The sequence below is a fragment of the Peromyscus eremicus genome, chromosome 5, assembly GCF_949786415.1.
Source record: "Peromyscus eremicus chromosome 5, PerEre_H2_v1, whole genome shotgun sequence".
Taxonomy (NCBI): domain Eukaryota; kingdom Metazoa; phylum Chordata; class Mammalia; order Rodentia; family Cricetidae; genus Peromyscus; species Peromyscus eremicus.
Window position 1 is genome coordinate 83,391,067 of NC_081420.1, and position 70,800 is coordinate 83,461,866.

General features: G+C 47.9%; 2 protein-coding genes across 4 annotated transcripts; one reads left to right on the forward strand and one right to left on the reverse strand.

Moving 5' to 3' along the window:
• Positions 1-3,061: 3,061 nt before the first annotated feature.
• On the forward strand, positions 3,062-13,859 carry Agt (angiotensinogen). Of its 2 annotated transcripts, none has more exons than XM_059263826.1 (5): positions 3,062-3,189; positions 8,364-9,220; positions 10,925-11,192; positions 12,498-12,642; positions 13,287-13,859. In XM_059263826.1, exons 2-5 carry the CDS (start codon positions 8,389-8,391, stop codon positions 13,476-13,478), a joined length of 1,437 nt encoding a protein of 478 aa, XP_059119809.1. In that variant the 5' UTR covers positions 3,062-3,189; positions 8,364-8,388; the 3' UTR covers positions 13,479-13,859. The 2 variants fall into 2 exon arrangements, with proteins under 2 accessions (XP_059119809.1, XP_059119810.1); XM_059263827.1 differs by lacking the exon at positions 3,062-3,189 and adding an exon at positions 3,281-3,409.
• Positions 13,860-16,810: 2,951 nt separating this feature from the next.
• Cog2 (component of oligomeric golgi complex 2) lies at positions 16,811-47,013 on the reverse strand. 2 transcript variants are annotated; one of them, XM_059263828.1, is made up of 18 exons: positions 46,825-47,013; positions 41,693-41,854; positions 40,209-40,274; positions 38,269-38,349; positions 37,326-37,429; positions 34,751-34,859; positions 33,802-33,981; positions 32,766-32,890; positions 31,172-31,298; positions 28,547-28,686; positions 24,691-24,752; positions 23,432-23,583; positions 22,207-22,380; positions 21,454-21,526; positions 21,041-21,183; positions 19,931-20,070; positions 18,519-18,699; positions 16,811-17,413 (listed from the first exon to the last, which is right to left on the reverse strand). In XM_059263828.1, the coding sequence occupies exons 1-18, from the start codon at positions 46,894-46,896 to the stop codon at positions 17,312-17,314; spliced, it is 2,193 nt and encodes a 730-aa protein (XP_059119811.1). In that variant the 5' UTR covers positions 46,897-47,013; the 3' UTR covers positions 16,811-17,311. The 2 variants fall into 2 exon arrangements, with proteins under 2 accessions (XP_059119811.1, XP_059119813.1); XM_059263830.1 differs by lacking the exon at positions 46,825-47,013 and having other exon boundaries at positions 40,209-40,358; positions 41,693-41,807.
• Between the last annotated feature and the right edge of the window lie 23,787 nt (positions 47,014-70,800).

Sequence of the window (70,800 nt, forward strand, 5' to 3'; positions counted from 1 at the left end):
GCCTAGCATACACGAAGCCCTGAGTTCAATCCTCAGTAGCCCATAAACCAGGCACAGTGATGCATTTCTGTAATCCCAGCACTTGGGAAGCGGAGGCAGGAGAATCAGGAGCTCAAGTCGTCCTTGGCTACATAGTGAGTTTGAGGCCAGCCAGGGCTACACGAGATGCTGTCTTAAAAATAAAGAAAGCCACTGAAGTGATTTTATTCCTTAAATAAATTTATATATTTGAACAGTATTTTTCTAAATTAATAAAGCATTCTCCATTTTTATTTCTCAAGAGCATTTTCTATCAGGATGAATTCTCTTTCATGTCAAGTCTATGGTGGGAGCTGGAAGGCGGGTATAGTGGCATAGAATTTACCCAAATCCACCGCAAACACCATAAACAAACAAACAAACAAAAAAAACCCAAACAAGCAAGAGAAATAAAGATACAATACAGCCCTGACTCTCAAGCTCCTAGTAGCACCTATCCTCGTCATATACAAACATGTATGCATGCATAAACCACGCACACGTAAACCACACAGATATACATATATGCACAAACCACAAAAGGTAGGCATGAGCAGCACAGACATGAAAATCACAGAAGTACATGCATGCACCAATCATACACATGTGCTTGTGGGTACAAAACACATACATATACACACAGGCGCACACGTACATGCACAGCTTTTCTCGAGGACAAAAATGCACATTTGGTTCCCCGCTAGTGCAAGTCTCTCAACTGTACGTGCGCTGACCTTGGGATGCAGGAAGCTCCAACACTTGAGAGCAGGAATATGTGTGGTGTGCCCGTGTGTGCTCTGAAAGTGGGCCTGTGGTCTCATGAGCTTTGTAAACCACAGTGAGACCCTGGAGCTGGGAGAACTGCAGGACCTGGCAGGCATGGTGTGGAGCAGATGGCTGACAGCCACGAGGTGAGAACTGAGAAACACAGGCCAAGGGATAATGCTATGCCTGGATGCAAGGCTTAGAGAAATTCCTGGTCATGAAGAGGTCTGGGAACACACCGTGGAGGGGTGGGAGGGACACTTGGTGTGAGCTGGCACATGCTTCTGTGGTAAGGGAAGCTGAGTGAAACTAATCATGAAGGTCCTAGGACGCAGACTAGGAGGGGCTCTGTACCGTCTCACCCTCAGTCCTAGAGAGTGCAGGAACAGGGGACCGTGGGACTGCAGGCCACTCAGTAAACCCCCAGAGCAGACAGAAAGTCTACACAGCAAGCTTGGCCCAGGAACCCTGCTGTCTAACTTGCCACCACAGGAGCAGATGCTTCAGCTGGGGTGAAATGCACCTGTTATCTCTGTTAATTGGAATGGAGGCCCAGAGATGTATGCCCCGAAGGCAGCTCACTCTCAGAAAGCCTTAGTAGCAAGGGCTGCCTTACAGCTTGGCTGCACAACAGGCTTTGTCCCTGACCTCATGCTTCACAATGGGCTGGAAACGCTCCAGGGACTCACTTTGCCTCTGTTGGCTGGTTTTTTAGGAGACACACAGAAATAGCCAGATAGTGGGGTTCTGAGGGCAAGAGGCAGAGGGTTGACAGCACAGGACCTTGTCACCTCGGGAAACATCCTCATTTGTGCTCCTCAGTTTGGAAGTTCTCCAGACTCCAGGGCATAGGTTTGTTTGTTTTTTTTTTCCCCTCTGCATACAGGACTGGTGACATCCTTACCATCACTGGTCAACTCCATCTCAGCCCGTCTCTCTTTGCAGGGGGCTGAGGCTGGAAATTCCTTTGGATTGCATGGCCAGACTCTCTGGTCACTAGTCCTATCCTGAAGTGATCTTGAGCTTCCAGCTTCTCAGACATCTCATGAAAAGATGTCCAATGATCTGAAGATCCAGTCTTCTAGGGTCAGGAAGTGAGAAGAAAGATCTTTCCATCCCTACATGGGTCAGGAACTTTACTCTTGTGTTCCCAGCCCAGGTCTCCCTGCTAAGCTCCAAAGCTGCTAAGACATTCATACACTCCTCAGGAAAATCTGCCTACAGCTGGCCTTTCCTGAGCCCTTACTCCCTGCCTATCCCCCTAGGCTGCTGGAATTTGCTTCTTCAGTCCTGGGACAGCAGCCATTCATGGCAGGTGGTCTGCAACTGAGATCTTGTAGTTACTTTACCTCCATATCTAGTGAAGGTCACACTCCAGCCCCCAGCTCAGACCCTATCCATCCCTGTATTGTGCATCTGTTTCCTTCTGAGCCAAGGACTGCTCCGCTCACCCTCCCTCTCCGACTTCTATTTCCCATTCCTCATCTGGGTGGAGGTAGGTTGTGCCTGTGTCCACGCCATGGCCAAGAGATAGCTTGAGGTTCTGAGTTGTTGAGACAATGCAAGCTTGTCACCATCTACGGTGGTCTGCATGGAGGGACCTCTGGCAGGCCTTTTCCCCCTGGGCCTACCGTGTCCTCATCTGTCCCCACACTCCCACCCTTCCTTGGCATCCCACCAGCCTCATCCTCTAAAACCTCGTCTTCAAAACCATTCTCTACACTCGCCAAGAGCAGCACTCCGAAACCTCCACCCTCCAAAACAGGCAGCTCCTGTCCGCAAGCCCAGAACATTTTGTTTCAATATGGCTGCACTATAGTTGGCATTTCCCAGCCTTCTCAGATGTGCTAGAAGTTTCTAGAAGGTACTTCCTACCGGTGGTTTGCATCCACAGCCCATTAGAAGGCCCTATGCAGAACAGGCAACTAACGCAATTACAGCTGTTCAAGGTTGTACATCCTGAGAGCAGCTGGTGACGTGAGGCTCATTCCCCTGCAGGAAGGCCCCTTCCTGGCAGGTCCTGAGAGGCTTACAAGTGTATCACGAGGGGCTTGAGTCCCAAGGCCTGTATGGCTGGCTTCAGGCTGTCACAACCCAGCCAGTCCTGTGACTATGGCCCCGACTCCAGGGAACTGGGGTAAATGTGTAACTGGACTCAACGCCAGCCCATTTTGCATGGCGCTCATCTGTCACCAGGGCTTCCTGGAAGGGGCCCAGAGGAACATCGCCCTGGCCTTGGTCCATCTTGGCTCAGCCTGGATTCCCATGGCCTCCCGACCTGGGTCCTCCCCCAGCCTCTCTCTGTACAGAGTAGCCTGGGAATAGATCCACCTCCACCCCTCCAGTATAAATAAGCCTGTGCAGCTCACCAGGGAATAGCCGTGCTTGTCTGGGCTGAAGTTAAAGGTAAGTGGAGCCCTCTGGTTCCCTTTCTGGTCCTTCATGGGGTCCTGCCGGGCAGTCGCTGAGCTGTGGGTGGGAAGAGGAGGCAGGACTTGGGCAGAGACACTGAAAAGGGCTGGCTGGCATTCATTCTGGAGTGAGGAGCCAGAGGTCTGTGGTAGCGGGTGCTTCAGGAGACATGACCACTGACTGCTTCTCCTCTCCCGAAGGGCTAGATATCCAGGTAGGCTGTCCTCTGTTGCTCACCACTTTGGGCTCACTGGGAATAGCTTGTCTTCAGTCAGGCAGGATAGCGAGGCATTCTGCCTCCTGTGAGCCCAGCTGGGTTCTCAAAGGCAGAGGGATTTGCACAGGATCAGCACTGGGGTGGCCAAGTCCATGGGACCCAGTCCAGCTTGAGGGGAGAACAAGACTTTATTGTTCAGGCTGCAAGCAGCAAGGAGGGGCAAGTCCCATGGCCCTCTCAAGTGGCGTCGCTATCCAGGCTCACTGCTGGCGTCTGTGTCATCTGGCTCCTCACTGTGTCCTGTGGAGCCTCAACTTGCCCTCTGTAACAGGCTTCCTTATGGCTCAAAGGTTCTCTGAGGCTAGGTATGTTAGCAGGGCCCAGTAATGTGGAAATATTTTGATAATGTCAGGCTAAGTGAAAAGGTAGCTCCTTTATTTTTAGTGTGTGGTGCATGTATGTGTGTGTGTGTGTGTGTGTGTGTGTATTTGTGTGTATATATGTATGTGTGATGTATGTGTATGTATGTGTGGTGTACATGTATTTATGTGGTGTGTGTGTATTTGTGTGTATATATGTGTGTGTGATGTATGTGTATGTATGTGTGGTGTGCATTTATTTATGTGGGGTGTGTGTGTGTGTGTGTACTGTGTAGCGTATGTGTGTTTTGTTTTATTTTTTGAGACAGGTTCTTATTCTGTAGTTCTGGCTATCCTGGAACTCAGAGTTCTGTCTGCCTCTGCATCCTGAGTGCATCACCACACCCAGCCCAATGTATGTATTTATGTGCATGTGGCACATGTGTATATGTATGCATGTGGGGTGTATGAATATGTATATGTATATGTATATGCAAATGAATGCTTATGTGGTGGGCGGGGGAGGGATGGGTTCAGGAACCCATGAACACAGATGCAGACCAAAGGAGGACATTGGGTGTCCTGACTGTTACTCTCCTCCTTATTCCCTTGAGACAGGGTCCCTTGCTGAAGCTGGGGATAGGCTGGCAGCCCCAGAGATCACCCTGTCTCCATCCTCCATAGCCCTGGAGTTACAGGTGTATGTGGTCATGATTGCCTTTTTTTTTTTTTTTTACAAGGGTTCGGGGGGGGGGGGGGGGGGAGGGGACTTGAACTCAGATCTTCATATTTATGCAACAAAGTGCTCTTACTTGCTGAACACCTCTCTAGCCTTGTCATTTCCTTATTATTATTATTTTTTTTTGCAAGGCAATGCACATTGTACCTAAATGCCACTCATGGAATCAAGGGTCATGTCTGAGTCCTGTTTGTGACCTGGTGCAGGTCACCAGACTTGTCTGTTCCTCTACAAAATGGCATTAGGGACTCTACCTGACAGCTGCTTATTGAGGATCCCTGTCCCAGGACGACCTTGGGAAGGTGGGCTAACCTGTGGACCAAAGAGCTCTAGCAGCACTCAGGTTCACATGGAAGGCAGATCAGTGGCGTATACAGTGGTGTATATAGTAAGTACACAGCTGCAGGATACAGGGTGCTTCTGGTGGCTCTAGGTAAGGAGGAGGTGAGGGAGGAGTCTAGGGAGCCAGGGGCAGGTGTTGAGTGCTGAAGATGAGCTGGTGACATTAAACAGCACTGAAAACACACCCTGTCAAGGACAGAACAGGAAGCATAGCCCTGAGAAGCCACAGGACAGGGACACAGAGAGGTGACTGACTGGGAGGGAATAGAAAAGGGTCTAGAACTCCTCTGTTCTCAGGACCTGATGCAACCTGACTTAGAATGAACTTGAATGGCAGCAGGTTATAGCTGAGAGCAAACAGCCAGCTTTGCCTGAGAACAGCAGTGACGTGCTTCCTGGGACAGCGGCCATGACACAGCACCCATTCACAGGAACAGCAATATCACAAGGACTGCATCTACCCACATGGCCCATCCTACCACATGGGCACCTGAGGCAGGTCCCGACTCTATTGTGCCTTGGTTTATGATAGCCGGATGGGCACAGTCACGTCTCTGCATAGGAAGGGCTAGTGGGCACAGGTAGAGTTTTCCACTCTGCTTTTCCAAACCACAAGACTTTCCACGAGAATGGTGGGTGGAACCAGATGTGTGTGCCAGGAGGAGGAGGGACTGGAGGGTCAGAAGCCAAAGGTCCTCTGACCAGCAGGATGACTCGAACAGAGCACCTTGCCTGTCTGTGGAAGATTATTATGTGCAGCCCAGGCAGGTGCCACGACCCAAGTGTGGGAGGCTAGGGTGACCTCGTAGCTTTGCAACATCATAGTGGAGTTCTGAGAATACTAACTTGAGAATGGAAAGGTTTGTTTTGGCTCATGGTGCTGGAGTTACAGGCCAGGTTCAGACAACCCATTGCTCTGGACCTGCTGGGGGTGTCAGGTAGCAACGGCAGGAGCCTTTGGCCAAACAAGCTACTCCTCACACAGCAAGGAAGAAAAAGCAAGAAAGAGGGAAAAGCATATACAGAGGTCCTGCAACCCCTCTTAAGGGCACACCCCCGCTGACCTCAGACCCTCCCGGTAGGCCCTACACCCTAAATGTCTACAGCACCTTCAACAGAATTATGCTGTGCATTAAGATTTTCACATAGGGACCTTGGGGGTGGTTTGTTGAGCATCGTGGAAGATGGAAAGTGGAAGACTGTATGTGTGAAGGCGAAGTAGGGCAAATGAAGGCTTCAAGGTGACCTCCAGTCAGGGCTGAGGCACCAAGGCCCAGCAGCGGTGGCCACTGACAAGTGAGGTAAGAGGTGGAAAGTCACGTGGCAGGATGGTTCCGTCTATAGAAACAAGCACACGTGGTTTACATGGTCGGAACTGAACGATGGATAGAATTCACTCCCAAGGATCAGAGAAGAAAGTTGTAGATTTTACAGAGTCAGCTCAGGAACCTCCCTCTGGGAGCCCAGGCTAACTCTAGGTACTGTGTGTGACAGCTGAGGCTAGAGCAGGACCAAGGTTCAAGGGAAAAGGGTATCCAGCTCACTGGGTGCCCCCACCCCCTGGCCCATGGCTGGGCAGGGCCCCAGGCACTGTCTGTGCCTCACAGCCATCTGGGCAGTTGACAAATCAATGTCTGGCCTACCATAGACCACTGAGGCCAACCCTGGGTGAGCAGGCTGGGCAGGCAGGCTAATTCTGGATCTTCTTTGGTCAGTGCCGGTCCAGCCTGCCTGGAGCACGTGACCGGTGTGAAAGGCAGACCTGGGCTTGGGCAAGGCTTTGGCACCTAATTCTGGCTACATGCTAGGACCTATGGACACTTAAGCCAATTTTAGGGCACACCCATGTGGGTGCGAGGGCTCCCCAAAGATAGCTGGCTGTCCACATGTAGTTCTCAGGGATAAACTCATAGTCATTGTCACCTGAATGTCTGTTTTTACCAGGACTGCGCCACAGCCTAGTATGATAACAAAAGGAACTCCAGAAGCCCAAGGCCAAGTCATGGTCAGAGGTCAGAGTTGAGTCCTCCTGAGGCCTCTGTCATTGGCTTGCAGGTTCACGCCTCTCTCTGTGTCTATCATAGTTACCTGTGTTCCTGTATCCTGACGTCCTTGTGCGTGCGTGCGTGCATGTGTGCATTCGTGTGTGTGTGTGTGTGTGTGTGTGTGCGCTAGTGTGCTCACATGTATATAGAGGCTGGATGACAACCTTGGGTGTCATCTCAGAATGGTGTCCACCTCTTTTGAGATACGGTCTCTCATTGGTTTAGAGCTCGCCTATTAGGCTAGACTGATTAGCCAGAGAGCCCCAGGGAACACCTACCTCCACCAAACCCCAGGAATCTACCTGTCTCCACCGCCTGAGTGTGAGATTACACGCATATGTCACCACACCTCGTATTTTTACATGGGTTCTGGGGATCCAACTCAGGTCCTCAAGCTCGCAATAGAAGTACCTCACCAACTGATCTACACCCCTGTCCCTAGATGCCTTCTTCGTATAGGAACATCAGTCAGTTTACATCAGGGCCTATTGTGAGGACCTCACTTTACCTTGGTCGTGTCTTTAAAGGCCCCGTCTCTAAATATAGTCACATTCTGATGAGTGTGGTGGAGCAGGCCTATAATCCCAGCTACTAGGGAGGCTGAAGCAGGAAGATCAGAAGTTCAAGTCTGCCCAGAATATTGAGTGATTTCAAAGTTAGCCAGGGCAACTTAAGAAAGGTCAAAAGAGGGCTAGAGATGTAGCTCCTTTGGTAGAATGCTTTTCTAGCATGCATGAGAGCCTGGCGTGGCTCCCTAGCCCTCTTATAAACTAGGAGTGGTGGGGTATGCCTGGAATGCAAGCACTTTGGGGGTGGAGGCAGGAGGATCAGAACTTCAGAGTCATCCTAATCTATATACATAGTGAGTTCAAGACCAACCGGGATTACATGAAACCCTGGAGATGAAATAAAATGGTACAGCACTTAGCTAACACACAGAGGCCCTGGATCCTATACCTCCTGGAGGTGGGAATGTTAACATGTAAATCTGGGGAGCAACTCAGCAGGTGACAGTGTGTTTTCTACGTGGATCATCCCGAGTTTTCCATGGATCTGTGATGACATTCCTTCGTCTCCCTGACCCCAGCTGTGGGTGGGTTCTCCTGGGCCATCTATGATAGGCATGCTTTTGGTTTTGAGGGAGTGAGTTATTAAGTATACAGCAAACAAAAGTAAAAATGAACAGCAAGTGGTGGGTAGAAGCCAGCAGACAGATGGCAAAACATCATGAGATCATGCTCTCGAAACACCCGGCAGAAATAAGTGATACAAACACAATTGGGTCTGAAATGGGGATGAGGAGGCAACTACTCCCAGAGCCAGTAGCCCTGTGAACAGAAACAGCACATGGCCATTTACCCATAGAATGGGCATTACATGCGGTCACTGGGAATACCAGAACAACTAAAAGTTTGGCTTCAGGGCACCAAATAACCGCTTGCCACCCTCACATAATGTCATTCTAGGACACACAGAAGCGAGCTCAGATCAATGATGATTCCCACCGAGATGGGCCTGAAGGCCATCGTCTTCTGCATCCTGGCCTGGGTCAGCCTGGCAGCTGGGGACCGGGTATACATCCACCCCTTCCACCTGCTCTTCTACAGCAAGAGCAGCTGTGCCCAGCTGGAGAACCCCAACGCAGAGACACCCCCAGAGCCGACATTTGCGCCTGTGCCCATTCAGGCCAAGACCTCCCCTGTGGATGAGAAGACCCTGCATGACCAGCTTGTGCTGGCCACTGAGAAACTAGGGTCCGAGGATCGGCAGCGGGTCTCCCAGGTGGCAATGATAGCCAATTTCATGGGCTTCCGCATGTACAAGATGCTGAGTGAGGCAGGAGGTGTGGCTAGTGGAGCCATCCTCTCCCCTCCAGCTCTCTTTGGCACCCTGGTCTCTTTCTACCTTGGGTCTTTGGACCCCACGGCCAGCCAGCTGCAGGCGCTGCTGGGTGTTCCTGTGAAGGATAGAGACTGTACCTCCCGGCTGGATGGGCACAAGGTCCTCGCTGCCCTGCAGGCCATTCAGGGCCTGCTGGTCACCCCGGGTGGGACTAACAGCCAGGCACATCTGCTGCAGTCCACTGTCGTGGGCCTCTTCACAGCCCCAGGCCTCCGCCTGAAGCAACCATTTGTTCAGGGCCTGGCCCCCTTCGCCCCTGCCGTCTTCCCACGCTCTCTGGACTTCTCCACCAACCCAGGTCTTGCCACTGAGAAAATCAACAGGTTCATAAAGGCTGTGACAGGGTGGAAGATGAACTTGCCCCTGGAGGGGGTCAACACAGACAGCACCCTGCTTTTCAACACCTACGTTCACTTCCAAGGTAAGGCAAACCCTTGGGTCAGCCCTGGCCCCGGCTTGTACCCGAGGTGGCGCCTGAGTTTCCATGGCATCCCCATGGCCCATGTGTGAGATGGGTTCGGGTGGCCTCTGTGTTGCTGGCAAAGCCCTGGAGCCGCAGGAAGCAAACCTGGCTTAAGATGGCACAGCCCCACCTCCCTACCCCACAGGCCTTCTGTGCTGGGTCATGCGCCTGTGTCTTGAGAAGCCTGGGACTAGAGTGACTGGCCCGGGCAGGAACACCCAGCTTACTCGCTCACATAGGGAATCACCCATATATCCCTGTCTGGGAAGTTGTTTATTCATTCTACCAACTCTTACTACTTGTAAGACTGGACAGGCGTCTCAGAGGGGCAGGAGATTCTGACCCCCGCCCCCCAGGTTTCTTATTTAACATCAGCAAGTATGGAGACCCCAGGGACAAATGTCTGAGACATCACTACAGGGAACAGTGCTAACTGTGAGGTGGAAGGGAGTGAGTGGTAACAGGCTGGCGAGGGCCACGGGCAAGCATCCTTGCAAAGCCTCAGGAGATCAGGGAGGGGGTAAGGGCGGAGGGCTGGGCTGGGCTCAGAGACCGAACATTCTGTGGGGAGTGCTTCTTCTCCAGTGGGCTGATCAGGACAGTTTTATTCATAGGATGTCAGCCTTGTAGCCTGTGACAGCACTGCGGGTGTGTGTGTGTGGGAAGTGCCATCCAGAGGCATGCAATGGTCCAAGTACAGTGTCCTGGGGACATGTGCAAGGGGGCCAGATCTTCAATTGGTGGCTACTGGGGGAGGGGCAGACCGATGGGAGCCTGCAGGAAGACATGCCAGCCTGGAGTGGAGGTGGAGGGCTCAGTGCACCTGATGCCTCGGCCACTGTGATTTACATTTGCAGTCTATAAACTCACATGGGGAAAGACCTTGGCCTGCCTGCCTTTGAGACTGAGAAAGGAAGAGGTCAGAGCGTTAGAGGAAAGAGGCAGCCCTGAGGCTGCTGAAGGGTGGCCAAACTCTGTAAACTGCAAAAGACCCTCCAGCTGAGCCACAGTCCGTGTGAGGAAACCTGGGAAGACTGCCATTGAGAAAGGAACGCTTCTAAAGGGCAAAGGTGTCAGCCATGGCTTAGTTTTTGAGACAGTGTCTTACCAAACCTGGGCCTTGCCGTTTCAGCTAGACTGGCCAGTGAGCTCCAGGGGTCCTCACGTCTCTGCATCCCCAGGGCTGGCATTATAGACCTGCAGTGCCTTTCCCGGCTATCACAGGGCTTTGGGGCTCAAGGCACAGGTTATGATGCTTGTAGAGCAAGGAGTTTATCCGTGGAGCCGTCTCCTTAGACTACGACCTCTGAGTTTGTAAAAAGTGAGTTGGCAAACAGAATGGATCTGGGTTGCATCTGCCTGGTCAGGCAGGAGCAGACTGAGTAGTCCCTGCAGGTGACAGGTGTGAGAAATCAGACTCCTCACCGCATGCGCTGCTGCTGTATTTTCTGCTTCTGTCAGAGTCTGTGGGGGAGCTCCAGTGGCTGGGATTTGCAAAAGAGTGTCAGAGAGCACCTGAGGGTGAAGTCTCCAGGCCACGCCAGTGCAGCTTCATGGCAGGGCAACTAAGTGAGGCAGGCAGGAGCAGGGGCGGGAGAGTCCCTCCCTAGCTCTCCCATCCCACCCCCACTGAGCCTTCCTCCTGGTCTCTGTGGCTTTCAGGGAAGATGAAAGGCTTCTCCCAGCTGGCTGGACCCCAGGAGTTCTGGGTGGACAACAGCACCTCAGTGTCCGTCCCCATGCTCTCGGGCACTGGTGCCTTCCAGCACTGGAGCGACTCCCAGAACAACTTCTCGATGACGCGCGTGCCCCTGGGTGAGAGTGCCACCCTGTTGCTGATCCAGCCCCACTGCGCCTCAGACCTAGACAGGGTGGAGGCCCTCATCTTCCAGCATGACTTCATGACTTGGATAAAGAACCCGCCTCCTCGGTAGGAAGTGTGGGATCCTTGGAAAGTAGAGTTGAATGAATGGCATCCATTGCATGCTCACATGTCAGTCTATCCGTGTCTGTCCACACACACAGTGTGTCCTGTTGTTGCCCACTCCCCCCATCCTTCTGTCATGAGCAGTGTAGCTGTGGATATGGCTCGTTATCTGTGACTCTACAGATACTCCCTCCACAGGGAGGCAACCGGGGCTGTCTTAGGCTTACTACTGTTGTGATGAAACCCGAGGACCAGAGGCAACTTGGTGAGGGCAGGGTTTATTTGATTTACATATCCTGAATCACAGTCCACTGAGGGAAGCCAAGGCCGAAGCTCCAGCTGGGCAGGAGCCTAGAGGCAGGAGCTGATGCACAGGCCCTGGGGGGTGCTGCTTACACGCTTCCTCTCCTCATGGCTTGCTCAGGCTGCTTTTTTCTAGAGCACAGGACCACCAGCCCCGGGGGGGGGGGGGGGGGGGAGGGGGGGTGGCCCCACCCACAGTGGGCTGGGCCCTTGCACATCAAACATTGATTAAGAAAATGCTTTACAGGTTTGCATGCCTACAGCCTAATATCAGGGAAGCATTTTCTCAATTGGGTTCCCCTCCTCTCAGAAGACTACAGCTTGTGCCAGGGTGACACAAAACTAGCCAGCCCAGGGGCCATTATCTTATTAGTATTTTGGTTTTTAGAGAGGGTCTAGAATTTGTGGTAATTCCCCTGCCTCAGCTATGTGGCTAGGGTGAGAACAGAGGGCAGACAGCTGCCCACCATCAGCAAGCTCTCCGCAGGAGCTGTTCCAGACCCTCCTGTTTCAGGCCACGGGGAGGTTTTTGTTGTTTGTTTCTGAGAATTTCCTTGGGGTGAGGATGTCCTGGATTGGGTGACCCTTCCTGGGGAGACACAAGCAAACATCTCTTCACCCCAGATGGGGCATTGACTACAGACCAAAGAACCAATTCCCTCCAAGTCGAATTTGGTCAGTCAGGGCATTTATTGGGTTTATTTTCATGAGTGTGAGTGTATCACCAAGAGCCCACCACAGCATGGGTGACCACTCATGAAAGCTGCATCCCTGGGGCCCCCTGCACAGCCTGGAGGCAGCTCTACCAGTCTCCTCTCCCCAGCAATTGTTTCCTGTTTACACAACACTGGGGAGGGGCTTTCTGAGGCTTATGCACCTCTTTCCAGAAGGGACTGTCCCATCTCAGGACACAGCTACACAACACTGACTGGGTGAGGGCTCAGGACCTCCTCCTTCCTAAGTGGGTGGGAGCTCCCCAGCCCCCTAACAGCATTATCTCCACAGAACCATCCGCCTGACCCTACCCCAGCTGGAAATCCAAGGATCCTACAACCTACAGGACCTGCTGGCTCAGGCCAAGCTGTCCACCCTTTTGGGTGCTGAGGCAAATCTGGGCAAGATCAGCGACCCCAACCCCAGAGTGGGAAAGGTGAGTGCTGCCCCGGCTGTGCCCGGGGAGGGAGGGTGGATGCGATATGGAGGAAGCTGTGGACAAGGCCAGCAGGGCAGGAAGGAAGCACAGGGCTGGTAGGCATTGCCAGCACTCTCTGGCATCCCAGTAACATGCAGAACAGCAGTCTCCCACTCAGCTCTCCTGCTGCCTCTAGCTCCAGGTCTGTCTCTGTCCCTGCTCAGTCCAGCCTTGCATCCTCCAAGAAGCTGTAGTAGATTAGGATGGGAAGAATGACCCCAATGCCCTGATCTGTAGTTCCTGTGGGGAGCAGCTCAGCAGTAGACAGAGAACTACGTAAAACAGAGGATGTGTCTGGATACTATCGGCATTGTGCTAGAAGCCGGGAAACAAAGAGGGATTACTGTAGAAGACATGATCCCATTGTGCCATTTGTCCAAAATTGGAGAGCAACGTCAAGATGGCAGTGGAGATGAGATGTGGACATGGGGCATGCTGAGCAGGAGCCTCCATGGGAGCTTGGTGCTGATGCTCAGTGCCCGCTTAGAGGACTGGTGTGTCCACACTTCCTCCTGGCAGGCTGGACAGTGTCCTCCCTCAGGGCAGTCCAGCAGTCTCTAGCCTGCAAGTCCTTCTGAAGGAGAGATGTCTCTGCTTTGCAGGTTCTCAACAGCATTCTCTTTGAACTCAAAGCGAGTGAGGAAGAGCAGCCAACGGAGTCTGCCCAGCAGCCTGGCTCACCTGAGGCACTGGATGTGACCCTGAGCAGCCCGTTCCTGTTCGCCATCTACGAGCAGGACTCAGGTGCCCTGCACTTTCTGGGCAGAGTGGGTAACCCTCAGAGTGTGCTGTGAGACCTGGTGCCATAGGGGCCCATCAAGGCCTCATGTGCAGCTATGGAAACAAGGCTAGCTTCAGAGAGCTATGCTGGGCAAAAATCAGTGCTGCCACCCCTGGCTTTCCATCACTTCTTCTAGCAAGGCAGCGGCCATCTCCATGGAGACTATGCGCTGCCTGAGAATAAACAGTGAGCACCAGAGCTGGCCTCCTGGGCTGTGGGTTTGTTCAGAGACCAGGTAAGAGCCAGGAGCTGGTACACAGCACAGACCACTGCTCTGCACAGGACTACCATTCTGGAAAGAATTTGGACCAAACAACTGTGAAACCAAAAAGCATTCCCTTTTTATTCAAGAACAAAACTTGGGTTTTAACATTAAAATACACATTGTCCCCTTGCTTTGGGCTTGTATTTAGCTCACCCAGTGTGAGACCATGACCTTCAGAGTCCCTACACCACCCTACATTTTCTTACCCACGGCACATTTTGAAACACTGAATTCATACCAGTGTAACACCGTATCCCTTTGCTGAGAAACAGACATGGTTAGTTTAGCTGACAGGTTGAGCAAACAAAAGTTCCTGAAGCTCTTGGCAGAGAGGCCAATGTGTAACAGGAAGGAGAGCCCTGTCCCCAAGTTGCACTGAGAGAGGACCTGGGCAGAGGGTACATCCTACATCCTTTACCCCAAAGACACAGGGTTGCTACTTGCTTCTCTGTCTCCTTGAGATTATACCCACAACTTGTGTGTATGTGTGTTTGCGTATAGCAGGCTGCCTCTTCCCTGAACAAACAGGAAACCAGGTGAACAATGTAGCATGTTAGTCACAGGAAAAGGCCAGCAGTAGAACCCATGGTGCATACAGTGGATACACTCTGTGTTAGCACATGGAATGGCCTCTCTGGCCTAAGCTGGAGTTTTTGACTCTGCATGAGCCTAGCCTAACCTCTTAGACAGGACTTGGGTCCTGGGAGTTGGGACTACAGCGTCCTGAAAGAAGAGCTGCCATGCCCCTTGAGTCTCAGCTTTCCTCACCCTAGTCCTGTTCCCTCCTGAATACTCCTATCCAGCTTCCAATACCACGATGGCAGCTTGTCTGTTTTACAAGGCGGGTGTGGTCAACCCAATCAGGCCATCCACTGCTTGTGCCAGGCAGATGGGGAGGGACCTAGGTACCATGATGTGACCGGCAGCCAGTTCCTTATCCTCCCTGGCCCGTGTGCAAACAGGAAATGCTAAGGTGAACAGATGAACTCTCATTCTAAAAGGCCCTGTTCCCGGAGGGAGGTGGAGTCAACTTCTCACTACTGTGATAAAACACCAGACAAAAGCAACTGAAGGGTTTGTTTCAGCTCATGTTTGAGTGCTGGGGAGAGTGCAGCAGGAGCACAATTCGGCTGCTCCCTTCCTGTTAGGACACACGGGGACTGAATCTGGGGCTCACTTCACTTTCTTGGCCCATGGGATGCTGCAGTTCACTTTTAGGGTGGGTCTTCCCACATCTATTAACCCAGCCCAGGAACTCCCTCACAGGCATGCCCAGAGTTTTGTTTCTTGGATGATTCTAAATTCAATCAGGCTGGGCGGTGGCGGTGCATGCCTTTAATCCCAGCACTCGGAGGCAGAGGCAGGCGGATCTCTGTGAGTTCAGGCCAGCTTGGGCTACAGAGTGAGTTCCAGGAAAGGCGCAAAGCTACACAGAAAAACCCTATCTCGAAAAACCAAAAAAAAAAAAAAAAAAAAAAGAAAAGAAAAAAAAAATTCAATCAGGCTGACAAGATGAAGCATCGCAGGAGTTGATGGGAGACAACAGAGGTGAACTGATATCCAGGCTGACACTCGTCCCTTATGGAGAGAAGACTAAGTCCTTGAAGGCCACCCTCCCCTACAGCTGCCCAGACTCTTCAAGAGTAGATCTAGTTGTCCTCCACTCCCTGTCATGGGAACCCCTGACTAGGCTGGCATAAGGCTGAGAGGTGCCAGGGCCATGCAGGCTGCCTCAGAGGTTCAGGCTATCCCATACCTACTTGCTCTGTGATTGGGGTCCCAACATGCCGCCACCTCCACTCCTTGTTAGTCCACCACACCAGGACCCTGGGCTGGCACAGATGACACTCCACACGTGTTTGCTTTAGCAGAGGAGCCTGAGCTTGGCCTGTGCCATCCTGCTAGTTGACCTGGTGTCAGTGCCTGGCAGGACACGGCACAACTGAGCTCTGCCTTGGGACAAGCTACAAGGCCAAGTAGGAGCCAGCGGAAGTCCTGCTGCTCAGAGACCTGTAGTCCTCGGCAGGAGCTTTGCCGGCTGACTCCAACTCCACCCTCAGCGCTCCGTGGGCTAGAATATGGTATATACAGCATAGGATCCTCCCAACGGGACAGCTTGAGCCACAGGCCCTCAGAGGGAGGGAGCAACACAGATTTTGAACTTCTGCCTCCAGAACAGAATCATTTCTTTGATTCAACTACCGTATCTGTGGTCACTGAAGACAGCTTGAGAAAAGAATGCATGCTCTTTGATTGCACGGGAGGGAGATGGTGGGCTGTGGGTGGGTCCCTGAATGACGGACAGGCCTCCTCCTTGTAGTCCTCTTTTTATACCTGAAAGCAGTAAAGTGCACTGGGAATGGATTTTTAGTGTAAATGTTGAAGTTGGAAAAATGTATTACTCTTAACTTGAAACCCAGCTGAATAAAACTGAATCTCAACAGGGAAACTAAGGAAAAATAACAAGAGAGCTGTTTTGGGGGAGCCAGATGTAAGTCTGAAACCGTTAGCTTTGGCCTGAATGTCCTGCTCTCGAATGCAGAAACATAACAGGGAGGCTGGAATGCAATGGCCCGGAGTCAGAGCCAATAGGGTAAGAGATTCGGCCTCAAGGCCCACTAAGAACCTCAGACTGGCAGTGTGAGTTTGGAGCCATTTATTCTGCCTTTAAATCCCACCTGTCAGTCATCTCAATGACAGGTTTGTGTTACCTATCTGTAGAATGGAATAGCAATACTGGAGTTGGGCTGGGGATTGTGCTCTCTCCTTTCTGGGATCAAGGGACAGCCATCAGGGGACACTGATAGGCAGGGGTCCTTGGGTATGGAAGCATATGAGTTCAAAGTGTAGCTATGACCTCTAGTGACTATCTCGTGACAGCACAGCTCCTTGGTAGAAGCCCATTCCATGCACCTGTAGCAGCCGCCAAGCAGACAGCGCTGACTAGCCTGTGTGGGACAGAATTCTGTGCTAGGAGATCTATCTACACAGATAGGACCCTTCTATCTGTGTCAAAGGGAATCATATCGCTGAAGGTATGTATGATGAGAGCTACTTGGACTGAATTCATAACTTACACATTTGCAGCAGATACTTCTTTTATTTAGGAAAGGAATCTTTGCTGTCGGCTCTGGCTCCTGACAGAGAAGTGGGGTGGCAAGATTAGATGTGCTATTCTTAAGTGCCAAGATGGGATGGCCACCCTGTAGCCTCTGAGGAGGTCCAGGACTGACAGTATCTCCCAGGTTAGAGACAGCGTTTCTATACTGTATTGGTGCCATGATGCCTAGGGCTTCCTCTGCAGGTCCAGTCAGCCCACTAGCCACACCTGTATATTTAACAATACTGTAGAAATCAGCTTGTCTACACGAAGATCGACAATAAAAATAAAACAATTTGTTCAGTAAACTATAGTAAAAAGCTTCAAATGTCATAAAAACTATCTTCCACACAATGGAAAGGCTTCTGGTTCTTTCTGGGTGAAAGATGGCCCACTTCACTGGGCAGGGGTACAGGCTGTTGCTGGGTGACTCAGAGGACAAGGGTCGCTTTCTTCCCCACTCCAGGTCCTACCAGGATGCCTAGGGCTGTTCTGCAGTTGCTTGGTCCCTGGCAGCAAGGACAAGCTCTGCGAGGGCTGGGAAGCTCTTGATGTCACTGGTCTGCAAGCCCATCTTTTGTATCTGCAAAGGCCATGAGAATGAATTGTCACTGTGAGGAGATCTGAGTGGGGAAAGAGGCCCCCATTAAAATCAGGACAACTTCATTTACCCTGCCCTCATTAAGGTAGAAAGAGTTCCCAAAGGAAGGAGGAAAAAGTCTTCTGCTACAGCCAAGGACTGATTTATTGCAAAACTGCATGTTTTGGGTCAAATGCTTCGTATTCTAAGAAGCTAGCATATTCGAATCCCTCAGTCCACCACACTAGACTGGCCAGGGTGAGAGTCTCTTCTGTGGGCTTCAGAAAATGCTAGGAGAGAGAGAAAAGCCCTTGTGCAGAGAATAATTAAAAAAAAAAAAAAAAAAGATTCTTTAGCTAGAGAGTGTTCCATCAAGCACCAGCTGAGCTCTCCTTTTTCCCAGCACCCTTCTCAGAGTGCGATGGACTGAAGACACACAGCACCTCAACAGCAGCAGAGACCACATCGCCTCCCTTCCTTCTGCTTCTCACTCTGCCCATGCCTGGAGCAAGCTGTCCTGCTTGTGAGAAGACTGTAGATTCCTTATGAAATAAGCATGGCAGATGATGTTTGCAGGCTGTCTGTCTCTCTATTTTTAAGACAGAGTCTCCCAATCTAACTCATGGCAATCCTCCTGCCCAAGCATCCCAAATGCTGGGGTAACAAGCTTTGTGTAATCCCAGACTGTAAAGGAAGCAGTTTCCTACATCTGTAAATTTGGTGGTACTGAGGATATCACTGCAGCCGCCCCGCCTCCCCTCATGGGAGGTCTACATGCTGCCATCAGCCATCTACCGTGACCATGACTTGAAAATCAGTGTTTTATAGGACACACAGCAAGAGGTTGCAGGCCCTGCCACTGGCTCAGGACTTTGGGCAGCAAGGGCAGGTATGCTGACAGCCTGAGCAAATGCTGAAGCGCCAGGGCCAAGCTTGCTGCTGGGAGGGATGCTCTGTATGCCTCTACCTTTCCTATCTTCCACTTCCTGGCAGGCATCCTCCTCCTTAGCAGTTGGGCCTGACTCTTTTCTATCACTAGTCCTAGGGTGGTAACACCCCAGCCTTGGCCCCAGCCAGGCCCTCAGAGCCAGGCTCAAGGTGCTGGTACCTGTTCTCCCAGGAACTCCACATCCAGGGCCAGCTGCAACCGGATCTTGTCATCATCACTCATGCCACCGCTGGAGCTGACGGGGTTGGTGGTTGGGGCTCTCCTGGCCTGTTTGAGGCGCTTCAGGCTTTCCTCCATCTTCTTCACTGAGTTCAGCACATCGGACACAGTCTCAAAGTACCTTGGGCACAAGACAGTAATGAAGGGTTGGTAACTAAGCAGATATTGGTGACACCAAGCAGGAATTTGCTTTGCACGCAAGATAGTCTTAAGATGGCAATGACATGCACAACAGCTCAACTGGGAAATGTGCTGTCATGTTTCCTAGGTCTCCAGCATGAGGTACCCTGAGAACTTAAGAAATGAGTGTACAGGGGCTGGAGAGACGGCACAGACAGGGGAGTCACAGTTTTCTGGTCAGCCAGCACAGCTGAATTGGTGAGTTCGAGGCTCAATAAGACCCTGTCTCAACAAGGTAGAGAATGATGGAAGATGACACTGGTAACTGACCCCTGGCCTCCCGTGTACAAATAGAAACACCAGTCCTAAACACAAGCGCCCGAGGGCAGGTCCTTTCCAGGTGGAGGACCCTCTGCAGCACGTCCCAAGACCAGTCAAGCAGTCTGCCTCTTAAAGTACAAACCTATCTCAGGACTTTCAAAGACGCTCACTTACCCCCAAACTCTCATTATAACATTAAAATCAGTCACTTTCTCGCCTGGTTAGCAAGCTGGCTGTTTGGCACTGGGGCTTTATTTGCCTACAAAACCACAGGATTAGGCACTATTGGCTCTAAGCTGACCCACAACAAAGTGAAGGTTGGGGACTGAACTCGGAAAAAAAAAAAAAAAAAACCTCTACTGCAAATGGTGACTAATAGTTAAATCAATAGCAAAATGAAGCAATAAACTTCCTCCCTCTTTTGTGGTGTTGGGATAGAACCCAGGACTGTAAGAATGCTAGCAAACACTCTACCAAAGGGCAAGAGGTGATTCCATTAGCCATAAGTTAGCTAGAAGAGATTCAATGAACTGTTCCTGACTGGGGCCTTCTGCTGTGACTACAGTTTACATGCAGACTTCCTCTTCCACCAGAAGCCATCCCATCCTTTAGTGGGACCAGCTGGAGTGACAGCTGAGGAGAGGAAGGACTGGCTGGGCTGAGCAGGGAGGGCAGTAAAGGTGCCCCTGGAATTCAGGGTTGGGGACTCACAGAACCCAGGTCAGCCTGACTGTAATGCAGGTGGAGGAGGGGTGGGTAGGGAGGGACTGGACCAAGAGACCGCTCACACCTTGCCCATGGGCAGTTCTGTGATATCTTGCTGATATACCTATGTGCAACCCAATGCTCCAGGAAGCCCTGCCATGCCTTCCCCAGGGTGTACTGGCAGCCTCCAGCATCCGTTAGCTTACTTGTGTGTGCTCTCAGACAGGGCTTCCTGCAGCCATTGCTGCATCACTGCTGGCTTCACCTTGTTCCCATGTCCATGCTGAAGCTGGTAAAATGGCTTCAGTGCACTGTCCACGTAAGAAGAGGCTGTGCTGGGGACCTCCTGGAATTGTCAGCAGGGGAAGGACATAAGGAAACAAAAAAAGAGTCATCATACCATCATTATTCAGCAAACAGCTTCATCCCTCCCAGAAAGCAACCAGAGGGCCACAGAAGTCATCTGGGGACATAGTGTACCAAGGAAGAGCCCCCTGCCCCATACCTGCCCCTCTGCTCCAGGTCAGGCTTGACTCTGGGGCAGGATGCACAGGGCTGAGAACTGACTCCTCCACGAGGAGATGCCCAGGGCTGGTTTTAGATCCTGCTGAAGCAAGGATGGCACAGGGGACTTGGTTCCTTACTCTACAGGTGAAGATTGCCCTGGTGCCCAGTGGAGACTGATGTGCTCTACAAACTCACACACCATGACGCCCACAGAATAGAAGGCAATGGAAGGCCCCTGGCAATGTGCCCAAGCCCCTCCCATCCAAGTGGGGGCTTCAGGCTCAACATCAAACAGTAAAACAAGATACTCCTGTTACATGATAATTCTCCTGCACAACTAACTCTGTTTCATTTGTTTTTTGCGTCAGAGTCTGACTTTGCAGCTCAGGATGGAATCAAATTTGTGATCCCCCTCTTAGCCTCCCGAGTGCCGGGATTACATGTGTAAAATAAATCTAAAATAAAATTTTTAATAGTTTTCTTTTTTTAAAGAAAGTACTTTTCTAGCCAGCTGTGGTACTGCATGCCTTTAATTCCAGCACTCCAGAGACAGAGGCAAACCAATCTCTGTGGAGCTGAGGCCACCCTGGTTTATATAGTGAGTTCCAAGCTAGTTAGGACTCACACGTACAAAAAAGTACTTTTCCTTAAGACCCAAAGCCCACAGGCCCCAAGTGCACACTGTGGGCTGTGGTGGCAGCTAGCTCCTGACCCTTTGGAGTCCCTTACCTCAGTCCACCCTGATACCTGCCTGTGGCCCACATCTCCGACCACACACACCACAGAGCCTCTCCAGAAGTGACACTGACCTTATTGGTCCTGCGGTAAAGCCTGGGCACCTCCAGGGCACTCTTCAGATAACTGAAACAAGACTCACTCAGGTCCTGGACAATCCTGCTGCTCAGAGCTGGCATGTGGGCAGACAAGGAACTCTGGGAGTCTTCCAGGGCCGCTGTGGACACAGGGCAGCTGGACTGAGTCACTGGTCCAGCCTAGGGTAAGCTCCGTTAAAGTGTGACCACAGCATTTAGAGTGCACTAATAAATCATGTCATTGTATAAATCAAGGATCTCATTTACAGAAGTTAAAGAACAAAACACAGAAACAACCAAGGATTTACAACTGGAGCTTGGATGTTAGTTTAAACATTCCCTGCAGTCTATGGCATTTTACTTGATGTTATTTCTTATTCAAAGATTCTGAGTCTGAGTTAATTTTTTACCTGAGATAGATGAAAAATTCTTAAAGCCGATCATTTCAAGTTTTGGCTTGACTATCTCCAGGAGTTCTGGAAGCTGAAACACACATTTTGGACACTAGTTTCTTCTTTCAATCGGAACAAGCGGCTTTTCACCCACATACTCAGTCAGACATGATTAACAAGTGCTGAAACCTAAGCCAGAACTCGTAGGTCAAAGTTCCCATCAATGGGAGTCATGCTCTCGGCACAGAAGCACTCAGCATGGGACACTGGCTGCATGGCCACTGAGGGCGGAGAAAAGCAAAAACTCATTCTGCAGCTCTCCACCACACAGAAACTGCTCATAGTGAAGAGACCATGTTTTCTCAGAAAACACAATGCATTTATTCAATCACACAAAATATAAACGGTGGAAAGCAAAATCTACCTGAAGGCATAAACTCTATGTGTGTCCCATAAAGTTCTCTGAGAGCTAAACATGGGCTCGACAAAGAAAACAGATGGGGAACTTCTCAAACATTTGGGGCAGTGAACTACAATTACAACCCAGTCCACCACAGGCCATGCCCCAGCAGAGCTGAGCTGAGGAGGGAAAAGTAGAGCCTGACTGCTCAGTGGTTAGGTTACTCGCCAGGAAGTGAAGATATGGCACACTCAGAGGTTAACCGTGGAGAGACAAGTAGGGAAATGTCCTCTAGGGCAGAATGTCCTTGCAGGGTCCCCGTGATCCCACAATTTACAGATCCATATATCCACCAGTGCAGTGACGCTCACCCATTCCTGAAGTCTGTCCAGGTCTGCAACCACATACACCAGCTGAGTGCTGGAAATGGATGCTGCCTGTACTTCTGAAGGATGGCTTCCTTGGTCTTCAGAAGGGTCTTTGCTGCCAGCCAAAGGTTTTTTAGTTTCCTTGGTGCTTTCATTAGAAATAGGCCTGACAGAAAGCTGGGAAAAGATTTCAAGGATCACTCACTGACTCTGAGACACAGGGCATCTGTATATGCTCAGGAGCTCTGTACACACACTAGCTGTTTGCAGAGTTTAATGCACAAACACCAAGAGAAGGCTAGCATGTCTATCCCAGGCAGGTTTTGGCTCTGCTCTTCTTGGGACTGCTGTTCTTCGCTGTGTTCTGAGACAGCCAGTGGGGCAGGACAGTCTGAGGAAGTCTTTGAGCAGATGGGAGGGAGGAGAGAGAGAGGCCCTGACTTTCACAGAGCGCCCATCCCACCTGGCACCTCAGCTTAGAAATAAACCCTCACCACAGCCACACACAAAAGCCATTTTGCCAAATTACAGAACAGAGATTCAAGGTGCTTAATGTTCCAAGCCACAGGGTAACAGCTGGCAGAGCTATGGCTAGACCTCAACTGCTCCAAGCCTGTGCTCTGCTCCAGAGTAGGGTGTACCTGTTATGGCACTGCCCTCTTTGTGGTGGACTTCTTTTTAAAGACTACCCCATTTATAGATCCTGCACCATGAGGACTGGCTTGTGTGTCTGTCACTGAGGGTTTCCCTGAGGTGGCTCTCAAGACTGAGGTCTGCAAGGACCTAAAGCTGGTGCCCAGTTCCTAGTAGTACCGACCTCCTGGGGACGAGAGCCCTGGGCTTCACTGATTTTCAATAACCGGGCAGTGCCTGGAGAGCTAATACATTTGACTGGCTGAAGAAGATAAGGAGATCCTAAAATGGAGAGTAACTACTTTTATTTTGACGATCATATGACCGTTTAAAACTTAAACCTATTTACTTTCATTTCTAATATTTTTCATTAAAATGAACATTTTATTTCCGAGATGCTTTAGGGAGTCTGATTTTGAGAAGAGAAACAAACTTATTAAGTGGGAATTCTCAATAACTAATCCCGATCATGTGGCCAGGTGCCCACAGCTGGATCTAATACCATGGGACACTTTGAATATCCTGTGGGTGTTTAGCCACACGCCAATCCAAGTCCTACGAGTGCTAATGTAGAGAGGGGCGGCATGCTACTCACCTCACTGACAAACACAGAGAATCGGGCCAGAATCTGTAGTGTGAGCCTCCACAGACGGTGTGCCAACAAAGGCAGGAACATCTCATCAGACCAGCATTTCTCCAGACTGCTCCATGTTTTATGAGAAGCCAATAGGCAATATGGACTTCCATCTGGAGAAAAACCATGGACCCAGGGCATATCATTGGGTTATAGCTGCCACTGGCATACGACTCAAAGTAAAGCACAGGCATGCTGTGGCCTCATGGCCACAGAGATGCTAGACTAGCACAAGACCATGTGTCTTCGGTGTGAAGTGTTTGATAACTCACCTGACATTGTTCCCCAGGCACGGGGGTTAGCATCAAACACAGCACTGAACTATCTTTTAACTTTATACACACAATGGCGCATGGCAGCTTGCAAGGCTTAAATTTCAGTTTTTACCCTCTCTTTCCCACCTCAGCATGGCTACTATCCACACAGAGGAGGTCAATCCCTTATGACTACTTTTGCAGAGATGAACAGAAACAACTCCACAACTCAGTAAGAGTAAGCCTGGGATAGACCTGGCTGTGTTAGAGCAGGCACTTAAGAAGGAGAACCAGGAACTTGTGTGGCGCAGAAATACTAAGTGTCTCAATGGCTACCAAGAATGGTGTGACATGAACATGAACACCTGCGGCTGCCATCTGCCCAGAATCCCAGGAGGCCTAGCTGTGCTCAAACTGAGTCTTTCCCAGCAAGAGACAGCAACATGCAGACCCACGTTCAGCCTTCACATAGCTGAGTTGGAGGCAGGAAAGAAGGTGAACTGCCAAAGCCTACAGACAGCTGACTGAATCTATAGCATTCTACACTGGATGTGCCTAATCTCAACAGTGCTGGCCACAGAGTCTGGAGTGTAGTGACCACACACACAGGTACAGGCCTGACATGCTGCATTCAGGATAGAAAAGGTCAATTTTGAACTCTGTAAAGCATCCCTTTCTATCATCTCTCCAAAGCAAGAAATTCAATGAGCCAAAAGACTGTTGTCTTTTTGCTGCATAAAAACAGAAATTTCTGAGAACTTGGCTTACTAGTAGAGTGCTTGCCCAGCATATTATGGGGGCCTGGGTTCAGCAGTACATTTTTTAAAAGAGGTTAAGCCAGTGTCCTTACAGCACAACTTACTGTATGGTGAGAAAAGGAGGAGCACTCTCGGGACCAGGGTTGAGCTGGCTGGTGAGCTCAGCTAACCCCTTTAGGGACACCTGCTGTTTCCATTCTAAGGTTACCTGGGGCGTCTTCTAGCCCGTCTGTGAGTGATGCTTCTAAGGATCCTGCCACTTCTCTAAACCTGAGAAAGAAGGACATGGATCAGTGTTGGCGGTTCTGCAAATGCTGTTCCTTGCTTAGTCTCCTTTCCTGCCCACTGACACTCGATATTCTCAAGGATGTCCAAGATGCCCTTTTTTCTTTTTACTGTGTAAGAAATAAACTCCTCAATTAAGCCATTTTTCTGCACAGTTCTGTGCTATTTGCTCTAGTCTCAAATACACACCATCCAAGCCTTATTAAGAGGATTCCCAGCCGGGCGGTGGTGGCACACGCCTTTAATCCCAGCACTCGGGAGGCAGAGCCAGGCAGATCTCTGTGAGTTCGAGGCCAGCCTGGGTTACCAAGTGAGTTCCAGGAAAAGGCGCAAAGCTACACAGAGAAACCCTGTCTCGAAAAACCAAAAGAGGATTCCCTTAAGTTCCACTTTATAGTAACACTTCAAGGCCACATAGTGCATCTCTAAACCCCTACATCAGCAATACCACAGCCAAGAAACGTCCCAAACTAAGACACAGGAAAGCTGGCTTTGCACCTGCGTTTGTCACTTGAGAGAGACTTCTAAGGTCCCTGTCAACCCTGGGATCACTGAACATGCCCTTCAGCCTCTGCTGACCTTCCCGCTGCTCCTACATCCTGATGATAGCCAGTTCCCAGCATCCAAACACCCATTCGATCTGATTTCACTAACAGAGACAGCATATTTTCCTGACTGCAGAATGAAGGTGTTCTACTTATCTGACAACTGGCTGCTTCCATGGACATTGTTTCCAACCACACCAACCTCTGCACATTCTTGTACTTGCTAACTCCCTCACTAACAGCTATCTCAGTGACACTTTTACAGTCACTCCATGGAAGTGAGCTGTGCAGATGCTGGGGAAGCCTACACTAGGCTGGCCTTGGCAGAGGGAAGTGGTGAGAGCTGCAGGAAGCAGCCCCCAAGGGCAAGGACTAGAGAAAGGCGGCAGCAGTACACAGCAGCTCCTAGAACTCTGCCTCAGCTCCACAGCATCTTTCAAAATCTACACAAAACACAGGAAAGGAGCCTGATGCAGAGGCCTAGGGCCTGGCTCCACTGTCCACAATGGAAAGGTGGAGTCTAAGAGGCCCAAGGTGAGGATGTGTCATGTTCCGGTTGGGGTACTCAGTGAAGAATATAGTACCAAACAGAGCATGATACTAGAAAGGAAAACAGGATGAGTTTAGCAAACTAGGTAAAGGCACATGGCGTCAAGTTATGTGAACACTTATGACAATTCACAGAAATGATGGAAAGGGAGTCCTGACAGCTAGTACTCCACATAGCAATAGCCCATGCTGGTGAGCCAAGAAACAACTCAGAAGGAAAGGCCAAGACAGCAGGTATATGACTGCTGTAGGGAGGCCAGTGCCTTGCAGAGCTGCTGACCACGATGGTGAACCCTGAGCACCCGTGCTGTGGCCTTCAGATGCATTAGAGTGTCACTGTCCATGGGATCTCAGTAGGAGAGGAAAGACATCTAAACACTAACATTTGGGTTTGGGGAAAGACTCCACCCACACTCCTCCCTGAGCATTATGGTCTACAGGAAAGTAAAAGCACTCTTACAAAATGACACCTGTGGCAGCCTAGAGTAGAGGGTGCTGCTTTCTCTCTGCTCTAAGTATCAGATGGCATGAAAGCATATATGATCCGTGGACATGCAGCTCTGAGAATGGGGAATAGGGAAATGGGGTGAAGATACCTAAACCTTCATATCATGGATTCCACATCATAGAAGGAACTGCAGATCATACACTCACTAGAATGTTCTGGGAGCACATTCCAGAAACTTCAGTTTGAAGGCCAGCACCCCTCTGTACAATCTAAAGCTGTCTGGGTCATGTGTGCATTTACTCTATCCACTAGGGACTGAACGTAGATCTACTTTCCAACATGCCTGTAAGGGCCAACGTCAAGCAGACAGATCAAGGTCTCTGGAATGAGCAGACCTAAGATGTGCTCATGAGAAAGGCCGTGGGCTGGGCTGCCTTTTCCTGAGGGTGGGCATGCAGTGCATGTCAGGTGCAGCAGTTCACACTGATCCTGAGAGCACATTAGTGTATCTTAGAAAAATGTCCGAATCCCAGAATCCTATCTTAGGGCTTCCCTTTTGTGTTTTTGGTTTTTTGAGACAGGGTCTCCCAGAGTAGTCCAGTCTGGAATCTTCTCACCCTGCATCACAAATGCTAAGTGACAGGTATGTGCATGCCACCACATCCTGACTCAGGTTTGCTTTAAATGGTCCTGAAGTATTTGTGGTGATCATGTATTCTGACTCAGCCATGTTGGCAGAGCTGTCTGTCATTCCTTAGAATAAACACCCAGTGCAAAATCTTTACTTGCATTATTTCTTAGATGAAAGAACAGCGGAACTGAAAAGAGCGCACTTTACAATCCAAGCATAATCTTAAAATTGCAAATGAGACAATATATGAAGGCTAATTCTTCAAACGCCTAGGCAAATCTGGGGACAACGGGAGTTTCTGCAGAGACTGCTTGAGTTTCAGTATGGTTTTAGCTGTCAACTGGAGCCAGGTGTAGGGCTCCTCAGCACCTGTGGGTAGGCAGGCTTGGGTGGCTGGAATGTGGTATGCTAGGTGGCTTAGACCTAAAGCAGTCTAAGTAGAACCCAGGCCAAAGGAGCACTGGGGACCCAGCGCCGACTCTGTTATAGTCCTGCTCACAGGAACAGTGCTGTGCTGCTTTAAATGCTACACCTGGACCCTGAGCTGTCCCACCCTGGCTCCACTGATGCTCATGGACAACTGTCTCAGTGCAGACCATGGGTCTCACATTAGCAACCCTTTGTTTCTTTCTGAGGAAGTGACCGTGGGAAATGACAAGCAAGCTCAGGGCATGGGGACATCTGGCTCAGGGCAGTGTAACTCTGCTGTTCAACAGTGACCAGGTGAGCAGCTCTTACAATTAGGGTAGCTGCCTCATGATGTTGTTTCACTCAGCAATCCTCTTCAGAGCTCCACGTCATCATCTGTGAAGCACCTGGCCACCCGAACAAGGAAGACTGCGCTCTTCATGGAACACTCCACTCACAAGCTTCAGCACTGCTCCTGGACAGGACCTGCCCCACCTCCCTCGGGATACTGCAGAAATGGCAGCTCCGCTCTGTTTGCTTCTTGGGGCAACAAGCTGCTGAGGACTTGTCTGAATCTCGCAGCACTCTACAGACTTGCTTGTTGACATAGGTGACAGATCATGAGATCTGGAGGGGAAGTGTCACTGTCTTCCAGGTCAGGGAACAAAGGTCATAAAGGTCACAGGGAGAGAAAATAACCACGTGCTCTTCCCAAGCTGAAGCGGGGGACACAGAGCCAAATACAGGGCCAGGACTGGAGGCAGCTGGTGACTGGACAGGACAGAGTGCCTGCCATCCAGCACCTTCAGTACTCTTCACAAAACCAGAGGTACTGTGGCAATGAAGCCAGGCCTGGAGTCCAGCTTACTTCAAGTTCACTTTCTCTCCCACTACCAGAAAACACACGCTTTCTTGGTAGTTCAGCACTCATGATGTATAGACATCCTCACTTTAATTCTGCCACCCACAGAGAACTGCTGACTGGAGTAATATCCCCTCCCCAAAATTGAAAAACCTTAATAATAATTTTAAGATGTTAATTAACTAGCAAATGCTTGTCAGTTGAGTGTGGTAACAAGCACCTTTAGTCCTAGTAATTGGGAGGCTGAGGCTAGAGAATCATGATTTTAAGGCCAGCCTGAGCCACATAGCAAGACTATGCCTCCACCATGAAAAAGTCTATTTAGAAGTGACTGACCTTATCTGAAAATAAACAGGTAAGTTCCACTTATTGCTGAAGCTGTGATAGGCAGGGTGTGCTCGAAGTCGCTTCACACTGGCCTGGGATCCACACTGCCGTTCAAACCTCTGTACAAAATCCATGCTTACAGTGTATTTCTAGAACAAGAACAAACGGTGGGGTTTTCTCTATCAGCAGCTAGACAGAGTCAGGAGCATATGCTGACAACTGCAGCCGAGACAGTGAAGCTGGAAAGAATCAGCTGGAGCCGACTCACCTTAGGGCAGCTTAACTCCCCAGCTTCCCACCTCATTAGGGCTTCAGCCATGCCCAGAGTGGCTCTGGGATACTCTCCAGGACTCTTAGGGAAAAGCCCACACGGAGCCCAGGTGTCACACTACAAGTCCAGGGCTTTCTAAATGACACACTCCGGTTCCAGGGCAGCCCTGACCTTCACATGGGATCACAGACAGGAGATTAGGCAGCATAATTCATCAGCACCTCTCTACATGCAGAAGTCATTTAAAAGGGGATGAGGAAAGAGAGGATCTATCAAATGAGATTCCTATCATTCCTGTAGGTGAGAGGTGAGAGGGCTGACTGACAGCACTGAATGAAATGGACCATCAACACTGACTTAACCTCACAACTGTCTACAAGAGAATCATGACAACCATTCATTCCTCCTCCTCCAGACACAGCTAGGAAACACAGTAAGAGCACACTTGCCTTCTGTGGGGTCTCCACCCACTAAGTCCCAGGCTCCCTACAAACCCTGCTGAACTTTTAGCTCTTTCTGGTAGAAAGGGCTCAATACCCTGTCACCAAATCCCTAAACTTAAAAGTTCCTGCAGATAGGGTTTCACTGCAGTCAGAGTCACAGGTCTTAAGTTCTTTCTGCTAGTTTGGGGTAGCTCTTACCCTCTGGGGGAGTCTAGGTGTAAGAACTGAGACTAAGGGGAATGCATTGACTCTGAAAACAGGGAAGACTAAGAGTCCAAAGGCCCACCCCCTTCAGAAGAAGTGTGGCATGGGCTTCAGGCTGGAGGCATTTATTGAAAGAAGTGATAGAAACCCACAGAAACTGCAGCCACCAATACTGGGCCTGAAGGCCTGCTCGGTCCTGGTCTGGAATTCTGGAGTTCAGGTTCTCTCAGAAAGATTCCCTTCTGAGCCCAAACCTCTGCCGAGTCACCTATGGTCCATATGAGTCTCTAAAGAACACAGCAAAACAGAAAGCTCCCTGATCAGCTAGAGTCCATACGGCACTTTCACCCCACTTATGGTAGCCAATCTAAAAAACACAACAGTTTTTAAAATTATAAAACCTGGTTACAAACCTTATCAAAACACAAGTCACCACATTATTCAACATTTTACATGCAGGACAAACAGCACAGTGGGTTTCTCTGGCACAAGGAAGCTCCAGACTTATCTGAACTAAAGTCCACCAGTTAAGTTACCTGTACCTCTAGACAGTTGAAAGTCCTAACAGATTAAACAGGCAGATTAGAAAAAGCAAAAAGAACTAGAAGTGACTGTGATGGCAATTAACACCGAGCTCTGAACACTCAGGAGAGACAGTTCAGACAGAACTGAAGAAAAAGTTCTGTCCCGAGAAGAAAGGCCCCCAGCATCATCTGGGGTCTGCAAAGGGCCAGGGCAGGATGAAAGAGGATGACAGCTGAAGAGACAGCACCCAGGACACTGCAGAATGAACGGAATACTAGTCCTCAGTGCAGGATACCCAACAGAGCCAAGGCTTGCTACTTCCCTCAACGTTACACACCAGAAAGAAACATGTGTGGCACATGTGTGGGAGGGGCTGGGAATCAGAACTCAGGTTCTCATGCCTTCCCACACCAAGAGCTCTTACCTAGCTCACACGTGAACTTCCATGGAAAACAACTGCATGGATACTGGCTTAATGAGGGTCGTAGGACTTTTTAAAGGAATGTAGAAATTGCTGCATATATCTATGCACAACTGCCTCTAGACTGAATTATGATCACAATCTACGATGAGAATGTGGTCTGGAGAGACAGTTCAGCACTTAAATGTGCATACTGTTTTTGTCTTTCCTTTTTTTTTAATGTGATTGGATGATTTGCCTGAGTGTATATCTGTGCCACTTGCATGCCTGGTGCCTGTGGAGGTCAGAGGAGGCTTTGGGTCCCTGGAACTGGCAGTTGTAAGCCACTGTGTGGGTGCTGGGAATCTAATCCAAGTCCTCTGGAAGAGCAGCCAGTGCTCTTAACCACTGAGTCATCTTTCCAGGCCCCTGCATACTGTTCTTGTAGAGAACCCGAGTTTGGTTCCTAGTACTACATCATGAGGCTTACAATCAACTGTTACTCCAACTCTGAGGGTTCTGATGCCTTCTTCTGGATACTGCACTTAAGTGCACATACCCATCTACTCATACATACACATAAGTAGAAATAAAATCTTAAAATAAGAGCATTCTCATTTCTCCAAGTATCATAACCACACTTGAAAGAAGAGCTTGTATTCAACTAAAAATTCACTCAACAATCATAGCTTTGTTTTTCACTAACCCAAAGACTAGAACTATGTCAATGAAAATGTGACTTTCCCTAGGCTAGAGAACATTTTTTAAGAACCAAGATGACAAGGCTTTACCTCGTGAAAGGCGTCAGGATCCCCAGGATTGAAGAGTGAGGGTAGCTTTTCCTCTAGTCCTCGAACTATTTCTGGCCACACAGAATTCACCAAGAAATCATAACCAGGAACGATAGTGCCTTTTTCACTGTGGGACAAGAGCCAAGATTAGTCAGCTTATACTTAGTGCACTGTGCTTAAATAAAGGCCCTCAGCCTAGATCTTAGCTACCTACTTCAATTTCACTTCTGGGTCTCAGTGTCACACTGACCCTGACTCCCCTGCCACTTCCTCCAAGATCCTGTCAGGGAGAAGGCCAAGCCACTGCACAAAGTTAATACAGCTCTCCCACTCCCAGGCCACCATCCAGACTCGGCTTGGGAAACAGCAGCCTAAAGCCAAGCATAGTGGCACAGGTGTGCTTTCTCAGCACTCAGGAGGCTGAGACAGAAGAATTATGAGTTCCAGCCCAGCCTGGGCTACATAACAAGACTTGGCATTAAAAAAAAAAAAAAAAACAGTAGCCTCCTACCACAGGAAAAGCAGCTTTTGCATTCAAGACACTTACTTGTAAGGCACGCAAGTTTACTAACCTATCCGTTCCTAAAGCACTGTGCTTCCATGCTCTAAGAATGGATTCAGAGCCAGGCGGTGATGGCGCACGCCTTTAATCCCAGCACTCGGGAGGCAGAGCCGGGTGGATCTCTGTGAGTTCGAGGCCAGCCTGGGCTACCAAGTGAGCTCCAGGAAAGATGCAAAGCTACACAGAGAAACCCTGTCTCGAAAAACAAAAAAACAAAACAAACAAACAAACAAAAAGAATGGATTCAGTTCTAAAATTCTATGACATTTCATGTAAAACCTTGGTCACAGATCTGGATATAAGAGGACACTAAGTTAATGTGTGTGTGCTTTGTTTTGTAGTGCCTGGAACTAGGTGCTGGATTTCTAATCTGCAAATTTAGCACTGAGATAAGAGCACACACTTAAGCTCACAAAGAGGTTTCTGTATAACAGAGTGACGTTAGCTGGCATTACAGGACCAGACAGTGAAGGACCTCCTCCATTGTGCCAAGGAGGCTGCACTCTCCTCACAAGCCCTGAGAACAGGGGAGAAGGTTCAGCATGCAGATCTGAGAACTGGAAACCTGCTCGGGTCCTGAGTTAGACAACAGATGAATGGTCAGATGGCAATGGTTAAAGCAAACGGGTATTTATTGAAGAACGAAAACTGACCAAAAGGAGAACTAAAGACAGCCTCAGGATCAGTATAAAACTTGCCGACTTGAACGCTGGACATTCGGGAGTAGCTGATTGGTAGGGTATGCCTTGCCTGCACAAGGCCCTGGGTTTAAGCCCAACATCACAAAACCAGACAACACTTGTTTTGTACATGGAATGAGATTTGGCCCATGGCAAGAATCCACTTTCAGTTTAAACTGGACTTGGGAAGAAGGCAGCTCCGAAAGGAAAATGCCGAGTCTTGGCTTCACCGCAGCCTTGCACCCAGACCTGCCTTCCCGCAGCAGAGAGGAGCAGTGACACACTAGACCCACAATGGACCTGCTCACTAAGCCAGCCTCGGGGAGCAGCTCAGGCGAAGCCTTGAACTTACCTTGACACAGCTCCCCCTGTGACTTCCCGGAGAAGGCGGCAGTGGTGAGGGACGAATTCCAGGAGCTTGTTATACATGAGCTGAAGGCCACTGGGATGAGACTCAACAAACTGTTCAACGATCACCTAGAGAAGAGTGAAAACTATTTAAAAATGGCATTTAAAGGACAAACATGAATTAGATACTACAAAGGTGAGGGGAAACTTGGGCCACTCTTCCGTTCAGCTGTTATTTTTGTTTTTGTTTTTCTGAGTCAGGGTCTCACTGTATATAGCTTGACTCGAGCTCACAGAGACCGCCTGCCTCTGCCTCCCCAGTGCTGGGATTAAAGGCGTGTGCCACCACACCCAAGTCAGCCATATATTTTTTAAATAGTAAAACCAAGCTGGTCACATTCAGAAGCAGTTGCTATGTTTAGCTGTAGCTCTGACTTGATGTGGGGAAGGAGGAGGCTAGGTGGTGGAGACTAGCCTGAGACTGAAGTACCTGCTTCCTCCAGAACATGTCTAGATTAGAGAGAGGGGCCATTCCAGTTTCTCACAGCCCGACCCTTGGCCTCTTCTGTCACTACTAGGCTTAGGGTAAAGTATGAGGCAGACAAATGAAAATATAGTTCACTTCAATATTTTATTTTGGTTATAGGGTTGAAACTCAAAATATCATATAACAGAAACTGTAAGTTTTAAAAGTCAGGGGGCTGTAATTCACTTAATACTATCTTTAAGTGAGAAATGTCTTCCACAGGCTCATATTTGAACACTTGGTTCCCAGAGGTAGAGCCCTGTGGAGGAAGTGCTAATGTTCTGACCCATGCCGCCTTCTTCTTTTAACCCCACATAAGAAGACATAGCTAAGCTGCATCATGAACACCCATCAGAATGCACTTAGTTCCAGTACCAACTGTGCAGCAGGACCCTTCCTAGCTAGCGTGCAGAACCAAGCTCCTTGCATCTCTGGTGTATCCGTCTCTACCCCACACAAAGCGAAGGCAGCACAGCATGGCTCTGTATAAGCTCCCCACACCAGAAGCACTTACCTCATCAACATATGGCTTCACCAGGACTTGGCCAACCAGAGCTTCTGCGTCCCGTGTCTTGTCAATGGTGGCATAGGTCCGCAGGCAGTGCCGGATGATGTCCACATTTGAGGTCTGCAAGCCTTCCAGCAGGAGGCCTTCTAGGGATTGCTGCAACATTGCTGTGATGCCAGCTATGCGCTGTGGGGAGCCATCAGAAAGCTCACATCACAGTGGTTTCCAAACTTCAAATGGCTGTACACATATTGGTACCTGACCCCACAGAAAGCAGTGTGTGGACATTTAAAAGGGGGAACCCTGCCTGGGGTAACAGCCCATCTCCTTCCATGATCTTTCTCCAAGTAGAACACCGGCTCAGCAAAGAATTTACAGAGAGACAGTCAGAATGAGAAAATGTCATTTTCTCTATAGCTACAAGGTAAAATTGGTTTCTGACAGACATTATAGATTTAAAGCTCAGCCAAGGGGCTGGTGAAACGGCTCAGCCATTAAGAGCACTTGCTGCTCTTGTAGAGGATCTGAGTTCAGTTCCTAGCACCCACACCAATGACTTACAGCCACCCTCTTCCGACCTCTATGGACAGCTGTAAACACATACACACTCAGGCATGCACAGAGGCTAAATGGTTTAACATTTAAAGAAAACAAAAAACAAAAAACAAAAAAACAAAAACAAAACAAAACAAAACAAAAAAACTCAGTCTAGGGATTTGGGAAAATTCAACATTATCTGTACCATATGGTATCAGATTTAGAACTCTTACAACTTAGAGAATGGGAGTTAGTCTTTCCACAAAATCTATAGGGAATGACACTTGGAAAATAGGAGTCAAAAACTAAACTCCAAGCCTAGGATCAACATCCTGTAATCCACAATCAGTGCCAGGCATGCTGCTAACCATTGAATAAGATTCTCTGCACCCAGAGCCCAACCCCAACCCACACTTACGGGTCTCACTTTGTCCAAAAGGGGCATGCCCTTGCTTTGCATAGCATGAAACTGAAGCTGGTTAAATTCTGTGGCAATTCTCTCCAAAACCTGTCCAGTCAAGAGTGGGCTGAGAGAGACAACAAGCAGAGAATTTAATTGCAAGGCTGTTGACTTCCCAGAAAGCATGGCACCTGACTGCCCATATAGGTCCAAACCACAGTGTTCAGCTTCCAGACAAGTGGTGCTTGGCTTTAGGACAGTGACCGCCTTGCCACAGGGTCAAAATCCATCTTTGTGCCATTTGTCTGTCTCCTCCAAATGGCCCATTCCAGTTGCAGTGGGCCACTGGTAAAGTGAATGTGACTACTGCTGCTAGGCCATCTGCCTCAGGACCCCAGGATCCAGGGTGCCATGTGCCCCCACCTTCTCTAAGCCTGCTCCCAACTGCCCTCGCCGTCCCTGCTTTGACTGGATGTCTCTCTTTCCTGAACCTTCTCTCCTTCTTCACTTGCTCGTCTCTTCTTCTAAAATACCTGATCCTTCTTAAACACCAAATGCTTTTGTCTCTTTAATAAAGTTGGCCCAATAGCAATAAATAAAATCTCTTAAATACCTTCCTATTTAAACAATATCTTAAAGTTATGTTACCAATACTGAAATAGCACTCTCAGTGTGCTGTGGGTCCCAGAGAGAAGGCACGCAGTGTGTAGCTGCCACAAAATACAGTGCAAGCACCTGTCCCCTAAAACATGCTATAAAGTACCAATGACACTCGAGGAGGAGGAAAACAGCAAAGGAGAAATGTATTATTTTACTGGCGGAATGGTGAGCTAGGAAAATGTCCCTAGCATAAGGACACGGGAAACATCACAGTGAGGCCATTGGACTGCTTGGCCCCAGACTGTCAAATCAAAACTAGTTCAGAGTGTAGGCGAAAGGCTGTCCAGTAGATGCTCCTGTCTTTAGTTGTCTGCAGCTCTTCTCCTGGAGCCTGGGGCTGTTTGTGTCTAGTGTGTAAACACCCTCCGCCTAACTACTCACTAATCTGCCCCTGTCTTCCCTTTGCTACAGGGACAAGTACTGACCTGAGCTAAGCAAAGCTCTCAGAGGTGATCCAGAGCAAAGCAGGCACAGTGTCACAGTGTAGCTCATCCCCAGGGCAGCTGGAAGCCCACTCTTCCCTAGGGCCCTGCCCACACCTTTGCTGGGAGCCTACCAGCAACGGAGACTGGCAGTGAGGACTGGCCCCTGATGCCAGGGCCTTACAGTCCGACAGGGAAAGCACTCAAGTCCACCAACAGCTTCTGTTCCTGGTGGGTGTCTGCGAGCCCAATGGCAGAAGGGAGGTGAGGTCAGGGGAGGCTTCTGTGGTAACTTCTGTGTGTACTGTGTGTACTGTCTGCACATTTTGATGCAGAATTGCATGGAACTTGCAAGAGCAGGAGAGACCAACAGTATCCAAGACAACAGAACATGGCACAAACAAGCCCCCCACATTTTCAACTTTTAGTTCCATTTAGCACAGTATCACACCACCTTTCCATACCTTGCGCATGTTTTGGGTGAATTTGGAAACACGTTAAGTGAACTGGGCAGTCAAAGGAAGGTGACCAGGAGAGAAAGGCCCTCAGGAAGATGGACAGGGGTCTAGACACTGAGCTCAAGCCTGGAACCTGCTGTAGTCAGGGAACCACAGCTCTGGAGAATGTAGAAGTGATGAAGGGAGGCTTGGGGATTTGAATTCCCAGAATGACTAAGCACAGGAGAATCTTTAGGATCATATGGCAGAGTCCTGTGCTAAAAGGGTGGGAGGCCAGGCCTGAATTTGGCAGAGAGAAGTGAGAGGAAGCAGATGCAGCCATGACACAGCACCAGCCTGCAGCAGCTCCAGCCCAGTGCACAATGGAGATGAGCAAACACTGAGAACTGCTCCGCCAAGTCCAAGCTGGCACTAAGGTAAAGGAGGCATGGGTTCTAGAGAGGAGAAAGGGGAGGAGAGGGAAAAGAGAGCAGTTTCACTGTAGAGCAGGAGAAAGAACACAACACTCATTCCCTGAGATAAGGGAGAAAAGCAGAGTGGAGCTCTTCTGCCTTGGAGAGAGTCAATTTCTCACTCGATGAGTGCATGTGTCTGAAGAATGGCTGGAGAGGCTTTGGTGGCATCAGACCAATCCCAAACCAAGACTGGTAAAGCTCATGTGCAGCTAACAGCTCAGCATCCCTGTTAAGGTTCCAGGAGGCTTCCTGGGATGTGTGTTAGGGTGGAGTCCCGAGACTGCACCCTGGATTGAGCAGGAACGAGAGGAAGGGCAGCACAACAGGTGTCCAGGAAAGAAGCTGGGGGTAGGGGTCAGGTGCCGACTGAGGACAGGCTGAGAAGGACTGTCACAGTGTGGTGCAGAGCAGGCAAAGCAAAGTCAACGCCACCGGCCCTTCAGCATCCATCTCCCAAATGCTGGGATTACAAGCAGGTGCCAGCATACCTGGCCGAGTCACTTTTAAAAACAGTACACCAGACTCAGATATTCTTTGTTTTGAGTCTCACTCAAGAAAATCTTAGCCTGGATGTGAAGAACCTAGTGAAAACACTTACCTGCTTGCTTCTAGTGAAGACGAATCTTTAGAACTTTGAGAGTTTAAGATTTTTTCAATTTTCTCAACTGATCGAATAACTTGAATAAGTCTCAACACACTCATCTATAAAGAGGATGACAAATAAGAACAAACAAACAAAAAAGCAGTTATCAGGATGTTGAGAGGCAAAGATCAACATTATACATTTTAAATATCCTTACATAATCCTGAATTCCCAAGAATATAAACTCAATTCTGGCTTTCCTACAGTGAAATTTCAAAATTCTATCCTAAGATAACATTAAGTAACACAAATAAGATGGCAAGCTATTTTGCCAGCCCTTATACTTATTTTCTCAAGATCTATTTCATGTTTTTTGTTTCCAATAAACTCATCTTCTTTAGCTGCATGAGCACAGCACACCTACATACCCAAGTGTCAGTTCATTAAAGACACTTATGACAAAAGTCCACAGGGACAACAGGAGACACATGGTACAATAAGATGATGATGATGCCCAGGCTCCCCAGAACACGGAGCCACTGGCAGATACTGAGCTCCTGTCTCTCACAGTGCACAAGAACATCCTCTGTAATGGTGAAAAATGGCATGCTTGCTAAGCTTCCCTGTGGGGTGCTGCTATTTAATTTATTTAATCTAGTGACCACTCAGGCTTGTCTCCAATTTTGTCTTCCTTCAGTAAGTCCCGATGTGAACATAAGAAGCCTGGGAGGGGTGTTTGTAGCGTGTAGCATATCACTTTAAAACATTAATGCTACTCCTCTCTCCTTATTCACAGACCAGGCATAAGAACACCTAGGTACTACCCTTAATGGCTGCACAAAGACACTGATGTCATCACGCTCCTCTCAGTAGAGTACCCAGAGAGAAACCACACACCCTACAGAAGTGATAATGCACTAGACTGAACCAATGTTTAGGGGTAGACATCAGAGCATACCTTTTTCTTCCTAATGTCTTCTTGCTTAGACATTCGTTCATCTACTGCCAGAATTCCTTCACTGACAGATGACCTAAGACTCTTGAAAATAATAAAGAAAATGTTTTGCAAAAATGAAGTATAACATTATAAAACTGACACATTCAATTCTATTTCATAAGGCTTGGTATATATTGATTCAGACATGAACAAAGATTACAAATCATGAGACAGAATCACTGTGAGGCACCCAGGATATGGAGGCACAGTGATATACAAAGCCAAGGTCATGGCAGACTAAGTGCCAAAAAAGGTAGCATAGAGGAGACACCACAGAAGCTGGAGTGGAGAAAGGGCAACCAAAGCCTGTGGGATTTAAAGACATGGTGTAGACCCTGAAAATCTGCAAACAAGCCCAGGGAAGAGTCTTAGAAGGCCAAAGAAATGAGGACAGCCCTGCTCAGCGTAGGTGAGTGAGGCACATCTGGTATCGCAGGCTTCCCTTTCAAGAGAAGGAGAAACTGGGGGTGGGTGTTGGCTTCTTTTTGGGTAGACAGGAATCTACACAAGAAATATGGATAAAGCATCATAAGAATGGGGAAATTCAGGAACCAAGAAGCCAGGAGCAGGAGGCCAGAAGAACAGGGAGACACAAAAAATCCAGACGCTACTGAATAGGTCAACTAGGAGACAATCAGGAACGAAGGCAGTGAAAGCTAGAATAAAGTGGGGAGATCACAGAAACTCTACAGAAAAGTCAATTATGAACCACTGCAACCCTGGCTACCGACAAGCTAGACAACGGCAACCTCCATCCCATCGCAGGATCGATCTCAAAGACCTGCTGCAGGGCTGAGGATCAAAAACTCAGCAGTGTTGGCTAAGGTGATGGCATACGGGGGAGGCAAGGCAGACAGTAGAACAGAGGGAAGGTCTGAGGTGAGGAAGGAAGGAAGAAAGAGCCGGCATGAGAGCTGGCCTCAGGCAGAGAACAGTTAGCTGCCAGTCAGCGCCACAGAAGGCTGAGAGATGGGGCTCTGGGAGCTCCAGGTAGAGTCATAAGGATGTGGAACCCAGTAGTGGACCACAGAATCATTCCCCTTCATTCTGTGGAGAGTGACTCAGAAGAGCTTCAGAAAAACAACCAAGACATCAGCATCCACACTGCTTGTGAGTTCAAAGCCCAGCTCAGGAAGTAACACCACAGGCCTCCTTCCTTGAGACACCTGACACTGACAAAATTTTCCCAACACTAAACACGTAATGAAGTCCACCTGTCACATGTTCAAATATGGTCTATGGTTTTTCAAGCTCATGGTGACACACATAGGCCACCTTGGGACAGAATACCAAGTACACTGCAGCTCCACAGTGCCAAAGGGCCTGGCAGTCAGAGGGCCTCAGACAACTGTGGGGTGGACCAGGAGGCAAAGGACAGGTGACAGTGACCTACTACATGACACCAAACTCCCTATAGCGTTCAACCTTCCTTGCACTGCACGGCACGTCAGAGAAACATTACAGCTCTTGTGCAAGGGTATGCCGCTAACTAGGTATCATCTCTCAGTGCCTTCAGGGTTAAAGAGCTCTGTGGGCAGGTTGGGAACCTGACCACATATCAATTCTCACCTGGGAAAATACTTACAAAATAGAAGAGGCTTAGGACCTACACCAGCTCTGACCCAGTGACTGTCACTAACAGGCTGAACCTCCACCCCACCTCCTCCAGCCACTTTGAAGCCATCTCCTCGAAGACTCTGTTGCCTTTACACCAGTCATGCTGCAGACTGTAATATCACATGCTAAAACCAGAATCATTTATCTGCAACTTTCTGAGATGTAGACTATAACTACTGACCACTGAAAAACAACAAACCGACAGACCAGGAGTTCTTGGACCCCTAAGCAGTCAGGGTATCATGCTTTATGCTATACCATTTACTAAGAGGGGGGCAACTTACCAGAACCTCTTCTCGTAATTGTCCCAAAGGCACAGAAAGCTGGTTGAGGGCTCTGTCCATGCCGACCTAGAGGCAAAATCATGATAGCTCAAAATCATCAGTCCTAATCCAGTGTAACGATCTGTGTAACGATCGAAGTGTCCATGATCACTGTTGGCAGAGTACAGAAACGATTGTGGCTATACATGTAGACCATGAGAATAAGGAAGTCAGAGTACATAAAGTCTCCTTACATACAACTTATCTCTGGGTGATTCGGGGTTTTCTGCGATGCCAGGGTGAATTGAGCGCAAGTGCTCACCACTGAGTTCTGGACCTCGGGGCAAGTTTAATGACCAAAGGTTTCAACCAGAAGGGACTGTTATTTTCAACTGGCTTGGTGCCAAGGTCTGATGAAGGACATCTTACTTAAATCCTTTAACTCTTGGGGGAAATCCAAATTAAACACAATGAAAATAAAACTTTCTAAGTTTCTAATTCTACAAGAACAGTCAGTCATCTTAGTAACTACAGCACATTCACAACACAAACACAGTTCATTCATTTTCATGTTTCTTAAAATTCCCAGAGGGTGTACTTTCTATATTTCTTTGGACAAACATTTAAAAGCAAAATAAAATATGAACAAGATTTAAAAAAAAAAACCCTCAAAGAACTGTTTGAAAGTTTTAAATTGAGCATTCCTATGCTGCTCTGATAAGTAGCTGGCATGGTCCTCACCATTCACGAAGGCTGGCCTTCTGAAGACCAATGCTGGTCCTGCTTCCTACTAGCATGTGCATACATATGTGTCATGCCAGTGAGTAGGCTCCCACCAAGAGTGGCTGTCATGTGCTCAGGCAGAAGAGCCTAACCAATGGGACTTCCTGTGAACCTGTCAGCACCCAACAAAAATGGCCTCCTGCTGCCCCTCCCTTTACTACACTCACAGTTAATAGTCAATACCCATTCAAAAATAACCAAGCCACATTGGGCATGGTGATGCACACCTATAATCCAGCACCCCAGAGACAGAGGACTGCTGCAAGTTTGTGGCCAGTCTAGGCTGCACAGTTAAGTTCCAAGACAGCCAGGTCGACAGATTAAGACCTCATTTCAAAAGTTAGGCATGGTAGCACACACCTTTAATCCAGCACTTGGGAGGTAGAGGCAGGTGGATCTCTGAGTTTCAGGTCAGCCTGGTCTACATATAGAATGTCAGAAGAGCCACAGCTATAGAGAGAGACTCCGTCTCAAAAACAACAACAAAAGGCTTTCTCAGGAAAACCAAAAATACAAAGAGAATAATAAGGTCACAGTAGTTTTATGTGAGCAAGAACTAAACTGAAAAACACCATTCAAGTTTTGTTCTTCTGTGACTGACATTAATGAGTGCCTGAACCCTGAAACTCTGATTTCTAAAATACTGCACTTTTAGGAACCAACCCACACAAATGAGGACCTGTGTATCACACCAGTGGTAGGGACTATGGAGGGAAGCTCACCAGGTTGGTTGAGAGGTTGACAAAGTCCGCATAGTCCTTGTTGATGAGCTCCACCATGGCTGTTTTAAGCAGCTTGTAATACAACTCCAGGTCATCTCTCAACTCTTCTAGCTGCACCCGCTTCCTGCAGTCAGACACAAAATGATCCACGTCGAAATCCTCCTGGAAAGAGCAGGAGAGCCAAGTTACTGGTACATGAAAACAGGAGGAGGAAAGGGCCATTCTACCACTCACAAGGCCAGTCTGTCCCGAGCCCTTTCTGGTCACATGCTGTGACAGAGGTGCCTGTCCACTCACGCAGGTGCCCAGAAGGACTAAGTGCAGTCTCCTTGTGGTCTCAGTCTACAGGGAATTTAAGTGTCGAAAATGATACAATTCAGTTAAGACTCTTCTAAAAACAGAAACAGCTTTCCTCCCTAACTTTCTAAGTATTAACTATTCAGTGTAAAATTTTTAATAGACTATGAAAAACAGCAAAGAAAGAAAAAAGAAAACAAAATCTTCATGCTTTATAAGATATACACCACTGAACTATTTAATATTGTGCTTCATATGTTCTAGACCTTTTTTTATGCACACATACACCTGCACACATGCACCTAACACTTTTCTCCCCAGACAACAACACCTCTCCGGTGTTATTTCACAGCACACTTGAGTGGGCACTGACATGTCCACAGAATGGGCTTCCGTGGACCAGGTATGGAGGCAGCACTTCCCACTGTGGTCCCTCAGGCTAGCCACGCTCTTAGCTTCTCCTCACAGCATCAGAAGCTCCTGGTAAGCTGATGCACTTACAGTGGGCAGGTTCCTACCTACTTCGCCTGCGACTGAGCCTCCCACTAGTGGAGCTGCTCCATCACCAAGATGCAGGTGTAATGGTTCCCAAACATGTTAAAGCCCCAGAATATATTATTAAAGATCACATAATTCCATTACACACTATAAATCAAAACATTACGACTGAAAAGAAGTGACCATTTTCATGAAAAAGAAAGCAGGTGCTTTGGAAAGACTGGAAACAGGCAATTTGCTAAGCCAAATCTTATTGAATCACATACGGGTGGCATAAACCCAGCAGGGCAGGGGGTGGGGAAATCACGAACCCAGAAGACTCTGTAGCAGATCCTTTGCAAATGCCCACAGGTTCTCACTCCACTGAGAGAAAAAAAGTGAATACAAAAAAGACCATACTGAAATGGAACCAGCAGATGGATTGTAGAGTCATATCAGTGTAGAACAAATGATTACATCACTATCTTAAAATAAAATACTAAGGTCTGTATACACCATTTCTTCAGGTACCAGCTAAAACTTCAGTCAACCAACCAAATACCTGCCCTGATCACAGACAAAAAGGCTTTTTCCCGAACCAAAGCATCATAGCCACCCACAGAAAAGCCATCTGCTTCTCCATGTGCAGCCACAATCAGCCTGGATGGTTTGGGAGAACATGGCCCACAACCCCAGCCTTGGTGTAAACAGGTATATGACCTTGGGCAAGACACTATGACAAGTGAACTGTCTTATTCTAAGTGACTTATTTAGGGTTGCTTGTCACAGCAAAGCTACCTGATGTAGAATCAAAGGTATTCTAAGTAGCTTGGTTCTATCCTTGGTCTTAGCCAAAAGGCTAGGAATCAATAGTAACTTGGTTTACTAAGGCCAAGAGTTCAAGTTCAGCTTGGGCTAGACAGCAAATCATTGTTTAAAACAGAAAAGAAATAGAAAGCGAAGGAAGAGAGCATCTGATATGCATGGTTGAGCAAAAAGAAGGGTCTAGCTGACTGTCCTAGAGCTGTGCAGGGGGCGATGGGACCAGTGACAGCCTGCTGTGACTTTAAGAGCAGAAGATGAGTATAATGGTTGATACTGTCAACTTGGCAGGATGAAGAGTCACTTTGGAGACAAATCTCTGGGCATGTCTGTGAGGTGTTTTCTAGAGAAAGTGAGCTCAGCATTGGCATTCATCACCTTCTGCCTCCTAACTGCAGGTGCAAAGTGACCAAGCAGCTGCCTTAAGTTCTGCCACCATTTCTCTCTGCCATGATGGACTGACGGTATCTCCTCACACTGTAAGCTGAACCAAACCCTTCCTTAAGTTGCTTTTTTTCAGGTGTTTGGTCATAGCAATGAGAAAACTAACACAGTGAGACACCAAAGACAACGCTCCAGCCAAAAGCTGGGTGTGCCAGGGAATAACTGAGGTAGAGAAATGAGTAGACAACTAGAACCAGGTGTGGTGGTTTGAATGAAAATGACTCCTATATGCCCTTGGGCATGGCACCATTATCGAGTGTGGCCTTGTTGGAGGAGATGTGTCTCTGTGGAGGTGAGCTTTGAGGTTGTATATGCTCAAGCCAGGCCTGGTACACAGACTCCTTCTGCTGCCCGTGGAGCAAGATGTAGAACTCTCAGCCGCTTCTCCAGCACCATGTCTGCCTGCACACCACGTCCCGCCAACATAATGGACTAAACCTCTGAAACTGTAAGCGACCCCTAATTAAATGTTTTCCTTTATAAGAGTTGCTGTGATCATGGTGTCTCTTCACAACAATAGAAACCCTAAGACACCAGGTAAGAATAGTCATCAGAGAGGCTTCATCCAGCAACTGGTGGAAACCGATGCAGAGACCCACAGTCAAACATTAGGTCGAGCTCGGGGAATCCTGCTGAAGAGAGGGAGGAATGATTGTAAGAACAAGAGGAGTCAAGGACAACACAAGAAAACCCAAAGAATCAACTAACCTGGGCTCATAGGAGCGCCCAGAGACTTAACTGACAACCAGGGATCCTGCATGACACTGACCCAAGCCCTCTGCATATATATTCCAGTTCTGTAGCTTGATCTTCTTGTGGGTCTCCTAACAGTGGGTGCAGGGGCTGCTGTTTCTTTTACTGGCTTTTGGGACCCTATTCCTCATGCTGGGTTGCCTTCTCAGCCTTAATATCAAGTTGCTTAGTCTTTCTGCAACTTGATATGCCATGTTTTGTCAATATCCATGGGAGGCCTGCCCTTTTCTGGATAGAAATGGAGGAGGAGTGGATGGGGCAAGAGAGGTAGAAGGGAGGTAGGGGAGGGATTGGGAGGAGAGGAGGGTGGGAAAACAGTGGTCAGGATTAAAATAAATAAGTAAATTGATAGATAGATAAATAAATCCAGGGGGAAAAAGGCACCAGATAAGTCCAAAAGCAACCACTGACCAAGTAGTTTCTAAACTTGCACATTTTTCCTCTTACCATGCTCAACAGCCACACCACACCTTTCTGTCCTTGTCTTCAAATCTAGATTTGCAGTTGCCACACAGTAGGTGGTCAATGAATGCCTGTGGGTGAGTAGACAATTGCTACCATGGCACTAGCAGGTTGTTATCATGGCAATCTAATAACAGTTTTCAAACAAATGACTGTAATTCGTGTAGTCTCAACTCTCCTAATGTGTATCTGATAACCTTGTAAAAAATATATGCCACTGCAAAATATGCTGAACAAGATACAATCTGCATAGCAGGCACTCCTCCCGCCCTTTCTGCCACCAAACCAATTCATAAAACGTTTCTTTAAAGGAAATGCAAATAACAAAGGACCTTAACTTCTGGCTCCACCTAGAAAACCAATATCACAGAAAGGCTGTTCTATGTAGTTTCCTCTACAATCGAACCGGTCATGTTAACAGAACTGCAAATTGCTTGGCACACTCAGAGGTTTGATAGCATGAACCAGCATGGATGTGCCAGCACCCACTCACTCCCCCAGCTGGCTGAATGTTGTTTCACTACTTGCATTTTGTGCCATCTACTTTCTGATGCCGCATTTAACAGAGGCACCATGTCAGTGTGAGAAAGACATAGTAGGTAACGAGGCAGAAAGGCGGTTGGCACTAGGCATGCAGGAGGCATTTAAGTTTTCTCACCTAAGGTCAAAACAGGCCATGATCCCTGGGTGAGCTTTCTTCCTCCAGACACCTTTCCCATCATGCACCTTTGGCTCTTTCTATCCTCGGTAGCTCTTAGTCATGGGACGGAACAGGGGCTTTCTGAATCATTCTTTCAGGCATCCTACTTGAACTCATTTATTGGAGCTGGTGAGATGGTACAGCAGGTAAGAGTGCTTACTACTCTTGTACAGGGGACCAGAGTTTAGCTCCCAGCACTCAGAACCCACATGGCAGCTCACGAGCACCTGCAACTCCAACTCTAGCTAATCCAACAGTCTTCTGGCCTCTGAGGACTTCTGCACACACTGTGCACATAAACTCAGGAAGGCAAACACACATACACATAAAATAATAAATCTGCAAATTACACTTACTTCAGTGGCTTAGTAATGTCACTACATAAGAGTGCTTCATCCCTGGCTCTAGACACGCCTCTCACACATGGAAAAGTATATGGGCACGGTAAAGAAGACTCATATAAATTAAAACCAAAAATCCAGAACTTTGCTCATGTAAACTGAACGCAAATATCAAAACAGGGCTAGGCCAATTAAGTCAGAGGGAAAAATTACCATGAGAAAGGAGAATCACGAGCACACACACACACACACACACACACACTACTGTAAGATTTACACTTATTTGCTCAATATTTTAGGTGCCAAAGAGACAAAATTTCTAACTCCCTAACCTTGAAAACAGCTTTGAAGTGGTCTCGCAAAACTCAACTTTTAACACATTAAACGGCACAACCTGTAGACTCTCAGCCCTTGGGAAGCTTGAGACAAGAGGATCGAGACCCGCCTGGGCTACAACTCAAAACTCTGTCTCAAAAACGAAATTGAGTGTAAACATGTTTGGGGGATATTTTAAGTGACAACAGCGGAGGGATACAACTAACAGCTCAAACTCCTTCAGTTCCGGCTCAAAGCCTGAATCTTTTCTAGGCTGTGCCTGCCCGGTGAAATTCTATCAGCGAAGTGTTTTCCATTTGGATTTGTAAGCAGGGCCGCCGCTGGGCTGCAGGGTGACGAGGCTGTCAAGCTCCCATTCCTTAACGTCAGAGTGAAGTTCAGCCTGGACACCCCCGCTCCCTTCTTCCCCGCGTCCCTACGACCCGCGGGAGCCTCCGGGAACCGCAGGGCCTCGGCGTAGGGCCTCCTCGGCGGCGGACCTGCCGGTCGGTGTCCCTCACCTTCATGAACTCGTCCTTATCGAAGCACAGCGTGTCCGGCCCGGTGGGCAGGTTCATCCTGCGTCTCTCCATCACGCTGGCCGCCGCCCCTCAGCTCCAAGACTCCGCTGGCAGGGAGGGCGCAGGCGACACCGCAGGGGACGCGGCAGTCCAGCCCTGCACCGCGCTGGCCCTGCTTCCGCCAGTATGGCGGTGACGCGCGGCAGCCAATAGACGAGCGACGCGGGCGCCTGCGCACAGTTGGCAGTAGAAGAGGCGCGCGCGAGGCCGACCCTCGCAGCCGGGCGCTACTGCCTCTGGTGGTCAAGAGCGGCACTGCAGCCTCACGTACTCGCCTAAGCGGCTGGCCAGAGAGAAATGTCAAGGACAAGAACAAGCCTTGTTCTTTTACCCTGGGGAGGAGTCCCAGAGCTGCCTCCTCCGTGGAGAAAACGTCTCCGCCCTTAAAGATGGTCCTTAAAAATCGGTCAGAGGAGCCGGGCTGTGGTGGCACAGAGGCAGGAGGATCTCTGTGAGTTCGAGGCCACCTGGTCTGCAGAGCTAGTTCCAGGACAACCAGGAGACACACGAAAAAACGTGTCTTGGGGGAAAAATGCTATCGCTCTGCATTTCAGGTTACCCCAAACATAAAACCATCCCTCTAACTGAATGTGGGGGTAAACTTTAGAGACCCTATTGCCAGAGCCTGCTCTGGATTGGCAGGCCCCCTTAAAGTGACTCCCCAAAGTGTCTAGAGAAGTCACGATACACAAGGATGCACAAAGTGGACGGCACTCTATGCCCCTAATATGCTTGTGGGGGAGTGAGCAAAGAAATCCTTGTTTTCTTTTTAACATTTTATTCTTATTAGGAAGTCTTCCACTCATACAAGTCTGGTATGACCACGCTCCAGTAACTCCAGCCTGTCCCCAGGTTCTCTTTACTCAGGGCACCACCACCATGGCTGTCATTGGGAGATATTGCTAGAACACTCCCCAGACATCCTGGTTATCAATTCATCGGTGAAAGAACAAATCAATGAAAAAAAAACTATTCTTACCAACTGAAAATATCATCCTTACACCTAATAAAATGAATAGTTCTCTGCTGACATTGGATTGAGAGATACGGCCTTCAACCCCTATCTATAATTCCAGAGTGACAACTTGAAAGCACCAAGGGAGGGGCCCAGGTGCTGGCAGAGAAAGAAACAAAGACTCCTGGGAAACCTGTCTGGTCCCTAGCAGGTGGAGTAGAACTTACCATTCCCTTCTGACACTGTTCTCCACCCTTTATCAAAAAAGTAACCTGAACACGTATGGCCTAGTGTGCCATTCTTGGGGCTGCTAAAGGGTCCGGTGGCACAGAAGAATGGATAAGGGTCCTGGTGCCTATTTGCTTTTGCAGGATTTGGTAGGGAGCAGCCCGGAGTCTGCCATTCTGTGCCAGCACACCCCAGCCAGGGCAGCAGATGAACTTTGGTGCTAATGGAGCCCCCCCCACTCCCACCATGGCAGTGGGAGAGGGTGGAGACCAGACCTGCCCAGAGGGCATGGTCTTGATATCTAACCCAGAGCTGACACTCAACTGGCCTGACCATTTTCTGCTGTGTTACACAGAGCAAATGGCAGTTCCTCTGGCGTCGGTAAACAGCCTCTCTGCAGAGCGGCTGCACACCTGCTGTTTGTACTTATGCCTTTGCTGGTGAGCAGGCATTTCGGGGTCATGCCAGCTTCCCACTGCCTGGTGCCTAGGCTTTAGGTATGCATCTCCTGCTGCATATTTAAACACATAGTTAATTCTTCATTGTCAGCTTGGCTGGATTTGGAATCACCTACAAGGCATACCTCCAGGCGTGTTTGTGACCGTCTTTGCAGAGACGTTTGAGGAAGGAAGACCTACCCTGAATGTGAGCAGCACCGTTCCTCGGACTAGTGCAAACAGACTAAAAAGGAGAGAGCAAGCTGAGTGCCAGCATTCATCTCTCTCCTTCCTGACTGCAGATATCACGTGACCGGCTGCTTGCGCTCCAGCCTCCATGTCGTTCCTGCCAAGGTGGACTGAATGCTGAAACTTCCTTCTTTAGTTACTTATTATGCCATATTTGGCCACAGCAACAAGAAAACTAATGACTACAAGTACTGTCTCTGGTAATGATGCCTCTCTCACGGTACTTGAAGGAAGAGTAATGAGGACAGGAATATGAAGCCGAGTATTGCCAGACTCAATAAGGGGTCAACATGCCTAGTGTCCTGTCCATCTCTGAGCTACATCTTCCCTCAGGAGACTTTACATGGACACATTTTTTTTCTGTCTTGTTAAGACTCTCCTGTTCTTTGATCTCTTCCTATCTTAGGAAGCATGCACCTGCTGCTTCATTTCTAAGCAAACAGTCACCCTGCTTCGACTTGCTGTCTCTGGAAAATTCTTAGTTCCCTACTTGCAGTGGCATTGTGACAAGTCCTATTTCTCTCTTCCCACTCTGCCCTATTTATAGGTTTCCCGTTTTTGGCAGGTTTGCAACTGAACACTGGAAAATTGTGAAGAGAAATATCACATTCAGGAAGCTCATGTGGGCATTTTCTTTAGACATCACCACACAGAACAAGAGGCCTGTTATTGCTGATGACCAAGGATTTTCCAGTTTTATAGGATTGTATACTCACCCTGAAGACTGAGTGTGTGGTTCTGACCTCAGTGTCCCTAGAGGAAAACAGGCAAAGCAGAGTCATTAGAGAGAGGAAGGATCACCCTCGGCTCCCAGGTCTAAAAGACTTGGGAAGCTCACGAGGATGCATCCAATCAATATTTTAAAAACCTTTCTTGATTCTACCATGTCTTCCCCCATTCCAGCACTGGGAATTGAACTCAAGGCCCTCAGAAATTTGTGTGCCCTATCACTGTATCTATATCCTCAGTCTTATCTTTACTTTTTTTAAAAAAGGACTTTATTTTTAATTTCTTAATGTGTGTGTACATAAGTACAGGTACCTACTGAGGCTAGAGGGAGGCTAGAGGGAGACTAGAGGGAGGCTAGAGGGAGACTAGAGGCATCAGATCCCCTTGAAGCTGGAGTAACAGGCAGTTGTGAGCTGTCTGACTTGGGATTGGTAACTGAACTCGGGTCCTCTGCAAGAGAAGTGTGCATTCTAACTATTGATCCATCTGTCCAACTCCTCAAACCCCTTTGACTTTTTATTTTGAGATAAACTTTCACTAAGTTCCCAAGGTTGACCCTGAACTCACTATGTAGCACAGATAGGCCTTGAACTTGCGATCTTCCTGTCCCAGCCTCCCAAGTTGCCGGGGATGCAGGCTGTCCTCATTAGATGTGGCTTGACCCTATGCGTTTCTCCAGTAACTCCTGCATTTCTCTCTGCCCTCCTTTACTCACAGGACACCTGCTGAAATACATGTCTAGGCTGTAGTTGCCAAGCTGGGCTATCCCTGCAAGCTCCCTGAAGAACTGTGTGCGTAGATAAATTTAAGTGAGTCCCACTTCAGAGTTCCTGATTCCATGTATGGTTGTCAGGAAAACTGACAGAGATGAAGCTGGGTGTGTGGTGGTACACACTTGCCATCCTGGTACTCAGAGGATGAGGCAGGAAAGTAAGGAATCCAGACTGGCTTGAGTTACATAGTGAGTCTGAGGTCAGCCTGGACTGCAGAGAAAGATCTTGTCTCAAAACAAACAAACAAACAAACAAACAAACAAACAAGCAACAAAGAAAGCAGAAAACACAAAGTGATTTGCCAGAGAACAAGCAGTGACCGTGCACTGTAGCTGAAGTTTTCTCCGGCAATAGAAAATCAATGGAGAGCTAGAGGTGTGGAAATTTCCCAGGATCAGCTTCTTGGAGAAGGCCAATATGCTGAAATACAAAGAAATGGTTAGGAAAAGGGCTAAACAAAGGAGATTAGATTTAAGGTTCTTTGAAGAAAAAAAGATATATAGAAATTATAGAATAGAGAGTAGATTATTAAATCTACTCTGAAAAGAAAAAGAAAAGAGAGGAGATGCCAGGCTGCCATCCAGGGAGCAGCATGTAATGGCATACAGGTAAAGCCAAGGAACACGTGGCAACATATAGATTAACAGAAATGGGCTGAGTTTAAATGTAAGAGCTAGTCAGTGGTAGACCTGAGCTAATGACCGAACAGTTTTAATTAATATAAGCTTCTGAGGGATTATTTTATAAGTAGCTGTGGGGTCGTTGGGGCTGGGCAGGACCCGAGAAAACTTCAGCTACAATGCACTCCCCCCACTTTCCAGAATCACTGTCTTCCCAGTTCTTGCCTTGGGCTGATACCAAAGGATGGGTTGAAGTTGCATTTCAGGTAAACGCCCCTAGAGGACGATATGGGTACTGCCAACCTTTAATTCTGCATCTCTTACTTGTTCAGGTTGAAAGTTATTAATCAATTTGGGAAAGAAAAAAGAAAAAAAAGAGTTTGGTGGCAAATGTTGAAATCCTCTGATTTGGGTCAGAGACAGTAGTAGCCTTTTAAAATTAAAATTTTGTTTTTGTTTTGAAGGACTACCAAGTTATTGTATTTTCAGATACAATAGAAAAACCCCACAAACAGAAATTTTGATTTATATTTTTCAGAGTCAGTGTGGTGTAGTAAATGAAATAATTAAAATATAGATTGTTAGTGTCTTTAAAAAATCAAATTATGTTAGGAACATTTTCTTCCAGTGAAGTTAATTTTTTCCTATATCATCTTGCTAAAATAATGTTTTCAATCTTGTGTTAGTTAACACTGATTGTCCACTCGACAGGATCTCAAATCACCTAGGAGACAAAGCCCTGGGCATGAGAGAGCCTTTCTAGACCGGGTTAACTGAGGTGGGAAAGCCTACCCCGAATGTGGTGGCACCATCCCATGGGCTGGAATCCTAGACTGAATGAAAAGGAGAGAGCGAGCTGAGCAGCAGTGTTCATCTCTCTGCTTCCTGACTGTGAGCAGGCACCTCATGTTCCCATTGCCATGCCCACCCCCACGACGCTCTGCTATACCTTGGAGCATAAACCCTTCCTCACTTGGGTTGCTTTTGTCAGGTATTCCCTTACAACAACGGGACAAGCAGCTAACACACTTCTTTTAATGAGTGGCAACTCACCCACCTTGTGGTGAAAGGCACACCCTTGAAATGACTTCTTCCTTTCTTTGTCCCCGTGTCTAGACTGTTAGTGAGTCTTGTTAAATTTTACCACCCAGCAGGATCCAGCTTCAGGCGCCTCATGTTTGCTGAATCCAAAGCTATGTGTGCTGCTGAGGATTGAACCCAAGGCTTTGTGCGTGCCGAGTGGATGCTTTACCACTGAGCTTTAGCCTCGGCTGAACCCTGTCTTTTTTTTTTTTTTACCTAGGCACAGCTATCGGGCTTGTGTTTGGTGCTGTACCTCATCAGCTGTTGTCTAACATGACTGATGAGGAAGACGTGGCCAACTCCAGGCTTGAGTTCCAGACTTTAAATCATCTGTCCTAAGGAGAGGGGACAAGAGGTGTGGACAGGAACACTTTTATATTCTCTGCTAGTAGAGCACATTTGCTCTTCTTATTGTGGGACAGAATCGCACATAGACAGTGTAAATAGTCCAGCATGTGCGCACTTCTGTCTGTCCTGAGCTAACTCCTCTGTATTAGCTCCTGGTGGCGCTGCAGGAGAGAGCCAAGGCTCAGAGGCTTTAGGAGGATGGAAGTTCATTTACCCACAAAGTAAGAGGCAAAGTGCAGGAGACACAATGAACCTCAGAGCTGTGGCTGATCACCTGACAAGGGGGCGAGACTAAACTTTGGATGATTGACAGCCTTTGTTCCCACTCCCTACAAAGCCTGCTGGCTGGAGGTGAGACAGAAGGCAGTTTTTAGGGTGTTGGCACACTGCCTTCTTGGATCTCTGGCTCTCTGAAATACAACTAACTTAAAGATTCAATTCCCATCTCTGTTCATTGGTGTTTGTGGTGATGGGCAGAGTGGACTCCACTGTTCTGGTTACACTCACCATTTCAGCAGTAATTCCATTTCCCTAACAACACTCCTTAGCTTCTGGCTCTGCCCTGGGGGCTGGAAGCCCCCTTGGGTTTTCCCTGTGGGCTTTTCCTGAAGTACCCCTTCAGCCCTGGGGTACTCAGACCTCTGCTTCTCATGCTCTATTGCTCTGTAAGAAATGGCCACACATCAAGCAGCCTTAACTGACACTCACGTCTTATGCCAGTTTCTGCTTCCTGTGAGTCTTCCCACAGCTTAATGGACCTCCCCACTCAGGAGCTCGTGAGAAGCAAAAGTGATGATGTCACCAGACCATGTCCTCATCTGCAGGTTCAGTGAGGGAAGCCTGCTTCCACACACACTTGGGTGATCAGAATTACGTCCTGGCTTTCTCAAGCTGAGCTCAGCACCTTTCTGACTGTTCATTGGAGGTCACATGCAGCCTCTAAGACAACTGTGGTTCCTTCAGTGCCGCCTTCTGTGCAGGGTGACAGGTTGGCCCTGTCTTTTCTTCAAGGCCAGCTGGACAGTTCCTCATCCAGTTAGCGGAAAGACTCCTAGGTGACATCACATAAGCACAGGAATAAAACCTTCACCTTGCATGTTTCCAGAAGCAAATCCCAGGTCCAGTCTATATTCAAAAGTTGTAACTTTTATGTCAGTAACTAAGAAAGAGATGTGTAGTTCACAACTGCTTATAACTCCAGTTCCTAGGGATCAGACGCCCTCCTCTGGCCTCTGCAGATACTGCACTTTTGTGCACATACACCCACATAGACACACAATTTAAAAGAATAATAGTAACAAAATTTAAAAGGCCACCTGAAAATATCACCAGCACACCTCTTACCTGCAGTGTCTCAGGGTTTTTGGCTGTCATCTCAGTTTCTGATTTTTTGTTTTGTTTTGTTTGTCTTTTGTTTTTTGAGACAGGGTTTCTTTGTGAACAGTCCTGGCAGTCCTGGAACTCACTTTACAGACTAGGCTCACAGTCAGACTGCCTCTGCCTCCCAAGTGCTGGAATTAAAGGTGTGCATCACCACTGCCTGGCAGTCATCTCAGTTTTAACTGTGGTTTATACCTCACCTAGATATCTCCTGAACTTGGACTGGCACATTTAGCTACCCACTAGTACCTTCCGTGTGGCTTCAAAACGTGTCTCAAATTTAGCACACTAGGAACCAGACCCCCGGCTTCCCGTTGCAGTTGCTCCTTCCTGCCCATCGTGGTAAACAAACTGCACTGCTCTAGTGCCTCAGGGCCCAAACCTTTCAACCATCCCAGCCCGGTTCACCTTTGTGTTGCTCCTTTGCCATACAGCTGGAATCTCACCACCCTCCCAACCTACGTGTCTACCAACCTTCCTCTGGCCCCTGCTGGAGCTACATTCAGAAGAGTAGTATTCAGTGGAAAGAGTGAGGTCCCCTCTCCCCCACAAACACCTCAAAGCTTTGGCAAAGACCGGAGACATTTAGAATCTGCACAGTTGGGGAAATGGGTGCTCCTACCCTCTGGAGGCCAGAGACTAGGGATACTGGCTCAGGCCTCCTGGGAAAAATTGCCTGACCCATAACTCCCACAGCATAGCAGATGAATAACCTCCTCATGTCTCCTGCCCTCCGAGCCAGCACTTGTATCCACAGAAGCCTTCAGGATATTCTAATCCCTCACGGCAGCCTTCACCTGATTCAACCATCACCCCTGAGGATTAATCAGTACTGTGGCCTCCATGGCATTTCTTCCTCTCTTACCTGCTCCCAGCAGTGTTTTCTCTGGCTTGCTTGTCTCTACTACACTGGCCTCTGTGGCTTTCATCAAATGCACAGGCCTTTCCTGGCCTTGTCTGGGATGTGTTCCTCCAAATGTCATCATGGTTCAACCTTATCTCCCCAGGACCTTATGCTCGTGGCAGAGACTTCCAACTCTCTGTGCTCCGCCCTCTCTGCCTCTGAGTTCTGCTTTACTTTCAATTTCTGAGATAGAAGATAGATAGGAAATAGATAAATAGGTAGACAGACAGATATACAAATACATATATACATCCATACATAGGTAGACACAAAAATATACAAATAGCTACATACATGATAGATAGGTAATAGACAGGGCTGAAGTCATCATTTAGAAGCACAGGCTTTAGGCCTTGGGTTCAATCCCCAATACTGCCAAACAAAACAGAAAATATCATGATAGACAGATGATAGATAGGTAGATAGATAGATAGATAGATAGATAGATAGATAGATAGATAGATAGGTGATAGATGGATAGATAGGTAGATGCACAGATTTATAGATAGATGAGGGATAGATGGACAGATAGTTAGATGATTGACAGGTAGAAAGGTCGGTATTTGTTTACCCACTGTCTGACACCTCCATGAAATAGAAGCTTCACCAGATGGCACTTTGACCCTCTGCTAACTTCTCCTCCTCTGTGGTCTGCATGGCAGCTGGTGCCCAGTAGGCACCCACAAATGTTGGACAGTGTCCAGCCTCCACCCCATCTACTCCACAAAGCAGCCAAACTGACCAAAAAGCAAAGGAAAAATGTCCTTCCTTCTACACAGTGAAAATAGCTTCAATGTCCTTTTCTTGTTCTTTGGTGGCCTGTGTGCTAACCAGATCTCACTAGATTCCACCCCAAAGCCCCCCAAAACGGTGCTGTCGTCACCACCAGATGTAATTGTTTTTCATTTTTAAGCATTTTTTAAAATGTTAAACCCTAAAATAAATGTCCAAGAAGCCTAACCATTAGCCTAATGGTTTCTAACTGCCCATTTTCCCCTTCTGCTCCGGCCGGCACCATCTCTGCCAAAATGACTCCACACTTCCAATTTGCCTCCCACCTCCAGCCATCTGCCTTCTTCTGCCTCTCCCCACATCAATTCATTCTCCACAGGCTCCAAAATGGCGATTCTAGAATATACGTCCTTTGCTGTCCTTCTGCCTAAAGTCCCTTAGTTCCTCCTGAGGTGTCCATCTCTCCTTAGGAAGGATCTTTAAAAATACAAACAAACAGAAAATCCATCATCGTTCACCGTAGCTGTGTCCTGGTTATTTTTCTTGTAGCTACAGCCAAACCCCTGATGAAGAGCATCTGAAGGGAGGGAGAGTTTATTTTGGTTAGCAGTTTGAGGATCCAGTCAGTACTGGCTGGGACAGTGTGGCAGGAGGAGCAGCTCTCATCTGTGTGGGAGGAGTGGGAGGCTGCTTGCTCACATTTGGGCAATCAGGAGACCGAGTCGTGAATGATGATGCTCAGCACACCTCCTCCCCCCACCGCCACCCCTCAGAATAGGAACAGAAATAGTTTATTAAGAAAAAGAAAACATTCCTGAGGATGGGAATGGGTCAGTGAGCTGAGTCAAAATTTTCCTAAGCCCGGTTTCCTTTATTCAGCCTGGAACTGTATGGGATACTACCACTTCCTCCTCAGTTCACAGTGTGCGTCACAAATGTCACAGGTGTCACTTCTTTTAGTGTATTTGTGTGAAGTGCATGTTGTGTGTGTGTGTGTGTGTGTGTGTGTGTGTGTGTGTGTGTGTGTGTGCAGACATACGTTTGGGTGCACATACATGTGTGTACATGTGCATGCGGAAGCCAGAGGTGGGTGCTGGTTGTCTTCCTCTCACTCTCCACATTGTTTTTTGAGATGGGTTCTCTCCCTGAACTTGGAGATCACTGATTGGCTAGACTAGCTAGCCAATGAGTTCCAGGATCTGCTTATCTCTGCATCCCCCTCAGTGTCACAAGTGTGCCCTACTGCACCTAGCATGGGTGTTGGGGATCCAAACTCAGATCCTCACACTTTTATGGCTGTCGGTTTTCCAGGGAAAGTCTCCCCAGATGTAGGAATGTCTTAATCCAATCAAGTTGACCATGGAAGTAACCATCACAAACTCCGCCCCTTATCAACTTGTCACTCAAATATACCTCTTTGATTGATAACATTCCACCCCAGACTCCTAAAGTCTCATTTTCCTTTCCTAGTTTAAAATGCATGGAGCCCACCTTTAAAAGCCCCCCAGGTTTTCATAGGACTAACACCGTTCAAAATTCCCAAGTCTCCTCTATGACTCAAGGCACACTCTTAACTGTGAGCTATAAGATAAAACCAAGGTACATACTTTCAGGCACTGGAGAGAAGGCTTGGTGGTTAAAAGTTCACATTACTCTAGAAGAAGGCCCAAGTTCAGTTCCCAGCACCCATGTCAGGGAGTCCACAACTGCCTGTAACTCCAGCTTCAGGCACTCTAATGCCCTGTTCTGGATGTCCAAGGGACCTGCACACATGTGTCATACTCAAAACACAGGCACACAGATATTCACATAATCTAAGAAATGATTCTTTAAAACAAGAAAAGGTGCATCCTTCCAACACCCAATGGTGCAGAGCAAGCATCCTCTTTCCAACAAGGAGGAAGCACAGGCTAGCAGGAGCAGACAAAAGAGAAGCTGCAGCCCAGAAGGGCAGACCCTAAACCACACAGCTCTGTGCCTGACATCAGCACTTCCTAGTGACATCATCCACAGCCCAGCTAGCTTGTCTCTCCAGCTCCATCGCCTGTGGCACATGCTGCCTCTCTTTTGAGCCAGGTTACTCAGGGCTTACTGTTTCCTCCAGAGAATGTTCCATATTTCTGGCATCTCTGACCACCACGAGTTCTACCTATTTCAACTTAAGTTTCAAGCTTTACCCCCTGGGGAACCTGATACAAGATCCAAGACTGTGAGGTGCAGGACTGGGATGGATGGAAGGATGGTAATTCTGTGGACTGCATAAAGCAGTGGTGACCAGGCTGAGCTGGAGTCCCAGGATAACTGGAAGTTTTCAGTCCCTTGACACGTACCAAGTGGTCCAATGACAGATCAATGGGCCTGCTGCCACTTGTCTTAGAGCTGTGAAGAGACACCATGACCATGGCAACTCTTAAAAAGGAAAGCATTTAATTGGGGCTGGCTTATAGTTCAGGGGTTTAATCGGCTGTCATTGTGGTAAAAAGCACAGTGGGATGCAGACAGGCTGAGAGTCCTACATCCAGATTGGCAGACAGCAGGAAGAGAGTGCCACACTGGTCCTGCCTTGAGCATCTGAGACTTCAAAGTCCACCCCCAGTGACACACTTCCTCCAATAAGGTCACACCTCCTAATAGTGCTCCCTATGAACCTATGGGGGCCATTTTCTTTTGAACTACCACACTACTACAGTATTGTGTTCTTTTTATAGGGTCCAAGTGAGGGTGTGGAACTCTTTGCCAGATGTCTTGGTAAGTTCTCAAGCTTCCCCCCGCCCAATATGATATGAACACACCTATGTCTACATATGCTCCCAGTCTACATTGATAAGTTAATAAATAATAACTTTTTATTAATAGGTTATAAAATCAATACAATTGCTAGGGAGAGAGGAGACTGGATGAAATCACCGGTTAGTGTTCAGGGAGTTTCAGGGATGCAGCTTTTGTGTGCTGTTACCATGCTGGGGTGTGCCTCTTGGTGATACAGCTGGCTTTGCACTGCCCACACTTCTGTAAATAACCCCAGTGAACTCACTGGTTCACCAAGCTAGACTTGAGTGAATTGTTTCTTTCGTCCACGGAGGTGCCCTATCTGGGGTGAACAGATGTTTGTTCCCATGAGACATCAGAATGCGTTAACTAAGAGGTGTGTTTACCACAGTCTTTCCTGCCAGTCTCATCTTCTTCCCTTGAATCTGCCCTTGTGGCTCTGTAATCCATGTGTGTTCCACGTCATTGCAAAAGTGGCAGGACCAGCCGCAGAGTGTCTACTAACAGCCCAGGAATTACAGACTTTTAATCTCTTCTGGGAAGCAGGTAAGAACTAGAAGGCATTTTGTTTAGGTTGAATGGATATGGGAATTTATTTTATACTCATATTCTATCACACAGCACATTAATGCACCTTCAAATGCCTCAACAATATACTCTGTGTTATTAAAGTGATAAAACCAATACTCTCAGGTGTATTGTGTAGTGAATTAAGAGGGATTAGGAGGTGTGGCCTTGTGGGAGCAGTTGTGGCCTTGTTCGAGGAAGTGTGTCAGTGGGGGTGGGCTTTGGAGTTTCAAAAGCTCAACCTAGGTCCAGTGTCTCTCTTTTCCCGCTGCCTGTGGATTTTCCAGTATCATGTCTGCCTGTATGCTGCCATGCTTCCTGCCATGATATAATAGACTAAACCTCTGAAACTGTAAGCCAGCCCCAATTAAATGCTTTCTCTTATAAGAGTTGCTGTGGTAATGGTGTCTCTTCACAGCAATAGGACATAGGCTAAGACAGAAGTTGGTACCAGGAGTGGGGTATTGCTGCGGCAGGACTGACCATGATTCTTGTTGGCAGAACGTGGACTTCGGGATTTTGGATTAGGAAACCAGTTGAATGCTTTCAGTGGGGCTTAGTGGGCCATACTAGTAAGAGTGTGGAAGACTGAGAGCGGTGCAGATGGTGATGGCCTGGTTCAAGAGGTTTCAGAGGCCATACGGTTCTGGCTTTAGAGTCAAGGATACAGAAAAAGGGGTTTTGGAATCTCCTCCAAGGCTAAGGAAAGCTGCCGAGGCCAGGTATAAGTCAGGGGTATTTCTGCCTAGAAGTCCAGAGAGGCCATTGTGTGAAGCTCTGAAGGTGATGCCTGTATTATCTTGGAAAACCCAATATGTTGGAGATGCCAGAGTCGTGGGTTACCTGCCAAGGAAAGCCACAGACTAAGTGTGGAACCAACCCAAGAGAAAAAATTGTGTTGCAGTCAACAAAGCTGAAAGGAATTGGAGATCTCTGAAGGGCACTTTGACACCAGACAGGGAGATGCAGAGTTTGGAGTTTGCCCAGCTGGTTTTTGTCTTGCTTTGGTCCAGTATTTCCTCACTGTGCTCCCTTCCTTACATTTTGTAACAGTAATGATTGTTCTGTGCCATTGTATGCTGGAAGTATGTTATCTGCTTTTTTATTTTGATTTTATAGGGCATTGTTAAGAGATTGCATGAGTTTCGGAAAAGACTTAAACAGTGTTGAGAATGTTAGAGACTATGGAGACTTTTGAAGCTGGATTGAGTGCATTTTTTTTTTTTTTGCATTATAATATAGCTACAAGCCAAGAGGGCCAGGCAGTAGAATGTGGTGGTTTAGATAAGAATGGCCCCCAGAGGCTCATATACTTGAATATTGGTCATCAAGGACTGGCACTACTTGAGAAGGATTGGGAGGTATGGCCTTGTTGGAGTAGGTGTGGCCTTGTTGGAGGAAGTGTGTTACTGGGGGTGGGCTTTGGGGTTTCAAAAGCTCAGGTCAGGCTAGTATCTCTCTTTTTCTGCTTCCTTTGGATGTGGGTATAGAAATCTCAGGTACTTCTCCAGCACCATGTCCACCTGCATGTCACCATGCTTCCTGCCATGATGGATTAAACCTTCGAAACTGTAAGCCAGCCCCAATTAAATGCTTTCCATTCTAAGAGTTGCCATGGTCATGCTGACTAAGATACTGACGGAGATAAACAGTGATAAAGACACCTGCCTTTCTGAGCTCATGATGCTTTTCCTGGTGTTTCTAATAGAAGTGAATGGTGGAGTGTGAGTGGCAGATTGATATATGAGCCCCTCCTGAAATTTTTCTTTTTTAAAAAATTATGTGTATATGTGTGGATCTGGGCATGTGAGTGCAGTGCCCACAAAGGCTAGCAGAGGGCATGGGACCTCTTAGAGCTGGAGTTACAGGTGCTGTGAGCTCCCATGTGGGTACTAGAAATAGAACTCAGGTCCTATGGAAGAGCAGGATGTACTCTTAACTGCTCAGCCATCTCTCCAAACCCCTAAAACTTTTTTTTTTTTGGTTGTTGTTGTTTTGTTCTGGTTTTTCAAGACAGGGTTTCTCTGTGTAGCCCTGGCTGTCCTGGAACTAGCTCTATATAACAGACTGGCCTTGAACTGACAGAGATCACCTGCCTCTGTCTCCCAAGTGCTGGGATTAAAGGTGTACACCATCACTGCCTGTCCCAAACTTTTTAATCTTTAAAATTTCTTATTAATTTAAACACCATGGGTTCCCTGGAAACCATCCACAATTATAGAGTGCATATACTAAGGACTGTTAGACTGAATGACCTTCTGGAAAGTGGTAGGGAGATTTCACACCGGAAGGAAAGCAGGGTTAGTGGCCTACACTGGAGGGCTGGGATTTTTAGAAACTTCAGGAATGATTTCAACCTCCTGTGCTAGTCTTCTTCTGAATATTGCTACAGGGTTTTGAGGCCTTCAAACTTTGGAGGGCCTCAGGAATATATTAGGATGTCTGCTACCAGGCCCCTTTAGGCTCTGCTTGTAAATGATGTCAGCGGACTCATCTGCTAAAGCCTCTGGTGTCTTCTGAGGCCCCATCCTGCTGCATCCCTGCTCTCTGTGGGTGGCCACATGATTGCTTCAGCTCCTTTGTTAATTGTAATTGTTTTCCTCCACTCCTGTCCTCCTCCTATGATATACACTCTGCCACCAGGTCCCTAATGACTGCGATTAGTGCTTCCCATGGTGCACAGGGGTGGGGCAAGGCGTCACTAAGCTGGGGTCTCCTCATGCTTCACAGGTTTCCCTGTTTCTTCTGACACCCAGGGAGCTAGCTAGAGGGAATCCTTTGATGGCTTTTTTCAAGGCATTCTCCCTGTCATCACACTCCAGGGCAGCAGACAAGAGGAGCTGGAGGGGGAGTGGGTGCTACAGGAAACCACCAAACACCCCAAACCACCAGCCGCATCATCTAACTCCAACCCACAAATAACCTGTGAATGTTTATAGGCAGATGCTATGTTCCAAATGGATTCCCCCAAAAGCATGTGCTGTGGGGTCTAGAAGGGGTGGGGGTGGGCAGGGGCAGGGCCTGAGGACAAGGTCTAGGGAGAGAAGGGGTGGGCCCTGGGCCTCTAGCCTCACACTGTCCTGGCATTGCCGGAGTAAGTGCTCATAAAATGATGAGCCTTCTTTAGTCTCGGCCTTGGTTACCTTTGCCATTGCTGCGACCAAATACCTGACAAGAAGGAACTTAGAGAGGAAAGGTTTATGTTAGTGTAAGAAGGCATAGGTGTACCGTGGTGGGAAGGTTTGTGATGGTTACGGTGTAAGAAGGCGTAGGTGTACCGTGGTGGGGAAGGAGTGGCTGTTGGAGCAATGAGGCCACCAGGAAGCGGAGGGAGATAAATGTTGATGTTCGGCTCTTTCCCCTTTTTATTCAGTCTGGGATCCCAGCTGATGAAATGGTGTCACCTATACACAGGGTGGGTCTTCCCACCTCAGTTAAACCCAGTGTAGAAACTCCCTCACAAGCATGCCCAGAGGTTTGTTTCCATGGTGATTTTTAATTTTTTTTCATTTATTTTACATACCAATCACAGTTTTCCCTCCCTCCTCTCTTCCTGTTCTCTCTCCCACCTCCCGTCTATCCCCCCACCCCCCGCATCCACTCTGCCTCTCTCTAGAAATGGGCAGGCCTCCCATGGGAGTCAACAAAGCATGTCATGCCACGTTGCGGCAGGACCAAGCTCCTACCCCTGCATCAAGGCTGGGCAAGGCATCTGTGCATGGGGAATAAGTTCCAAAAAGCCAGTTCATGCACCAGGGACAGGTCCTGATCCCACTGCTAGAGGCCCCACAAACAGACCAAGCTACACAACTGTCATCCACATGCAAAGGGCCTAGGTCAGTCCCATGCAGGCTCCCTAGCTGTTGGTCCAGAGTCCGTGAGCTCCCATTAGCTCAGGTCAGCTGTCTCTGTGGATTTCCCCAGTCATGATCTTGACCCCCACTTGCTCATTAAATCCCTCCTCCCTCTCTTCAACTGGACTCCTGGAACTCTGCCCAGTACTTGGCTGTGGATCTCTGCATCTGCTTCCATCAGTTACTGGATGGAGGCTGTCTGTTGACAATTAGGGTAGTCACCAATCTGATTACAGGGAAGGCCAGTTCAGGCACCCTCTCTACTACTGCTAGGAATCTTAGCTGGGGTCATCCTTATGAATTCCTGGGAGTTTCCATGGCACCAGGTTTCTCCCTAACCCCATAATGGCCCCCTCTATCAAGAATATCTCTTTTATTACTCTCCCCTTCCATTCTGCCCCCAACTGGACCAATCCAGTCCCTCCTGTTCTCATCTCCCCATCCCCTCCTGTCAAACTCCCCCTTCCCCCAGTTTACCCAGGAGATCTCTTCTATTTCCCCTTCCCAGGGAAATCCATGCATCCTTCTTAGGGTCCTCTTTTTTCCTAGCTTCTCTGGGGCTGTGGATTGTAGCTTGGTTATCCTTCGCTTTACATCTAATATTCACTTATGAGTGAGCACATACCATGCTTGTCTTTCTGGGTCTGGGTTACCTCACTCAGGATTTTCTTTTTTCTACTTCTATCTATTCGCCTGCAAATTTCATGATGTCATTTTGTTGTTGTTGTTGTTGTTATTTTTGGGGTTATTTTCGTTTTTGTTTTGTTTTTTGTTTTTTTTTTTTTTTGAGACAGAGTTTCTCTGCATAGTTTTGGTGCCTGTCCTGGATCTTGCTCTGTAGACCAGCCTGGCCTCGAATTCACAGAGATCCACCCAGCTCTGCCTCCCAAGTGCTGGGATTAAAGGTGTGCGCCACTGCCACCTGGCGATGTCATTGTTTTTTTACAGCTGAGTAATACTCCATCGTGTAAATGTACCACATTTTCTTTATCCATTCTTTAGTTGAGGAGCACCTGGGTTGTTTCCAGGTTCTGGCTATTATGAATAATGCTGCTATGAACATAGTTGAGCAAGTGTCCTTGTGGTATTGATTGAGCATCCTTTGGGTATATGCCCAAGATTGGTATAGCTGAATCTTGAGGTAGATTGATTCCTAGTTTTCTGAGAAACTGCCATACTGATTTCCAAAGTGGCTGTACAAGTTTGCACTCCCACCAACAGTGAAGGAGCATTCCCCTTACTCCATATTCTCTCCAGCATAGACTGTCATTAGCGTTTTATGAGCTTAGCCGTTCTGACAGGTGTAAGATGCCTCACTTTCTGTCTCTCCCCACTTTACTCTCTGCCTTCCACCAGGGGGAAGCACAGCAAGAAGGTTCACACAAGTTACTAGGATGTCCCAGTTTCTAGAAGGGTGAAGTGTGAATCTCTGTTAGCAATAAGTTAGGCAGCCTGTAGAAACCTGTAAGGCAGCAATAAATGGGCAAAGACAGCAGACATCCCTAGACAGGTCAAAGATGGGCTGTGGGGACCCCAGTCAAAACTATTTCAATGTGTCCACAAAGCATGTACTAGTCTTAGGTTGAGTAGCCTTAAGGTGAGTGGCTTCTGTTGTGCCCTGGCTGAGTCCCAAGAATCCTCTCCCAGATCTCAGAGCACCTCACAAACACAGCTACCCAACCCCTGGTGCTTTGAGATTATTCCTCAGCGTGGAAAGACTGGATAATATTAGTCCTATATGTTGCTAGATGTCAGGGTGAGATGTCACTGAGTCTTTTCTGTAGCTAGGTATCAACCTAGACTGAGGACAGAGACATGCTGGTGTCAGAATGGCCTACCCATCTTAGCCCTGAGACTAAAATAGGGTTCTACCTTTCCTGCCTTCAACTGAGAGGAAGGGCTGGGTTAACAGCCAACTCCTCAGCCCCTCTGCCTGTGCAAAGTGGGACACTTTCCTTCTTGGTTGGAAGTCTTATAGTTCCAGTTTTTTAGGTGTGGATCTGTTGTGGGATAATCTTTTTGTACGCTGTAAAGATGTGTCTCTACCAAGGCACCTTCTGATTGGTTTAATAAAGAGCTGAATGGCCAATAGCTAGGCAGGAGAGGATAGGTGGGACTTCCAGGAAGTGATAGGAACTCTGAGAAGAAAAGAGGTGGAATTGGCCAGCTAGACATGGAGGAAGTGGGATGCATAGTACTGAGCAGAGGTAACAAGCCACATGGCAGAATGTAGATTAATATAAATGGGTTAGTTTAAGTTCTAAGAGCTAGTTGGGAACGTGCATAAGCTAAGGTAAAGCTTTTATAATGAATAAAAAGTCTCTGTGTCATTATTTGAGAGAAAGACAGACTACATGGATCTGTGATCCATTTTTGATAACATTTTTGAGTGGTTGCAGGTGTATTTGAGGATTCATTCCTGTGTTCATTCCTAAGGACAGAGATGTTACTATCCAGCTCAGAGGGTGCCAGGAGCTCTGTGCCCATGCATCCCTGTGATGCCCATGTACCTCTGCAATACCCATGCACCCCTGCAATGCCCTGCACTATTTGTCTTCTGAGGAGGTCTGTGATAAGTGATCTAAGACACTCAGAGAAAAATCCTCAAACTTAGCAATATTCAACTAGATTCCTAATTAGTTTTAATTGAAGTTAATGCATTCTGCATCCCCCTTTGTTTTTCAATTGCCTTCTACAGATTAAATCAATTTACTTGTTCAAATTAAACCTCAAGATATTAGAACACATTAAACCACTTACAAGAGTTTTTATTTCAAACTCTGCTGCCAGACAAAATTATTTTTTATAAAAGTCAATCACCCCTCTTCCTATTCTTGGGTACAATGGAGTATCCAGAAGTCATGTTCAAATAAGCTTTAGAACTTAGAGTTACAGAGACCAGGACCACCATGAACGTGGTGAGCTGTGGGAAGCTAGGCTGCTCAGGACCTTTCTTTGCCTCCTTGACTTATGATTGTTAATAGATGAATTTGTGCATGGCTATGCCTTTTTGATGGTTATAACTTTGTATATCAGATTATTTATAAAACTTTCCCTGAGAAGCTGAGGATGATGGTCGTTTTTGTATGAAGAGTCAAATTTGTTTTTTAAAAAAGTGCCGAGATCAGAAATGGGATGTAGCTCAGTTGGTAGCATGCCTATCATGCACAAGGCTCTGGGTTTGATCCCTAGTGCTACATAAACCAGGCATGGTGATACACATCCACACCTGGGAGGTGGATGGGGAAGGATCAAAAGTTCAAAGTCATTTTCAGCGACATAGAGTTCAAGGCCAGTTTAGGCTACATAAGGCCCTATTTTGTTTTGTTTGTTTTAAAAAGCAAATAAAAACTAAACCAAAATAAAAATTCAAAACTATAAATACACATAGCAATATGTGCTGTACATGCTGAATGTATGCCCCGTATGTGCACAAGAAATTTGTACTTGTCTATTATTACAGCCATCAGAAGATTGTAAAGCACCAAATGAATAGACAAGAGCCACAGGAGCCCGGGACAGAGACCAGAGGGCTGTACTCAGTGGAGTTAGATCTGATATGCATATGTTACCAGGAGGGTGACTCAGATGGAATGATGGGTAATGGAAAAGATGTCACATAGTGTCTAGACTCAGGGACCATGGGCAGGTGTGACAGGACAAGTAGCTGGGAGACTGGAAAGCACTTTAAGGCCTGAAGGGGCATGAGTCACTCCCTGGAAAGGACCATGATGATGCACTCAGTATCTTCACATGCTAAAAATGGGGAACTTTGCCAAGTAAACTGTGACCTGACACTGGTCACAGGCTATATCCTCATTTCAGAGATATTGGAATGAGGAGAGAAAATGCATGGTTGGTATCCAGGAGAACCCAGAGGCTCTTGTGCCCTTGTACCATGGCAGGATGTTCTTCACACTGGGTGTGGCAGAAAATAGACCACTTCAAGTCCAAGACTGTGCTTAAAGGACACTGAGATGCTGCCTTCTCAGTCTCTCTTGTCCCCCCCCCTCCCCCGCGTGTGTGTATGTGTAGCTAGAGTTTTCCTGCCTGGCCCACAGTCAGGGCAAATCTCTCTCACCTGCCAGTCCCACAGCCGCTCAGACCCGACCAAGTAAACACAGAGACTTATATTGGTTACAAACTGTATGGCCGTGGCAGGCTTCTTGCTAACTGTTCTTATAGCTTAAATTAATCCATTTCCATAAACCTATCCCTTGCCACATGGCTCGTGGCTTACCGGCATCTTCATATGCTGTTTCTCATCATGGCGGCTGGCAGTGTCTCTCTGACTCAGCCTTCCACTTCCTAGCTTTATTCTCCTCCTTGTCCCGCCTACACTTCCTGCCTAGCCAATGGCCAATCAGTGTTTTATTTATTGACTAATTAGCAACACATTTGCCATACAGAACATCCCACAGCATGTATGTGTGCATGTGCACGTGCATGCGGGAGGAGAGAAAGAGACAGAGAGAGACAGAGAGAGACTCACTCATTTCTTACCTCTGAAGACGCTGCCAGTCCTGTAGCAAGCCTTCTGTGGTGAGCAGCTGAGACCCTCCAGCCTTCAGAGAACTGAGGTTTTTTGACAATCACATAGTGAGCTTGGATGTACTATCCAGCTTCCACTTAATTCCAGGCCCACTGGTATTTTGACAGTACTGCATAGGAGACCCTGAGAGGGAATCTCCCAGCTGACTGCTGGTGTCTAACCCTTAAAAACAGTGAGAATAATTCATGGTTTTAAGTTGGTAGGTTCTGAGGTAATTTGTTGCACAGCTGTAGATAACCCATATACTTAGGACCCACATATGGAGCATATCTTTACTGGGTAAATGTCAATCAAGGACTCAGAAACAAACTCGTGTTAGTTAAAGCCTCCTTGGGAGATCCAGCGCTTCAGAAATAAGTGCAGAGATTAGAAGCAGGACATCACAGTGGGACTTGGATGTGGACGGCATGGTTTGGGGTAGAGATGGTTTACAGGAACTGGGACAGAGGACAAATTGGAGGCAGTAGCTGAACACCATCTATCTACTTTTTCTTGTTCACACCAAAGCCAACTCCAAAGCAAGGTCCCTATGCTGCACAGGAAGAAGACAGTAGGAGTGTGTGACGCAGCTGGATTCTCAAGGATGTGGACCCGTGTGCACTTCCAGGATTAGGGCAGTTCTAAGCAGGAGGTGGGTCCTGGAGCCCTGCCAGACACCAAGAACAGTTAGATTTACCGACACAGTGCTTTGGGGCCCAGGGGTTAGGTAGTCATAACAGTGTTGAGGAAGCAGGGATATCCAATCTTCTGACATTATGACATGGCGTTGTCATCTGCAAATGTGTTGGCCCCATTTACAGCTCTCCTGAGACTCATGCAGCCACAGACTGGATACACCTACCCCTTTCGCCTCACCATGGCATGGAATGCAAGCTTGAGTAGAAGAACCACGGAAGATGGGGCTCACTTCCAACGCAGGGATATCATTTTGACAAAGCAGAGTTTGTCCTGTCTTCTGGCTGTTCTCCCAGCTCAGGGTCAGCAGAAGCTAACCTCACCACACCCCGTGTCTACATTCACCTCATTTCTTCCCGTTAGCACTGGTCTCTGGGAGTGTCTACAGGAGCATCCTGAGTCTATCTGGGCTGCTGCAATGGGGACTGAGATGAGAGTTGAGAGAACTGGACTGAAGGACAGGTGAGGGTATGAGGAAGACTGTGGGAGGAAGGAGTTTGGGCCTCTGCCAGAGCGCTGTGCAGCTTCAGATCTCTAGGACAGAGCCTTTGCTAAGTCCTGGTTCTCACTGCCCCCAGAGCTCACTATAAAACGAAGTTGGGACATTTATCCAATACAGGGCCTCAACATGGTCTAGTTCAGCGTGTGGTTTTGCTAGTGACACATTGAACCTGGGCTCCTAAATGGGCAAGCCTATGGAAAAGGCCTGGTTTTTGGTCTCCACTGCCCAGGCCTGGCTAATGGTACCTGGTGTTTACTTCTTTGCGCTTCTTGGAGGAAGTAACTCCAGGTCCTTCTGCTAGGGTGGAGCCACCCATCTGGAGTGGAGGAAGTGTAAATTACCACAAGGCTCTTTGGAAAAGACTCTTAGAGAGTATTTTTATTCCCTTTTTGATAAAGGGATTTTGTCTTTTCATCTGAACTGAAATATCCTGTGGATGTGTGTGCACATGACACCTCAGGGCTTGTTCCTCAGGTACCATCTACCTTGGGTTTTGAAATTGTCTCTCACTTTTACCTGGATCTCACCCATTAGGCTAGACTGTCTGACTAACAAGCCTTAGGAATCCTTGTGCCTCTGTCTCCCCAGGCTGCAGGCACTCACTACTGCATCCAGCTCTTTGTGTGGGTTCTGGGTTTTCAAATTCAGGTCCTCCTGCTTATGTAGCAAACACTTTACCCACTGAGCCAGCTCCAAAAAAACCATTTTTTTTTTTTATACCTGAGTTGGAGAGAAAGGAATCCCTTCTCGATTTAGTCCATTTTATAAGTATATAGTTGGGAGCTGGCAGGCAAGTGCTCTATTTTTATGAGACTGAGGTGGGGTGTGAAAGATGTGAGCTATTTATTCAGGGTTGTTTGTTCATATTCCTGCACCTGTCGGTCACTGATCGACAGAGATGATTTACCTTTACCCGGACTCTCCCAGTTCTAAAGAGCCCTCTCACTCCCTTTGATTCTGCCATCCACATCCCTCTCCCCAGGACTTCTTCAGAAAGTCACATAAGTGACCTGCAGCATTTCACACCGCTGGAGAAGAAAACAAAGCCACTTTGGGGCATATGAACATAATATGATTGACATGCCTGTTTACAAGATGAATAGCTGAGTGCTATTTACCAACCTGTGCATTTTATTAATAACATTTTCTTCTCTTTATGTCTTGCAAAAACAAGCCCTGCAGGGTTTGCTTCCTGGCAATATGGCAACCTAATTACCCAGATCATTCTTCCTGTTGAAAATAACTGAAAAGGTTGAAAATCAAAGCCTTCTTACAGCTTCAGTGAGCAGGCAAGAAACCAAGAAACACACAGGGGAAAGCCAAGGGCAAGTGGGACTGGGGAAAGTGAGCAGTCAGCTTACAGCTTGGGGAACATACCAAGTTGCTAAGCCCTGGTTCCCACTGCTCCCAGAGCTCTGGCTATACAGCAAAGTCGGGACATTTATCCAGTACAGATATGCCCCTGTGTGGATTATAGGTATGTGTAGGATAGCCCTGAGGAATGTCCTGCAAGATAAGGCATGGGACAGTCAAGGAAAGTGTGCTGGAAGACTCTAGGCATGCTAGGGAACCTGCCCCAGAGCAAACGTGGCCTGGAGATACACCCAGTGCTCACCACCACTTCACAGTACTGGAGGGAAAATAGCACAGCTCCTCAGTATGCAACAAAAAACAATTTCACCTACATCAAGCTGGAACCATAGGCCAGTCCTTATATACAGACTCACAGATGGGTGAAACAAGGGTGAATGGTTAATTTTAATGACACTAGACTAGACTAATGATGCCAGCTCCGCCCCCCCACCCCAGCAAAAGTAAAGGTAGATCCTTAGGAAAGAATCTGCCTTGACTTTAGACATTGATTTCCTCCAATAAAACTTCTTAGGCAAATAACTAGCTCACAGGATGATACAATGCAAGTTACCAGAAACATTTTTGATATCATGAGTGAGCAATAACAGAAACAGCAAACAGTAGAGAAGGTCTTGAGAGGGTCTTTGATGTTGGAATTAGACATAGAGTTAAAGTGTTTTATGTTAAAAAGTTGAAAAACTTTAATGACCAAAGAGATCTGAAAAGGAATGAAGTTGAACATGTAAAAATAAATGTAATGCATCTCAAAAAGTGGTATGGCTGGTTTCCTGGCCTGTTTTAAACATGGCTGAAGAGAGAATTGATGGAGCGGAATACAGCTCTTCTATAGCGTCTCACACAGAAAAGGAAAGTAGAGCCTTGAAAGCAAAGTTATGAGGTGAGGAAAGCGTAGTAAGAGCCTCTAACATGGAAGCAAAGGGCATGGTTCGGTGGAAGAGGGCATGCTTGGCATGGGTGAGACTTCAGGTTCAATACCTAGTCCCCCTCAGGTTCCCCCAAAGAAAGGAAGTGTAACATGGGTTAATCAAGACTTTTAGGAGAGAGAGAAGAGAGAAGAGAGGCAAGGACACAATTGTTGAGACAATGGTGGGCATTTCAGAACTTTCAAGATGCAAATCTACAAATGCCAAGTCCCCAGATAGACCTAAATACAGAGCAACAAAGACCTCAAAAGAAGGAAAGAGA

Coding starts and splice junctions, on each gene's coding strand:
- Agt (XM_059263826.1), top strand. CDS start 8,389: ATGATGATTCCCACCGAGATGGGCCTGAAGGCCATCGTCTTCTGCATC. Junction 9,221..10,924: donor CACCTACGTTCACTTCCAAG/GTAAGGCAAACC, acceptor TGTGGCTTTCAG/GGAAGATGAAAGGCTTCTCC. Junction 12,643..13,286: donor CCAACCCCAGAGTGGGAAAG/GTGAGTGCTGCC, acceptor TCTGCTTTGCAG/GTTCTCAACAGCATTCTCTT.
- Cog2 (XM_059263828.1), bottom strand. CDS start 46,896: ATGGAGAGACGCAGGATGAACCTGCCCACCGGGCCGGACACGCTGTGC. Junction 28,687..31,171: donor ATCCTGACGCCTTTCACGAG/GTAAAGCCTTGT, acceptor TTCTTGTTCTAG/AAATACACTGTAAGCATGGA. Junction 21,527..22,206: donor TGGACAGACTTCAGGAATGG/GTGAGCGTCACT, acceptor TGTGTGTTTCAG/CTTCCAGAACTCCTGGAGAT.